Source organism: Phoenix dactylifera, chromosome 6, assembly GCF_009389715.1.
Source record: "Phoenix dactylifera cultivar Barhee BC4 chromosome 6, palm_55x_up_171113_PBpolish2nd_filt_p, whole genome shotgun sequence".
NCBI lineage: Eukaryota > Viridiplantae > Streptophyta > Magnoliopsida > Arecales > Arecaceae > Phoenix > Phoenix dactylifera.
The window spans coordinates 3813080-3866965 of record NC_052397.1 but is presented as its reverse complement, the minus strand read 5'-3'; the positions used below and the strand labels follow the sequence as shown (position 1 = coordinate 3866965).

Below are 53886 nucleotides of genomic sequence, written 5' to 3'. Positions count from 1 at the left end.
ATTCCACAATGCATTTGGTGTTTTTGGTTCCACATTGCACTTGGTGCTGGCTGTGTTTGCACCAAAATTTTGATTGCATTAGTAATATCCTGTAAAAATTCCTCTGTTTTCATTTTACTTGTAGAAATATATATGTTTCCGGATAGAAGCTTCCACCTGCACCACACAAAAAAAACATCATTGTTCGATATCCAACATGGTAAATCCCAAATAGTGGACCACTTTCCTTTCCTTATTGATCGTGATAGGAATAGCGACCGCTATTTGCCTACTTCTGGGAGCCAATGGTCCAATAAAACCAACATCTCTGGATAAAAATTGCCGACCACCATTTAGGCCTGATTGGCAGAGCTTTTGATAGGCCAGAAAGTATTTTCTGACCCTTCAAAAGTATTTTTGGATGGAATAGGAATATTTGGTAAAAAAATCGAAAAATTGTTTTAGCTTTACCAAAAAGCTGAAAATGTCTACTTAGGAGAAGCTCCAAAATAGAGCTGCTTCGAATAAGTACTTTTAGCACGCATCGGAAAACTATTTTAGATTTATAAATTTTTTTCTTTTTAGACCAAAATACTCATGATAAAATCATATAATTACAGAAAGTGTCTCTTTATATCATAATGCATAAATAAAACAATTTGCAAGAGTCCCAACAAACAAGAAACCCTAATCAGTCTTGGCTTTTTCTCTTGCCACGTAATCAAGATATTATTTCTTTCTTCTATTAATTTATCCATCATTTTGAATAAGGAAAGCACTGAAAAGAAAAGAATCATAAAATCTCACTTTTGCAAATATGATTGTGTCTCGATATATTTTTTTTTCCAAAAATTAGTTTCTACAAGTACTTTCTCAGTTTGTTTATCAAATACTTATTAAAGTTCTACAATACTTTAAAAATATAGTTACCAAATAACAAATAGCTTTTTATAAAAGTTCTACTTCAACAAAACTCTATTTCTAAAAGTTCTACCGTCAAGAGCTCTGCTAAATAGGCTTAGTCGGAGTAGAAATTGTTCACTAACAAAAAAAAAGAAAACCCACAATGTTCTAAGAGCTGTTAATATAATAGGAAAGCAATAGACAATAAAAACTATTTGATTGGTCTGTTTGCTTAAACAAATGCTCGCCAAATTTTTTTTCCAAAAAAAAAACACTATCTTTACAAGCTAGAATGAGGATTTGAATTTAAAATTAAAACACATTATTTAATTTCAGGTGAAAAGGGAAAAATGTTAGATGGCAAACGCTATGCAAGATATTTAAAATCTGTAATTTCAAAATAACAACCTCATAATGGACACCATTCAAACCCATTATTAATTGTAATATAATGTGAACCAAGAAGCGTCTTAAACCATTATAACAGCCGTTATGACAACCAGGTTTAAAATAACGGCTGTCTTTGAAACCTCATAGGTTGGATCAGGTAATTTTCCCGACGACATAGGTTTAGCCCAACACTCGGGCTAGACTCTCCAACCCATTGACACGTTGTCAAAGTAGCCCGACAAGGAATTCAAATTGATCACCTGTTGGCGGGCGATAATACCGTATTCGTCTTGTTAATAGATTCTCCAGTCGGTAGGCAATATCCATCTCTAAAATCTTTTCAACTGAACCGCATAAATCTTTGTCAGCCGAATTAAGATAATTTTTTTAACAGAAATCATTCCTTTCCACTTAAGTTTTTGCTAATCACGGTACCGATGACTGCATACTTTTCTACATAAGGAATTTTTCTTGCTGCCGCACCCACCCACATACATCACATCGACACCATATCATCCATCAATCAGATTACACCAACCTGGTAACTACTAATTCCAAAACCAGCTGTCCAAAGACTTCAAAAGTTAAAGGGAAGGGATTCTCAAAAGGCAGTTCAAGGTCTCGGAGAGGGAGAGAAAAAAAAAAGGTTACGATGTTCCCTGAATACTTCTTTCCATGCCTCCTACTGGCTGTATGTATTTGAAAGACATATATATATACATAAAAGAGGAATTCTTTGAAACTCCCGACTGCCATACAGTCATTCAACCACACACGAGGCCGAGTCCACAGATTCTGGAGTTCGTTGGGCAACAAATCTTTGGAAATCTTTGCCTATATCAGCGTGCCCTTGGGGGAGAAGAAAGGCAGACGTATGTTCCTTGTCAGGGGCAAAGACATGCATAGACTTCCAACTGCGTGGCCTCCGAGTCCACCTTTATACGTCTCTGGCATTAAGAGCTTCCGACTTTGGTTTTACCAAGAGTATGAAACCATCCATAGACAAAAATGGAAAAGTATGATGTCCAAAAGTCCACAACAAAACCCTGATCCTGCAAATATCAGCATGACATGGTTATTGCGTCATTCAAAGAAAAAATTTTAGACGTTGGATTGGAAAACAGAGCCATGCCTTGAAATCCATTTCTTGGATGTCCATCCAGTCTCTGATTACAAAAGATATAATATAACCAAAAAAAAAAAATCCCCACCACTTCACTCGTATAATCCACATCATGGAACACTCGGAAATTCACCACCCATTTCGTTTGAGCGGAGAATGATCCTCGGATGCTCGGTTAACGCATAAAGGCACAGATCGTCAGCCAAAAGGGGGATAAAATTATTTCTTCTTTTTTTTTTTAATAAATATATAGTCTTCATAGACATCCAGGTTCTAGTAACAAATTTTTCTGGCTTTCTGAAATCCTGAATTTGCACAACAGAACTGAATTGAAAATAGCAAAATCAAAGAGAAATAAGCCCACAAAAACATATGGTTCCTCATGGAGAAAGGAATATACAGCATTGCTCATTCCATCACAAGTTTATACTCTCACAAAAAATCAACCGCCCTGCCTGCTGAAAGAAAGCACTCCCGCAAATATACATCTGCAAGTACATAACGGCAAGAATGTTTTTTTATAAGGCAATCACACAAGAAAGTCATATGACCAACAAAAGTAGTACAAATAGATTAAGCATGCCCAATGTTCTGAGTAAAAAAGCAAAAGGTATCTTAATATAGGAGGAATGGGAAAAAATAGAATGAACAATAAAATTCATAATTCATAAGCTTGCTATAAATGCTCAGAAACCAAATAATAGGCCATCAATTTTCAATTCAATAGAACATGAATTCTAAATTCATTCCAACAAGCTTTAACCAACCCCGAGATGTATATTAAATGATCTTATAACTTAAAAAACTTTGGGATTTTAATAATTTTAAACAAGCCCTATCATATAAAAATGATATTGCCTCTATTAGTTAAGGTAAATTCCATTGAATTTTAGAATGTCGTCCCAACACATGCTAGCACCCAAAGACAACCTTTTCTCGACTAGCTGAATTTCAAGCGACGCAGCTTTGGGCAAGAGTATGGCCTACATGAAACCTTGGATGCTAAATAGTGGGTACAAAGACGAATCATATTGGTTATGAAAACAGCGCTCAAGCAGTGGGTAGGCAACCATCAAAGATTATCCGAGAATTTCAAAGAGTCAAAGATGATATGGAGAGCGTTAAGTACCGATTGAGATTCAAGTATTTAGATAACATAGGAGTAACTTGGTTGGCTATTTGTTTCATAAAATTTTAAAGACTAGGAAGATGCCTGATGAATAGAGAAAAAGCACAATAGTACCAATTTATAACAATAAAAGAAGAAATTCAAAATTATTCTAACTATCACGGTATCAAACTTACTAGCCATATTATGCAACTTCGAGAGAGTGTGATTGAACACAGATTGAGATGTGATACAAAAATATCAAAGAACCAATTTGATCTCATGACAAAAAGATTGTTAACTACGGATGTTGTTTTTTTTCATTCAGAGGTTAATTGGAGAAATATAAAGAAAAAAAAAACAAGACCTTCATATGGTTTTTATTGTTTTAGAGAAAGCATCCGAAAAAGTTTTATGAGAAAGCTTATCATGGGTGGGATGGGACTTTTATTAATTAGATGGAGTGAAGTTCCCATAATGCCCCTACTTTCTCTTACAGAGAGGTCACTTTCTGGACAAATTCTTTCCTTTACCTTGACCGTGAAGTGCCATAGGATAACCTTTTTCCTATTCTGCTCTTGCTTGACATGGTAAACATTACTGCCAAGCATTATCTCAGTTATTTAATCAATTTTATGGGCTTTCCCTTAGCGTAATTACTTTTCCATACCTCCATTCAAAAATTATATTAAACTGAAAAGACTTTTTATCGGTCTTTGTTGTATTCATGTATCTTCCTTGAAATAATGTGCTTGATAGCTATCTATTTTCATATCTTTTTTTAAAAAATATTTTATATTTATTAAAAAAAAATTATTAAAAAAAAGGCCTCATTCACTGAATCCGCCTTAGGCCTCCAAATGTATTGGGCCACCCCTGGAGGCATGCACCACTAAGAGTGATTTGATACATGTAGAAGGAAAGAAGGGCAGGGGTAGACTGAAAATCACATATAAAGTCGTAAGGAAAGACTCAACATCGCTGCATCTTTTAGAAAGCATGGTCCTAAATAGAATGGAATGGAATAAAAGAATTTATATAACCGACCCCAACTTGTTTGGGGCTTAAGTTATGCCTCTCGGATATATATATATATATATATATATATATATATATATAGAAACATGAAGAGTAAAGTTCGGCATTCCCTTATCACATATTTGATAGTCATTTCTTCAAATCTAAATAGTTTATCTTGTAACAGAGAAAAATTATGAAACTATAAAATAAAAAAAATCGATCCCTCCTTATGCAGATAGTAAAACTTAATCATAAGCAACATCCAACCATTACTTGTTTGAAATTTTAGCAAAACTTCAAATGCCAGGCAAATAAAATACAGGAGTTCAAAACCAAATATCCCATGCCGATACCATGTTGGTACAATATTGGTACGCCTGATATGGAGGTCAATTCAGAGTACGAAGTCTCGGTACACCCCCATACAGAGTCTCGGTTCAGTACCGGTACGGGATGGTATACACCAGTATGGCGAACCTTGATTAGCACCTTTTAAAAAATGATCACGTTGCGCATTAACTTCAAAAATTAAGAGCCACTTGTTATCCATACTATGTATAAAAATGACAATCAAATCAAGGAATATTGCCTCTTGATTCTATCTGTTACTTTTTGTACTAAAATGCCCTTCCACTTTTTCTATACTACATAAGTTATTCCCTCCTATTAGTTGTGGCTGTTCAGAAAAGAAAATATGGAAAGATGTAGAATTGCTTTTGAAATCCAACCTAGAGAAAACACAAACCCCTTCCAAATCAAATCATATTCAAGCATAACTACTTTTTAAATCCTAAATCCTGAAAACAAAAGCTGATAAAAATAAGAAGATATTTCTTCTAAGCAAATCCTATTTGATAATAATTACTTGATTTTATTTTATTTAAATATATTTTTTAGAGTTTTATATAACTATCTTGAAATTTTCTTTATATTTTTTCCTTCAAATGCACACTGCACATGCCTGGTTGTTAGCATATAAAAAAGGACGGTGACACATATTTATAGGTATAGGTAAAAAATGTTAAGACCGAAGGTTACCTTCTCATCTCAAAGAATATTGCAGCATCATTTTACACAGAAAAACTGCCCTGCAAGGATCAGTAATATAAGAACCAACCAAAAAACATCTCCTTAACAATAACCCAGACTCTATTGAGATAAAAAGAACCAAAAGAACTACCTGCGCTCGACAAACAAGGTGCTCCCTGGAAAAATTTAGAGAACCAGTCTAATATCATAATGCCATCTAAGCGGCACGAAGATAAAATATGATGCTATCTGAAAACAAGACTTCCATTCTGGTGCTGCCTCAAATTCTCAATTAGAGATTGATAGAAGGATTTCAGAGTCTTGACGTCATTTCCCTGTTGAAAATCTAGAACAGTGAACTACAAATCCAGCAAAATCAGTTACAATACAGCTAGTTCTGCTAGACTGCTACAATATGAAAGGTCAACACATGAACAGACTCCAAATGTCTCAGCAAGATTTAAGTGGAATAAGAACTACTTAAAGAGAAGAAATAGAGACTTCTTATAGTCCAAATCTAGACAAGTGGGTTGCATTTAAATAATAACGAATTGTAAATGGAAGTCTCAATTTAAAATTCTTTGGTCTTTTTCAGATTATGCAGTGCATTCCCTCTATGCTTAAACAGCTTGCACATCTTAACTGTGCATGGTAGAAATATTATCTTCACACATTACCAAGAATAACACACTAGCGCAAGTTCTCATACCTGCAACTTTTGATAGTATTGTTCTGCTAAATCTTGTGGACAATGAGCTGCTGGGAGACCTTTCGACAAAAAATGAATAATGAAATCATCCCCAAACTTCTCATACATAACCTTTTGAGCCAGCACAATTTCTCCAAAAAGAAGAAGCTGTTAAAAAGAAAATACCATCAAATCAGTCTGAATGCAACTGATACCAAGGAAACCACATTAACAAATAGCCATCCCAATATCAGAATCTGGACACTGATTTTATTGTAGGAAAATAAGAGGTTAGGAAAAACAAGAGTAACAGGTTCTTTACTTTTTCTTTCAACTATTCAAAATACAAATTTTGCAACTTGTGTGCGAAACAGATATTACTCTAGAAAATGCATCACCAATTCACCATTTTGAAATTCAAATAAGTTTACATTAATGTAGCACCCCAGAAAAACATTCGGAAGAGAACCCAAACCCAAGTGCAAAATTAAATGATGTTTGCGGACTCTAGAACATAAGCCATTTTCTTTAAAATTTTATTTACTTATTAACCCAAGAGAACTAAAATCCAGAGTAGAATAAAACTCCAATAACTACTCATGAGCTGAAGCCAAGTGAAATAATAGCTTTTGTTCTTTATCCAGTAGAAAGGAAGGACTAGTCCTCCAGCACTTCTACATTTCAAGATAAACATCTTACCTAGAATGCTAATGTAGATGCAAACTGCGGAACCGTCCCGAACCGCCCCGTTCGGAGCGTCCTGGGCCATACCGGCGGCAAACCGAGACAGTTCCGCTATTGAAACCGAGACGCCACTTGCCGTCGCCAAAGAGGGAGAAGGAGAAGAAAAAAGAGGAAGAGAGAGAGAGCGGGGAAGGGAGGGAGAGGAAGGAAGAGAGGCCAATTCCTCTCTCTTTATTCCTTCCTCTCCCTCTCCCTCTCCCTCCCTCCTCCGCTCTCTCTCTCTCTTTTCCTCTCGCCCGTCTCTTCTATGGTGTCGGTACGGGCCCGGCACGGCGCGGACCTGTACTAACTCGTCCCGCCGGGCAACCGGAATGATACCCAGTACCGGTTCTACCATCCTTAGTTGATAGGCTAGCCTAGAATCGAGTCGACACTACTTGTGGAACAACAAGAGCCTTGTTTTTACTTGGTTCTGTAGCAAACCAACCACAGCCTAGTTGAATCTAACCCAATCCACCTTAGCATCGCCTATGTTGCAAGCCAAGCACATCTTATCCCTTAATGATATTATCATCCAGGTTACAGCCACAGGGTAATGGAAACATCCTACTCTAGCAAGAATCTAGGTAAGATGATATATGCCGTTATAGGGGCTAACTGGGCTTACAGAGCCTTCCTAGGGGAAAACCATGACTAACAGAGCTGGGAATCGAGGACAACCAGGATCAACATATTAACAGATCAAAAGATGAGAAAGTGATAGTAAGGATTTAGGTCATCCTCAAATTCCCTTCACCCTTGCCACATCCAAATTGTTCTACACTAAACAAGTTATCTGACTAGTTTTCTTCATATCTAATTGCTGCCATCTAATTCTAATCAGACTCTTAATTATCTGCATTAGACATAAGTTTTTCCGCTTATGGCTCTTAAAAACCATAAAATATTTGAAGTACTACCAAACTTAGACCGCCATGGAACACCTATAAATGTATCCATGATATCTAGGAAGTAGCTCTGATCAAATGTAGTGAAAGTAGTTTTTCAAGAAGTTGAGTCTTGTTCCTCATTATGCATGAAGAGAGCAGGTCTACTGTTATAGTCACACTTCTAAAAGCAGTTCACTTTTATGATCTGATTCTCTGATGCTAACAAAAAAAAATCCTCCATTGCATGTAATCATTCTGTAATGTTGATGGATCAAAAGGTCAATATCCATATCCAGCAATAGTTCTAGGAAGCCTTGAGATGAAAAACTTAGATAACCACTAACTTCTTTTGTACAAGTGATAAATTGATTAATTATTTACCTATTTTTCCATGGGATAAATTAACTAAGAATAATATCTAGGATGTAAGGACATCCAGCATCATTTCTTTGAATATCCTGCCACCCTTCACATTGTAAGGAAGAGTATTTTGCAACATGAAGAACTTGGATGTTATGGAGTTCTCTTATTGTACAAGCGGTTGATCATACCTACTTTCCATGCAATATATTTTTAATAATTTAATGTTCACTATAGAAAGATGCTCATCGCAACTTTTTCTCAAAATTCTGCCATGCTTCACTTTGTGAGAAGAGTTTCTTTATGCTATCCTGTATGCCGCAGAACAACTACCAAAAAGGACAAGAACGTAGAACCTGCACTCACCAAAGTGTTCCGGAACATAAAAGCTCTCGAATAAGCTGAATAAATATAACCATTCTTGAAGAAGCAGATCCTGCTTTGTCCCAAGTGGATTTTACTCAAAAACATTCATAGACAAAAATTACAGGTCTCCTCTTCACCTTGCTAAAGCCATTCACACAAGAAGCTATAACAATGAGCCACCAAGTTACCAGTTATTCAATACCCTTTGTCTGATATGCATATGTCTCCCCTCTCACTGAAATAACATTAATATTTTCAGCACTGACCATAAATATCTTGATGGGGATGTGAGTGGGAAGGTTGGACCACCATGACCATGAGCTTTCAAGTTAACTATATAAACCTTATGCAGTAACCAAAATTTTCCCTCGGCACCAAATAACTAGTAAGACGATCTAAAACAACCATATAGTTATAGGAATTGAAAGTGGTTGTTCTTTGCATATGCTACCCTGTTCTCACAGATGACAATGTGTCTGTATCTATCTATCCGTATACATGTATAGATATGTACATATATGTATGTATATAAACTAAAAAAAGCTTCAAAACAAGTATATGCACATGCCTAAGGAGTATTCGAGCCACAAACTAAGCCTCAGAAGTCATAGCTGGCCTATTTTATGATATAGTTGAATACCAGATTATATACACTGCTCCTAGAACACTGCTAACAATAAGAACTAAAATGAATCATCACATTTTTCATATTTGATCTTCAGTTATAATGTTATTTTTCTTCTTCCAAAATAATGGTTTCAATGTCACAAAAATATCTCTGGAGAATATCAATGAAACTTTGTTTCTACTTGCCCTTTTTACCACCATTCCATGATTAAAAGCTGACCTAGTATTGGCATATTTGGACTTGCTCAAAATGACTCCTCATTATGACGAATGCTACCATATCTGACTTCATAAAAAGGCATCCCAATGTCATTTCATGTCATACCAACAGCTCCTATGTCATTAATCTATATATATTACATAAGCCATAAGAGACTATCAAGAAAACCAGCATATGTGCAGTATCTATAGGCTTGAAAAATCTTAAAATTTCAAGAATAAATAGATTAAGGATTTACAGTCTTTGCATCGCGGAACTCAAATGACTTGTCCAGAAGACTATACAAGCAGCATTCAGTTGCAAATTTCTCAATTATAAAGCTTCGGAAACCAGGAACCTGAAATTGTAGAAAACCCTTAACGTAAACAATCACATAGTCCATAAACAAACACATTTTACACATCACATTGATAATGCTCAGAAAGATAGATATAATACAAGGTACCTTATCTTCGCCATTATTATTGGTGCACCAGTCCTTAATAAGTTTCACAAAAATTTGCACACACAGCTGAAAAGTAAGCATGAAACAGAAATGAGGCTAGAACATGCAGAAACAGAACGGAATCGAAAAAAAAATTAAAGCAGAAAATGTAATGGAAAAAATTAAAGCAACAAATGTAACTGCAGTTCTCACCTTCCTAAGAAGCATATCCTTATGAGTGCAAGAGGTTGATAAGAGCAGATGCATTATAGCATCCAAATAGCCTTTACAATTTGGAGCAAGAAAAACAGAAGAAAGGTCATGGGTTGCCATAACATGAAGGAATGTATATAATGTTCGCTGCAGTTCTTGCAGTTCACGTATTTCCTATAAAAGCCAAGAAGGCATGTAACAAGATATATAATTGATGCCCTTTATAAATTTTAAAATTGCAAAAAAAGAAAATAACGTTAATAACTCATAACAAACACCAGGATTTCAACATGCAGCTCAGATACAATACTTTCATTCTAGGAAAAATTTGTCAAGCAATATCAAAAATTCAGTATTCACTTTGGCAAAAAATGAAGAAGCAAAAATAAAAAAGTAAGAACAACAAATATTTCAGTTTTCATTCTGTCAAAAATGCAGAAGAAAATTTTAAAAAAAAAAGTAAGAACAACAAAAAAGTTTTAGATTTATAAAGATATAACTATATATTAACACCAAGTTAGCAAGTTGTTGCCCCCAAAAGTCAACAGATCATCATGACCGGCCTGAAAACGAGACCTACGAACAATCATAATATGTAGAGCAATCAGATGCAAGCACGGGTATGCTAGGCAAAAGGAGGTTCAGAGAATACTGGTATTCTTTTGAACAGAAACTCAAGGCTTGGTTGCAGTTATGAGAAAATAAACTAGATAGTTGTGTCCTCTTTCAAAAGTGATGAGCAGGTGAATAGGCAGTTGTCATAGATATCTCAGAAAATAAGGGCACATATGGATTCAAACACTTGACAAGATGACGCATAAGCCTACCCAGGTATATGGTAATAAACTAAAGAAAAGAGGGTCTTGCATAACAGACCACCTGCACAGCTGCTGCTTAGGAGCCTAAAAAATCTTAAACAGCAGCCAAGGCTGTTCATATAAATAGCAGTGGTTAATATATTGGCAATGTGTATCATGGGATCAAGAATTCTCTTTTCATATTAGTTGGGAAGGAAAGTGAGATGAGGATTTTGTTCATGATTGTGCATGGATGCAAGACACTAAAAGTACACTTTAGGCATCAAATAGCATTGTATACTTCATATTTGCAACAGAATGGTTTTAGCTTAACTGTAATTATTTTATTGATTTACTTAATTCTTCACTTATCGGTGCATCTTTCACTTCTTTATTTGTTAATTTGGTTTATACATGCCATTGAGTCTTATGCATTTCCTTATTGCCTTAATTGCTTTCAGTTTCAGCAACCCATAGGTGGAAAAAAAAATAGATACATTAACTTCTATTTATTCCAACCACATGGTTCTCTAATGAAACAGTATTGCTGTTGTCATTAATGCAGTTACACTATCTTATGTCATTATTATCATAACCATCACATCAGTAGACAGGGGACAAACAAACTCCATATAAATCGTAAGAAACATAAATCTGTCTTTCCCCATTAGATTTCCAACAATTGTCAATTATAATGGTTACTTCTAAAGCATAGTACTATTTTTAGTATCATGTCTATACATATGTAAATGTACATAGTACTTTCAAGCAATCAGATATTGATGTGCATGAGTTCAATTCATGATCACTAAACACAATAATTTTAGGGAAAATCGCATAATTAGTATAACCAATCAAGAAATTTTCGCATAGTCATCCTGATACAAAGGTTTTGCATTCAAATTAGGTTCTTCAGAGGACATGCATGAAAACTCTCAATCCCCAAAGGTGTAAGCATATCATGGGACACATTTTTTCATGCTATTCAGATTTTGACCGGACAGAGGTAGCATCCTGCAAAACGTTATGAAAACATGACTGTTTACTTTGCAATTCATCAAAAGGATATAATTAAAGCCGCATTTCTGTTAAGTTCCAACAATCCCAAAATATACTTGCTCTGATTTTTATTTTGTCTATGTGTGCACATTCTGGTGGGTGATTATTTTTTCCCTTAATTTTGGCAAATAATTCATCATATAGTATGTTTAAACATCCATACCTCAGTATTGGCTCCAGACCCTGAAGAAAACGCATCATTTGAAAGAATAACAAACGATCTACTTGCAATGGCTGGAAATATCTGCTCTAACAAGTTCCCCACGGAGGTATTAAATTTGCATATCAATTGATTGATTAATAGAAGAAAATCCACCATATCTTTTGACTGCAAGATAGGGTTTTCAAGATAAGTGACATCAACTCAAAGTACAAATAGCTCATAATAATATGCATTTTTCACATGACAAAAGCATCACACCAAAGAAATAACTTAAGTGACATAATAGAGATAATATTCCACACAATAAACTACCAAATGATTGCCCCCTCCCCAATTTCTCTCTCTCACCATCTCTAAAAGAAGGCAGGCTCATAAAGTCAATATTTGTACTTGAAATGTTTTTAGCAACTAATAACATAGTACAGTATCAGAGATCAGGTCACTAAAGACTCCAGCAGAGATATGTTAAGCAATAAATAGCATGCATTCCATAATTACATTATATGACACATGATGAAGTAGGAAAAAAGAACTTGATGGGCATCATATGGTTCACAGCCCTGTAAAAGTCTGCTTCCCATTTTAATATTGAAAGATCTAGGTGAGGAAGATAAAAGGCCAGTACAAACTGGAGAAGAAGATTATGCCAAAGGGCAAACATAAAATAAAACCCTTAGAAATCTTGAGTTGCTCACAGTAAAAACTAGTTGAACAAATTAGATTATAGCTAGCCAATGCAAAGATGAGAATCTTCACAATAAATTAGGTATGGCTTTATGATGTGTCGAAGAATAGAAAGACATTTTTTTGATGAATATAGAAAGACAATTAATTGGCTGATAAAAACCTTTCATTCCCTGAACAAGGAAACCTTCTCATGTATTATCATGTAGTTTCTGACTTAAATTTCCTAAAAGTACTTAAATGATGATTAAAATTTAAACGTTGGCTTGTACACCAGCAAAACAGGCTGCATTATTCTAACAAGTTATAAGGTTATAACACCACCACCACACGCACACATACACACACACACATATGGAGAGAGAGAGAGCAAGAGTAGTAGTAACACAATGTCCAAATTATAGTCCCTCCTTTCAAAGATGGAGGGCATGAAAAATGGAGTGGATAATCCATAGTGGAATGAAAGAATGATTCGCATCACTACTTAACCTGATCAAACTTTTAGAGCTAGCATTAAATTCTCAATCAGAGCAACTTTCAACAAGAGCAATGCCTAATACAAATCTGGAAGATCAATGGATAAGGAAGGAGACACATCTTATTGGTTGAGAGGTTTGAGCTCATGCAACTAGAAAAAGGTCCAAAAGAACAGATATTGGCTCCATATCAACCAAGAATGGGTAAATACACGCCATGCCATGCTCCGGGCAGAAAGGGTATTGACCAGTATACTTTGATACAGCCAGTATACCACTGGTACAGCCTATTTCTCCTAAATTATTTTCATTTTTCCTACATTCTATATCTGTTAATAATATGTTTTTGCAAGAAGTTAGGCAGGAGTATTTCTTTAAGTGCCACTGTCATGGTTTTTTATGTATCCTCTAGCTCTTGTGTCGCTTGTTTATTATGTAACTTGAAATTAAAAATATATTGGGAACATGCCAGTGTTAAAATAACAGTTTGAACACAATTAGGATACTAGAAATCATTGAAATAATAAATGATATGTTTCCAATTTGATGAACCATAGATTTTTCAAAAAAAAGAAACACATAACAAAATCACTGACCTAATGAATGTTTGGTTTTCAATCTGATAGACCGCACTCCTTTATGTTTAACTAACCTAATAAATGACAAAGCCCAGAATATGCTTCCAAAAAGTGGCTGAACTAGGCAAAATAAATCAAGAGAAACAGAAGGGTATGGGACATATGGTCGCCCAACGAATTTAAGAAGACTGTCTCGGCCTCTTGATCCCCTTTTTCTCCTCATGTTTTATGATTTTCTACTAATCAGCCCTTAAATAAGGGCACCACATGTCACTTAATAGTTAATACTGAGGTGCACTTTCAAGTTAATCTTCCATTTTGCTGACTCATCCAAGCCACTTTACACTGATATAAAGCCACTAAAAAACAGCACAATGATGCCTAAAAACTGATAATAAAGTCTAATAAATTGTAAATCAAACAAATCCCAGCAAATCATAGCATCTAAAACCAAATCGCATCAAAAAAAAATTAGAAATTTTGACTGGATATTTGGAGGGCCTCACAAGGTAAACTAAAATTGTCTTCTTAAAGCTATTTCTGATTAGAAACCTTCTAAATAAAGGAAAATAGCTATTATTAGTTAGGCATTGTTGTTGGTTAATTTTTATTGTACTCCAATGTCAGGAAAGGCAGTTCATTATATATGTTTTAAGAGTTTTCCTTAATAAGTATTCTGTTTACTTCAGAGCCTTGAAGAACATGGTATTAATGTGACATTTAGCGAATGTTACTTAAAAGGCACAGTAGGAATTTAATGAACCGAAAAGCTAGACACAACAATTTTCACCCTTTTAAGGTGGTCTTGTGTTATAACCAACAAAGAAATTTTTGGTAGTATAAATTCTGTTCTATTTGGTAGAATATGCAATCATCTTGATTCCCTTTCTCATTCAATTCTTTATTTTCTTTCCTTCTATGAATTGAAAGCATACAAACATGCCATCAATAACCCTCTATTTTGCCAATTTTAACCACAAATCTATTTCATGCAACTAGATTGAAGACTTTCCTCATGTGGATGGAAAGTTGGATTCCTTCTCTATATAATTTCATCAATTGCCCAAGCAGCAAAATAGCACCCATAGTTCATTATGCTCTGCCCAACTATTTTAAACAAGAGAGTACTAACTATTAAAATCACCTTTATGATCTCATCGTAACCCATTTGCAAAATACCAATTACAACAAATTCCATGACACATTATATTTTTAATATTATCACAAGCTTTAGAGGATCGTCTCTTCCTATTACTTGCATCTGTTGCAAGAAAGTTCTCCACAATACTTGGCGCAGCATAGTAATTCAACATAATTAATTCTTTGCAATTGTTATCATTTTCCTAATGCGACTTAATTTGTTATCACCATTTGTTGTCGATTTTAATCGATCTTAGTGACCACATAATATGTTTCATATGTCCATAATAGTTGGCATGGTGCAGCAATTCATCATTATACGTAAGAGATAGTATAGAAATGATTATTCAATCATGTTTTCGAAGTCCCATTTAATGTCAAATAAGAACTTTTGAGTAAAAGGTAGGGGGTCCATCAAGCAAAATTCGTGGTTTCATGGTTTTTTAACTATTATAAGCCCTGTAATTTTAGTGAAGGACCAACTATGACTTGTGCAACAACTGGATCAAGCGCATTTTACATTTTGATTCTCTCATAACATTCAAATATGTTAGAAATGAATTAAAATAAAACAAGTCAATTGAAGTGATAGAAAATTGTCTAAATTATGATAAAGATGAACACATCAAAAAATATACAAACACCAAAGAATAAGCTGCATTGTGGCAAGCCAAATCAAAAAGACAATTATGCTTTGAATAAGAAATATGCATTGCGATGGAAAGACATTCAAACTCCCCAATCTATCATCTAGCAATACCAAAACTGAGGAGGGAAAAGAATAAAATAAAGAAGCACCTCATTCTCCACAAGCAACTGCTTCAATGCCACAGGAAGACATGGAAATATAGATGTTCCTAAAATGTCAACCATGCGATGAAGAAAGGAGGTAATCTGCATTTACACATATTATATAAGTCAGGTAGGATAGGTAAAAAAAAATGACAAAAGTGGGAAAACATATCACAATCAAATGGTCACCTTATTCCGTAAAGGTTTGACATTTGGAAACATGACAAGGATTTGCAATACCACGTCCAGTGTCTGTAAATCAAATAAGGGGAGAAAAAGAGATATTTAGACATGTTATGCATGAAAAATAATTAAGAAGGATAGAAAATCTGTCATTTAGCTTCCACAGTAAATAAGCACGCTAGTTCCATACAACCACTTTAGTGTAATATAAATGTAGCATATGTAATGAGCAGCCAGGTAATATTACATATTATGAATTTTAATAAATTAGTCAGCATATACTCATCTATTCGGTCAATGGAAAAAATCGATGGACAACCTCAACTTACCTGCTTAAACATAATGCCGACCATTGGACGACTACCAATAACTAGCCGCTCATTAAAACCCTACTCCACAAACCAACACATGGTAAATGTTAGGCATTAAAAAAAATGAATATTATCAAGGTTCACAATCTCAATAACAGACCTCCAGTAGCATCATGGTACAGCATCAGTGCACCGGTACAAGGATTGATTCACTATACCAATACTTGGTATGCCCCATACCGCATACCAATTCCGTACTACTATGGTATGCTACACCCTATATGCACCGGTACAGACCGATACGGCATACCATGAATGCATTATTATTTTTAACAGGATAATGTTGCATAATCTGATTAAAATGTTAAACAAATTAAGTGAGAGAAAAAAGGACAAGTTTGAAGTCCAAAAATCTTCCCATGCATACATCAGTAACTCATACACAATCAAATTGGCTTTTGAAATCAATGAAGGAGCATTTTCTAATGGATCCAGTCGAAGTTGCATCATACTTAGGGATGGAAACCAGACCTTGCTAAGAGCATTCAAGGCCATGATAATCTGCTGGAGTGTCACAACTTTTGCCGAAGATTCTCCTAGAGCCTGTACTTTGGAATCCAAAAGCAATGCCTTAACCTGGATTTCTCAGGCACATGTTGTAACTGAATATATTATCTTCTAGAGATCACAATAAGGAATCATAAGAAGCACCAGAGCAACTAGATGGAGGGAATAAGAGACACTAGATTTCCAACTTCACCTGTTGACAAAGAGGATTGAGCAATGCTGCCAAGTACTCAGATTGCTTTTCAGGTAACACATCTTCCATGCCAAGCAATAGTCCAATTGCCTGTCAACCAAATCCAAAATTTATTTGGGTTAAAGATAGGACTTGACATAACAAAAACTAGCTCAATGAAAGCACAACGACAGCCTCCTTCAAACTCAGCAAAGTTATACCTCAAATGTCTGACTACCATCTTCAGAACCAGAGCATTTCAGTTCTTTGGACATCCAATCTACGCTTGTAAAATGCGCTACCGTACCTTGCAGGCTCTGCACTCATAAAATACATGGAATGAAGAAACTTAAAAGCAGCAGCAATTCATGGACATAGTGTATTAGTTTGAAAAGGAAGAATCATGCCTGCAAAATTGTATCTAAAAATGGCAGAAGCTTTGCTTTCAGTAACTTCACTGCTCTCATGAATAGATAACTACCCCGTCGGCTCACGTTGAGGTTTGGATGGTGTATTCCCCTCTCATCCAGAAAAGCAGCCAGCACATGAGGTATGTACTGGACATTCTCATGCACAAACTTCATGTACCTCGTGACTGTTTCCAAATAAACAAGTGCCACCACCCGATGCAAATGGCATGAGAACCGTGCCGATAGAAGCATCGGAATCAACTCCCCCAGCAACCCACCACCCGTCCTTATTGCTTCTTCACTCACAGTCTCACCATACCGGTAGAATAAGGTCAGCGCAGCTTCTACTTCCTCCACATTCATTTCTGAAGAGGAGAGAGCAGTAACTAACAGATTCCGGATAAATAATTGCGTGCCATCAGGCACCACCCTGCACACACTACGGAAGAGTGTGAAGAGCTCCTTCCGGCGCTCGCTCATCTGGTCCTCCTCCTCCCTCCCGATCTTATCAGGGATATCAAGATTGCTTCTATAGGCTGGATCGTAGCATATCTGCACTCGAATCACTTCTAATATCTGTCCCAGGTAAGCTACCTGTTGCTGCGAGGGTGACTTCATGGTAGACACATAGTCCGACAAGAAATCTACCACATTGCCAGAATCCACTTCCTCGCAGTTCTGCATCACATAGAACACTGACGGCAAGGCCTCCTCAAGGAGCTCCAACGAGAAGGACCCCTCGATTTCCTCCGAACCCAACGTTTTGTGGCATTCCAGAGCCTCAGAAGCATACCCAGTTATCAAAGTCGCGAGCTTTAGAACGAGATCGGGGCCTGCAAACACCTGGCTCACACGGAGTCTGCGGAGCAGGGCAAGTTTCGAGCGGGGGTCCATTCTCTTCAAGACAATGGCAAGGACGCAGCCGGCGGCCGCAGACCTCAGCTGCTCCGGCGAGCCAGAGGCGAGAATGAGATCGAAGAGAAGGGGGATGAAGGCGTCATTGGCGACGAGGGCGATGTCGATCCAGGAGACGTACCGCTTCATGGTGTCGAGGGCGGCGGCGGCGAGGTCGGGGTTGGAGGAGCGGTAGAGGGAGACGGCGTCGAACCAGTGGCGGGCGATCTGGGGGACACACTGGAGGCGCATGGAGTCCTTGACGCGGGAGGCGGCGGCGGCCTCGTCGGGGGAGCGGGGGTAGTCCTGGCTGAGGAGGTCGTCATCGAGGGCCGCGAGGAGGCGGGCGAACATGTCGACAGCGAGAGGGTCGGCGGATGGGAGGCAGGGGAGGAGTTGGTGGAAGGGGGAGGGCCAGAGGGTGGGGTACTCGAGGCGGATGAGGGCGGCGATGACCTGAGCGAGCTTGTTGCGGAGGAAGGAAGGGGATGAGGGGGGGAGGGGGCAGTCGGAGGCGAGGGAGAGAAGGGAGGAGCGGAGGAGGAGGAGGTCGGCGGGGGAAAGGGAGGAGTACCGGAGGAGGAGGGCGTCGTGGAGGGCTTGAAGGCACCAGAACTGGACAGCGACGATGGGGGAACGGTGGAGGCGGTCCAGGCAAAGGCGGAGGAGGGCGGATGGATCGGCCTTGGCCTGCTCGCAGAACGCCATGGCCTGAGCGCGGAGACCCGGGTCCGCAGCGCTGGGCTCGTAGTTGAGGAGGATCGCCTTCTCGAGGTCGTCCATGGCGGGCCTCGCCCCTCCCAAAGCCCTAGAAACAAAATCCTAAAAACCCTAGCTGTCGATCGATTCGAATTATAAATAGAAAGACTTCAATGGGGATTCTCATCAGAAAGGGGTTAACAAAAGTTGGAAGACAGAGTTATTCCACGGCGGGCGTCGCCCCTCCCCAAAACCCTAGGAGCAAAACCCTAAAACCCCGATCGACCGATCGATTTATTAATAGAAAGATATGGGTCGGTTTCTCAGAGGAGGGTAATAGTTGCAATACAGATCTATTTTTCGCAGCGGAGAAGTGAAGGATTTTTCTGAGTAATTATTAGGATTTTTTTTATTGAGTGGTTATTAGTTTGATGGAGTTGATGCAGGAGGAGAAAGGGGAAGAGAGCGGCGGAAGGCGGAGAGTTTATATCGGAGAAGGAGAAGTACAGGGAAATATAAGAGGTTTGAATTGTGTACGAGCCCTTGGGTGGCAAAACAGGGACAAGGAGAGGAAGGGATGGGACTATGGGAGTGGTTGGTTTGGAAGTGGGTTTGCAGGTGGGTGGCACTGTGGACCTCAAGGGGGTTTTGGGCCAATGAGATGGATGGAGATTTTTGCTGCCGATTTTCAGTTGGCTCAATTGGATTCCGTGGACTTGGGTTTTGGTCCATTTTTAAAGTAATTGTGGACAAGTGGATTAAGGCAATGTACTGGATTAAAATGGCAGCCAAATCGTGACTATTAAAAGCGTCCTGTGATTCCGTTTTTGCTAATCTGAATGTCCAGAGTGGGAATTAGGTTGATAGATGGGGATGGAACAAGAGGCATCACGATAAGAAAAATAAATAAATAAAGATAAATGATGTTAGAGATCATAAGTGAATCATATTTGAGTCCGTTACCTTCGAAAAAAATACATATATATACAGATGACATTGTCGTGTAGAGACATGGATTGCATGGTAGTAACCAATGCATCAACATGAACTAAAGCTTTAATGCGATGCATGCTTTAATCGAAACCATAACATGAACTCGAGCGCAAACTGCATGGCATGAAATTATTTAAGCCCGGCAATCGGCATACCTGCCAAGATTCCCTCCATAAAGGGTGAGATGAACCCATCAAGAATTAGCGAGCTTTTGCACTATTGAGGACTGTAATCGAGATTTGGAGAGACTTTATAGCGAATACTTGTTTATCAGTGGCTTGAAAGGGGACGTTAAGAATGCCATCAGCATACGTGACTAAGACATGGGTTTGAAATAGAAATGCAATTATCATGAAAGATAGTTTACGTCATCAAGCTTGGTTTATTATATGATCATCATGAATATACTGTAAGTGCTTTGTCAGAGTTTCTCGTAAGTGGAGATCCTATCATCCTAGATGGAAGGCTTGGAGGTCATAAAAGCATATACAAGTTTGTTGATGCTAAAGGCATGATTATGAGATAAGGAGGTTGAGTAATTCTTCATTGACAATGGAATAAAATAAATAATATTAGAGGTCTGAAAGATTCGCCTTCAAGAACATAGATGACATCTTCTTGCTGAGACATGATTGCATGGCAGCAGCCAATTTGATATATGATCGATTTAATTGTAACAGTATAGGAAGTGATCGATTATTCAATGTAATACATGCTTTAATTGAAACCCATCCCATCCATGTGCCGAAGTGCAACCTAAAGTGCATCCTAGAAGGGGATTGTAGAGTAGTTGTATCATGGATCAGTATTGGGACAGATCATCGGGATGTCAATCACCCCTGCTGACAGATATATGAAGACTTATATTGCATATAATCTGTCACGCCCCCGCCTGCGCGGGGCACATGAGGCACCTAGTGCCCACGTAGGGGCCACATAAAGGAGGAACACGGAGCTCTCCTGCCAGATATTGTCCGGTTCCAGGGTTTCACGCAAGCATCTTTTACCCATCCCCGATTTTGTTTTCCACCCAAAACGCGTCTATAGGATTTGAAAACACTCACTTCATATGCCCAGACTCTGGAACGAGTCTTTCCGATATGGGACTATTGGGCCTCACATCCTTCCTACCATCGGACAAGAGTCGTCCTTGGCCTGATACCAAATATCACGCCCCCACCTTCGCGGAGCACGTGAGGCACCCAGTGCCTACGTGGGGGCCACATAAGGGAGGAACACGGGGCTCCCCTGCCAGATATTGTCTGGTTCCGGGGTTTCACGCAAGTATCCTTCACCCCTCCCCGGTTTTGTTTTCCATCCAAAACACGTCTGCAAGATTTGGAGACACTCGCCTCATATGCCTAGGCTCCGGAATGAGTTTTTCCGATATGGGACTATTGGGCCTCACACCCTTCCTACCATCGGACAACAGCCGTCCACGGCTCTGATACCAAATGTCAAGCCCCCGCCTGCGCGGGGCACGTGAGACACCCAATGCCCACGTAGGAGTCACATGAGGGAAGAATATAGAGCTCCCCTGCCAGATATTGTCCAGCTCCGGAGCTTCACGCAAGCATCCTTCACTCCTCCTCAGTTTTGTTTTCCACCCAAAATACGTCTGCAGGACTAGGAGACACCCATCTCATATGCTCAGGCTCCGGACCGACTTTTTTCGATGTGGAACTATTGAGTCTCACATTATCTGTGTGGCCAGTTATATATATAGGAAGGTGAATAGTACAGCTAACTGGATGGCTAACTATGTAGCTAACAATAGTGTCTCTATTTCATGGGAGACGTTATCAGGTTATCTGATCACCTCGGAGATATTGTGATGTTCGGTACAAGAGGTTGTATTTATACAAAGGCTCTGGAAAGCAACAGATTCAACTCTTCCCCCTTGCATGCAGGAAAAGGATTCCATGGACAAAGAACAAGATAGGCATGTCTAGAACTGGCTAACCATTGCACCATCAAGAACCGTAATCAAGATTTGGAAAGAAATGTGATCACTACACGAGATAGTTGACATAATCAGGCTTGGTTATTGTATGATCATGAATGTATTATAAAAGCTCCATGAGAACTTGGTAGAAGTAGAGATCTAAGGTGGGAGATTAGGTGGATATTTTGTTAAAAGAAAGGAGGTTTAAGAATATAGTTAATATTTTAACTGGGAAAACAAATTAATGGTTTGTGCTTGAATTTCAAAAGCAAGAACCAAAGTTGAAACATAAATCTTCTCCTCATTTCTAGCATACCATTTAATTGAGGTGCCAACAACAATAAGGGGAGACTCGCTTCAATCATATAGAGGTGAAATGGAAACCTTTTATAACAGCAGTTTTAGGAAATTTCTATGATCAAAGCATGTGGCAAATACCATAGATCTAACAATTATGGCCACATTGAGATTGATTAAAAATGGAGAGAAAAAATCACTTGAAGTTTTCATCCATGTCAAAACATATCATGCACCATAAAATGCAGGTATTTCCTCCAACATTGGTTATAGAATATCTGAGCCATGGTGTTGATTATGGATTTCAGGCTTGATAGTTGATAGGCTTGGCATATTCATGATGGATGTGCAAATGAGTTTAACTCAAGGGAGCAACACATTTTTAACATTGGTTCGTATTATCATCGAGCCAACTTAAATCAATCCATAGTCCGGTCAAAGTCATAGCAAATGGTTGATGTAAATTATGTGAAAACTCAATTTTTGCTAAAAATTTCGTGCATTTGCATGTTCGAGTAATGCATATCAAATGTATAGATCACGGTCTCATGCTACCAAAGATATGCTTCTATCCATATAAAACATACCAGTCCATGTTATATTATTAAATGAGAGAAGAATATTTCACTTTTGATTTGTTGGTCAAATTTTGTTGCTAGAAGATAATTTCCCCCTTCACAAATATCCTAGAAAAAAAAATTAAGAAGTTAGATATATAACCCTCTTTCATCCAAGGTTTCTCTTGAATATCTCAAACCAAATTAACTATATTTAAAATAAAATATCTATCCAACTTACGAGAGTCTTTTTAAAATTCTAATCCATGTATTTTATTTCTTAATTTCCAATGTCTCGAGCTTATTGTTTTAACTATTCTTATTTATGTGCAATGCACACATCTAATTGCTCGTATTCGGTAGAAACTACAAATATAAAAAACAAAACAATAAGATGACATTTGCCATCATTTTTATTTATTCTATTTTTAAAAATGAAAAACTAGAATTTTTTTCTACTTTTTTAAAATCTCTAAAAACATAAATATGTTTGGCATGATCAAATAATAATAATAATAATAAAAGCATAAATAGAGTCGTAGTGATAATGACAACAGTAGTAACAATATGGCAAAACCGATAGTGGTGGTAGGTGGTGTTAGAGGTGGCAACATGGCGAGGGTACTCGTAGAGGTGCAAGAGATCATAGTGGTAGCAACAATAAAGGCAGTGTTAGTATAGCGAAGGTGATAGTGATATAGTGGTAGGGTAATGGTGGTAGCAATGACTAAAATGATAGTAAGATATGACTGGGACAAAGATATAGCTGCGGTGGCAATAATCATGAAGGCAACAGCAGGATTGATGTTTATGAACGTGATGAAGAAAACATCATTGCTAGGGTCAATCTAGCTTCCATGAGTTTTCGAGAATAATTCTCTAGCTTTTCTCTTTGAATTCGTTTGCTTCACAAAAAAAAATTATGGTTAACAAAAAATAAAAATATATTTTTATCTAGTTATTTTTTTTGAAATAAAAATAGAGAAATAAGATTTTTATGTTTTATGAGAAAAAAATTTATAGAGGACATAGAAAAGCTAATTTTCTACCGGTTGAAAATTGAATTTCTTTTTTTTTTAAAGTACTCTTAAGTCATCAAAATCCATATGTAAAGTCTTTTCTTTTATTAAAGATATAATAGGTATTTCATACAATTTTTTAGGAAAGTAGATACTTAACTAAATATAAATTACTCTAAAATATGCTCTTTTTTAATGATCAATCAAATATATTAAAACTATTTTTTCAAGTATCATATTCTCATGAATCACCTTTTTTAAAAAAATAAAAAAAATTTCTCACAAACTATATAAGTTTTTTGTATATTTTTCTCTCTTTCTTGTTATAAAGTCATGCATTTCATTCTCTAACTAGACTATGTATGCCCAAATAGTTGATAAAACAAAAAAAAGAAAGAAAGAAAAAAAAATACTACTTTTCTTTATTTATGACAAGGCAGCCCAACCTTTTATTGAGTTTTCAAGAATAATTCCCTAGCTTTCTCTTTAAACTCGTTTACTTCACAAAATATATATACATTAAAAAATAAAAAATATTTTTTAACTATTCTTTTTTAAAAATAGAAAAAATAAGATTTTTATATTTTATAAACAAATTATGGAGGATATAAAAAGATACTTTCCACTTGTTGAAAATTAATTTTTTTTAAAATACTTTTAAGTCATCAAAATCGGTAAATAAAATCTTTTCTTTATTAAAAATATAATAAGTATTTAATATAATTTTTCTACGAAAATAAATGCCTCACCGAGAGTTTTTTTTTGGCTGAAAACGAGTATTTCATATAATACGTGTACGGATACATCCAAGAAAATCAAAATACAACAACTCATGAAGAGCATATGGTAGCCCCCGCTCTCCTGCCTAAAGAGTGTACCCTGAGTGATGGGCCGCCACCCAGTCGGCCGCCCCATTAACTTCCCTAAATACATGCTTAGCTAGAAAGGCCCTCCCATCTCCCATCATCATCCCTATGTCACGGATCGAGGGATGGTCTGTATCATCAGCCGTCGCCCCCTCTGAATTCATCCGATGACCGTGGCCGAGTCGCCCTCCAAGATGATCGAACTAGCTACTTTTTCTCATGATCAACCAAATATACTAAAACTATTTTTTAAATATCATATTTTTAAAAATTATTTTATAAAAAAAAAATTCTCACAAACTAAATGAGTCTTTTGTATATTCTACTCTATTTCATTCTCTAAGAAGTGAGGATAAAACAAAAAAGAGGAAAGAAAAAGGGTGGTCACTCCGGTTTCTATTTTCGCTTCGCATTATTCATGACAAGATAGCCCAACCTGGGTTTTCGAGAATAATTCTCTCTAGCTTCTCTCTCTGGACTCGTTTGCTTCGCCCAAAAAAAAAATTTATGGTCAACAAAAAAAATGGTAGCGGAAGTATCGTTCTCCCGATCACGTATCGGACGGTCAATCTTCCATCTCCTTCTGTATAAATAATCATCATTTCTAGGGTTTCAACGCCGCCTCATTTTGTTCCCCCAAAACCCTAACCGTCGGAGAGGGGAGGAGAGGAGGGAGAGGATGACGACGCGCTTCAAGAAGCACCGGAAGAAGCGAGGCCACGTGAGCGCCGGCCACGGCCGGATCGGCAAGCACCGGAAGCACCCCGGCGGCCGCGGAAACGCCGGTGGGATGCACCACCACCGGATCCTCTTTGACAAGTACCACCCGGGTTACTTCGGCAAGGTCGGCATGCGCTACTTCCACCGCCTCCGCAACAAGTTCTACTGCCCCACCGTCAACGTCGAACGCCTCTGGTCCTTCGTCCCCGACGACGTCAAGGCAGCCGCCGCCGGCGCCGGCGGAAGCTCTGCACCGATGATCGACGTCACCCAGTTCGGGTACTTTAAGGTGCTGGGCAAGGGTATGCTGCCCCCCACCTGCCCCGTTGTCGTGAAGGCCAAGCTCGTCTCCAAGATCGCCGAGAAGAAGATCAAGGAGGCTGGCGGGGCCGTCGTACTCACAGCCTGATGGTCTTTTCGTCTCTGTTTTTGGTCAGATCTTGGTTTTCATCTTTTGTTTCTTTGAACTCCTCTCTCGTTAGTTTGTTTTTGATCTGCAAGCTCGTTTTTATTTGAATCTGGACGTGTTTATATCCAAAATTTGGATCTGATTATAAATATGTTTAGAGTAATGAAGTGGTAAGCATCGATCCATTTACTTAATGATCTAATTTTGTGTAAGATTTGATATCTAATGATGTTTTTGGCAGATCGCTGCGACAAATATTAGGGTATCTGTAGAATCTGTAGTTTTTTTATTGATTATTAGGGTTTTGTTCTTGGTTTTTGAGATCAAGTTGGCGTCATTATATCTTTGCGAATGTTCTTTAGTGCTATCATAGTGAATGTAGTTTTCTGGCACTATGATGTTGGCTATAAAATTTCTGGTCATATTCTCAATCAGGTCATGCATGTTCGTCCAATTATCTTCTAAGAAATCAAAGATGGTTGTTGTGGTCTTGTGGAGGGACCAGTTGAGCAAATATTATCACTTTCTTGATGTTAGAGTATACTACTGCAGCATCTGCATCAGCTTCTGAATTCCGATGGATAGTTCTATTCATGGTTTTTTTTAACATGAGAAAGCTAATACATAAAGGGTCCCAAACATGTAATTGAATTTAGATTATTCTTATTATTGATTTTTTTGGGAGATGGATACTTGAATGACCTATGTTGTGCTTGTGTTTACTTTTAGGGTCCATGGTGATAAAGATTGCATCAACTTTTGCACCTGACTTAGATTGTTTGATTGTCCATCCATGAATCTTCACTTCACATCAATGCATTCTAAGTCTTATGAATTCTTTAAATCATTATATTCCAGTCAAAGCTGAAAATTTTTCTTAAATATGGGTTTCCTATTCTTTTTTTGAATCTGGGATTCATTTCCCGGAATTGTTTTCCTTAGTAGTGTGAACATTTCACATTAACACAACAAGGGTGGAATGTTTAAAGATATTTTTCACAATGAATTTGATATTTTTCAGATTTATGTTTTATGGTCAAGTATTAATTATTTTCGGATAAGTATACATGCAAAAAACCTTTTTTTTTTCTTGATTTGAACGGCTGAATCAAATTTTTGGTTATCATTAGTTCAAGCTGGAATGAAGCTCAAATTCAAGCTCGAACTGAGTTTGATAGAACTGGGCTTGGGGCCGAGATTGTTTCCATCTTGTCACAAGCTTGCAGTGCTGTCAATTAGAGGAAGTTTAATAATCTGCCAAACTGTTTTGCTAATGTTCTTTGGCCGTTTTACTAAAGTCTACCATGGATGGACGCGAGAAACATCTAAGAAATGGCTCAAATTTAATTTTTCATTATCTAATAATTACTGATGGCATTGACTTAAGTATATTTTACTCCAGGTCTATTTTTTTTACTGCTGATTGGTCTCAAAATTTGTTTAATACTTGACCCTTTTGTTGCAATTAATCCCATCATTGAAAGGGAGAGAGAGAGAGGAGATTTTTTAATATGCTCACAGGTCTATTGGTTGTGGGGTACGTTTAATTCTTTTTTTTTTCCAAAAAAAAATAAAACAAAGTTGGCCCAGAGCTGCCACCGCAACTTTCTAATATCACTGGGAGTGCCAATGCATTTAGGCATCTATCATTGCATTAAAGAGTTTTTGCTTTAACAAATAACTGCTGTTAATTTTTTTTTGGTAATAGTACCTCTTGCGTGCCATGTTTTTGAGAACGTTTAATACTTTCTCAATAATTTAGGCACCCTGGGGCTTATTATTTCTATTCATCGTAAAGATCAAAAAGTTGAGATTTTTATTTCCGATCTAAAGTTTTATTTTGTGTGTCAGGTCAATCTATAATTTGGTTGAAACAGATAAGGGAAATACATGTTTTTTTTTTTTTTTTTTGTTGGGGGTGGGGAGTCCTAACTCCACCCCCTACCTTGTGCTCCCTTGCTTTTTCGGCTGTAAGTCTAGGTTTGGAGAGAAACCAAGCTTTGCACTTGCAGAACTAAATTACTGGTAATGGAGCCAAATAGAGGGCCAACACACTTTATAATCGAACCCTGCCTCTTATCTTAAGTGGTGAGGGTTCGTATTATCCAAACTAACGTTCGGTTGTAGAAATACACGCTAAAAGTTAGCCAAAAATGCTTGTTAAAGTTTACGAGTCTGCTCTCGTCTAAGGGCGTGGTTGTCAATTGACAATCACCTAGCCCCATGCATTTCACGGATCCTCCTCTCGTTGTACATGAATGCAGAGAATTCACTGGGGACTGGATTTTGTGACGCGCAGCAATGAAAATAGAAATGGGCGACTGTCATTGGTTGGAGAAAATTATTCTTATTTCATGAAGGAATAAGAATGCTTTACTTCTTCAAAATTTAATTTCTATTTTTTTAATTTTAATTTCTGTCGCAAACTAAATGCGTCGAGAAATATAATCATTTCATTCCAATCTATTTCGATTTCATTCTACTCATGAACTAAATTTTCATTATACTCACAAACCAAGTGCACACTTAATTTTTTTTGTTCTCCTAACTGATGTGATGTAATAGCTGTAGCCGCATTTGCTTTCCTAACATATTATGCAACTCGTGACTTCGGCTTTCGCCCGTTGAAACTAACGAAGAATTAAATGGTCACACCATTTCATATCTTAAGCATGCCATCCTGTCATTTATTTAATTAAACGTTTAATTTATGGAGCCTGAGTACGTAGTGCCTCTCTTGCTTTTGATAATTTGCTCTCTTTACCTACCACTCTGGGGCCTCAAATATGCATCACGACAGTCGTGTGCAGGATTTTGGTGCTTCATGCCTCAAGTTTCTCGTCCAACCAATAATTTTCTTCATCATGGTATGACAATTGATGGTACCCACGTCACTAATGTAACATGTATATTTGTAATTAGAACCGTTGTTCGGGGTCCACCACAGCTCGAATTTTCAAACAATCGGAAGTGCCTTTGGATAGAGAACATTGAGGTGCCCGGCGCCACTTCCGCTCTATCGTCAATTCGTGGTAGTGCTCTGTGTCTTGGGTCCAGCGTTCATTCGGGCCGGTTAAAAAGAACTATAATTTAGGTGTAAAATGATTATATTGGTTTTGGATCTATTTTATAATTTAATATGTTTCAAGTCACTGTTATCACTCAAACATCTAGTCTCAACAGTCTATTTCTTATTAAAATATTTAGGAATGCACCTTTCATAATTTGAACCCAAAACTTGGAAAAGATAAAATTTACTAAAATTGGGGCTTCATGTAAATGACTAATTTTGTTTTTAAAATCTGATGTTGATTTGATAGGTTATTATTTACACGTCATCAACCAGTAGTTACATTCTAGTAAAATTAATCTATGTCAAAAATTTACCTAGCTAAAGTTTATCTAATAATTATTTTTTTGATCCTGACGTCCTACCTAACGGCGTCATCTTCGCCCAAACGCTCTTTATCATAATAATTACTGCGGAATAACAAAACAGCCCTCACATGACAACTATCAGATCAGCATCCTACGGTTGTGATCCTTGGTATTCTCGTCCTAATGCACGAGAAGCTCTTCGAAGTCCGATTCTTTTCTGCGCTGGATCTTGGATAAAAACCCACGTTTTAACTCGCCGATACCCCCTTCCTTGGTGACCCAGAGGCCGGCGGCCCAATGGCGACCAATCGCCGACTCCTCCTCTCCCTCCTCGCCGTCGCCTTCCTCCTCTCCTCGGCCATCTCGCTCGCACGTGCCGGCTCCGGATCCGACTTCGAGGATGCGAACCCGATCCGATACGTCACCGATCGGTTCGGATCTCTCGAGTCCGCCCTCCTCCGCGTCCTCGGCCGCTCCCGCCACGCCCTCCACTTTGCCCGCTTCGCTCGCCGGTATGCTTCTTTAAATCTCTCTCTCGGTGATCGGACGGTCACGAAAGGTGGCCCAGTTTGTTGATCGATGGTCCTCTTCAGTTAGGTATGGGAAGAGGTACACATCAACGGAGGAGATGAGGCGGCGATTTGGGATTTTCGTGGAGAATTTGGAGCTCATCCGGTCCACCAATCGGAAGGACCTACCATATACCCTGGGGATCAACCGTAAGTTTGTGTGGGGGGGATCGATTTTGGGCCGTCTGATTGATTGGACGGATTTGGGCTAAATATCGGCCATCTGATTTGCATCAGGATTCGCGGATTGGAGCTGGGAGGACTTCCGGACGAGCCGCCTGGGAGCGGCGCAGAACTGCTCTGCTACGCTGGAGGGGAACCACAAGCTGACCGACGCGGTGCTTCCCAAAACGGTACGTTCGGTGATGAGTTGATCTCCCACGTGGATTTGAGCTCGGACGGTGGTGATTCAGTAGTGATTTTATTGAACATATATTTTCCGCCGATATGACGAATTTGCCCCTGTAGAAAGACTGGAGGGAGGAGGGAATAGTCAGCCCGGTTAAAGATCAGGGTCACTGTGGATCCTGCTGGACTTTCAGGTGAGCATTTCTCGCTTCGCATCAAAATGACTCAAATTGCCTTTTTCTGCATTTGGATCGAGATAAAAATAGTTTTGCCTAGGTTTCTGTTTGGATAATTGGGCTGAAAATTCTATAATATTTATAGGTTAGGCCATTACAACAGGCAAAATCATAAGATTATAGATTGATATAAGTCTTATTCATAGCCCACTCCAAAGCTACTTTGAATTCCAGTAAGGTTTTTTTTTTTCCTAATGGGGTTCGGGTTGGCCCGGGTCACTTCTGGATATCTATGAATATAGGCCTAGTTCAATTTGTAATCTTGTGATTTTGCTGATTATACTGGCTCAACCGACAAATGTCATAGGATTTTTAGCCGAATCATCCAAACTGGTGCCAAAAGGAGAAGAAAAAAAAGGAATGGAAATAGAAAAAGTTGTCCGTGTAAACTGATTTTATTTTTGTTTGATTGAAATTTTTAAAAAATAAGCATTGGCTGAGATGTTTTTACTTTGAGTAATGCTATAAAGTTCCATGAAAGTCATGCCCACTATCCTCTTTCTGGTTGAATCCTTTTTTTTTTTAATATTTACTTTAGATTCTCTACTAAAACAAAGTAGCAGACATAAACAATGGTTTCAATGAATAAATTTTTTTGGCAGCTTTCCTTTAAAATAATTGTACTTCACACATGACTGCTCTTCGCCTATGCTCAAGGTTTGATTGGCATAATGCTTATGCCAAGCTTTTTGCCTGCTATATTCCTTGATTATATACCATCATCATGTTTGTTTCTAGGTTACATTGACTTTTGACATGGGACAGGTCTGTGAAGTAAGTTATGATTGCAGTTGTAAACGTGCTGTATTTGGATTAGAATTTTTTCTTGTCGGGTTTGTCTTGATTTTTGATTTTGTAATCAGAAGTAAGTGTTTAGACTTCTTGTTGATATTGATTTTTTTTGTTTATCTAATATCAATCTTGACCTATAACTGCCCTATAATAAGGGAGCTATTAATTTAATAAATGCAATGTCTTTATCTGGATGCCATGTGTTTAATCTTATGATAATAATCTTTTGCTGTCTAATAGGAAAATAATGATCATGAATCAAGACCTACTGTACAGATTCTAAGTTCTAATTATATTGAATTTGGAAGTTCATAAGGTTATTTATATTAAATCGACACGAAAAGGCACATCTGCTGATAAATGTGTTATTTATTAATGCATGCATATATATTTAGTAACATAAGGTTCGGGTTTGGCCATAACCATATGGAACCCGAGAAGCTTATTTGTTCTAGTTTTGGCATCAAAACTTGATTATTGTTAACAATCAGGTTAGATTATTTGTCTTACCATTTTAAAAAATCTATTTTTAATCTTATGGTGCTCGGTCAATATGGTGCATGTGGATCACCTGGGTTACACTGATCGTTTATCATCCTACTCAGGAACTCTTTCATCTTCACATCTTAAATATGATGGTCAATGAATTTTTGAGGCAGTAAATGAAGTATCGAGCAAAAGCTCATTATGATGTTTAATCAGTCAGAACTAGATCTATAACCATTTTGAGTCTAAACTTGGATGAACTAGTGAGTCAAAGTAGAGGGAGTGTGTGCATCCTGTTTTATCCTAGGGACATCTTAAACTTGGATGAACTAGTGAGTCAAGAAAATAGGAAGAGTGTGCATGCTTCTTTTATCCTCGGGACATCCTGTACCAGGACAGAACTTTATAGTACTTGAGTTGGAGTTAAGACTCTCCAGTGAAATCCAAAGAGAAGGCACTGCAATCCATTTATAAGGTATTTTATTTTATCAAGAACTCTTTAATAGGCTCTATAGTTTCTGGACCCTTTACTTCATCTACACTTTCAGTTAAAATGGAAGGCTTCATGTTGGATTGCTGTCGATTCTAGGGTATTATACATACTGAAGCTGAGCTTCCAGATCTCTTAATTAAATTCATACACATGATATGGAAAATAAGGACCAAGCTTGTGGCTTTTAATTGATATATATCACATTCTGTTTAATACTTTTTTTTTGTTGCAAATATCCAGGCCTTGGACAAAATTGTCTGCCAATCAACAAGTCACCTTTATCTATGTCCGGACTGAGTAGGCATCTGAAGTGTTTATCTATGATTATTCTCAGATATCATCCTAACAATTCACTACCATAAACAAGAACCATATCTGTAGTTTATGCACTTTGCTTTATAAATCCTTCTCCATTCAGTCTTATTATGTTTTGTGTCTACCATTCAAAATATCAAAATATCCAGGTCTTGCTTTCCAATTCCCAACTTTCCTTGTGTGAAATTATGTCCTTTCATTTAGTAGCTTCTGCAAATTTTCATTGCAAAAATCTTGTATTAGCATTGTAAATCAATGAGCATAGTTATCTATTGATTTTGATCTACCCACAATCCACATGATGTATCTTACAGTGACCTCTAGGACATACTCCAAATTTTAAATAGAAACCCACCAGCTTCCAACTCATTATGTCATTATTCAATCTCCTGGATTTTCCGCACAATGTTTCTGTCTCCTTTTTCACTCAAGGAACCTAACATTCTTCTGCATATCTCTATTTATTTTCTGGTGTTGACTTGTTCTGCCAAAGTCATTTCAAGAGTCATAAGCAAACACTAGTTATTATAGTTGATGAAATTCATTGTCTGCCAAATTAACGAAACTTGAATCAATTATCCAATAAGATCCTAAGTATGTTGATGTAATCCATATTTTTTACAACCTCCATTCACATTATTTGGTTTCTATTATCAATTGTCAGAAGCAAGGTTCTCAAAATGGGTACCAAGTGCTCTATCGGTCAGGATTCAGGCCGTACCCCTGACCTGTATGGTATACTATACTCTACTGACACATGGTATACTGTAAGTACCGATAACTCATGGTCGGCGGTGGCGGCATCGGAACGAAGAAAGAGACTAGGGTTTTGAAGATGAGAGAGAGAGAGAGATTGCGACTCGTGGGGTGGGGATTTTATATTGAAATGCTGATCTAGCCTGGTTCTGACTCTGCCTCGAAGCGGACCTGCATACTGACCTGGTTCCGCACTGATTCTGTTCCAGTTGGTGTTGCAGAGATTGCTTGGTGGAATGAGATTGCACAAAATGCTGAAAAGCTTTTAAAAGTATAAAACAATGCATCTTTTAACCTAAAATTATCATGATTATTACCTATAATCTATGCAAACATTTTTTTTTCAGTTTATTTATAGTTTTTATACTTCCTCCAAAGATTGTTAGCTAGCTACAGGATGACAAATTAATTTTGCTATATCACCTTTATTACCGATAAATCTTCAACATATACATTAACTAAATCTATTCAGACCTCAATCTTTGGTCAATGGAATTTAGGGTTCATTTTTAAGATCTTAGATCTCTATGAAGTTCATAGAGTAGTAAAATTTTGTAGTTCATTACAAGATCTAACAATGCCAGCCCCCAAATTGGCAGCACTACTGGGGCACTTGAGGCAGCATACACACAGGCAACAGGAAAGAGTATCTCTCTGTCAGAACAGCAGCTGGTTGACTGCGCCAGTGCATTTAATAACTTTGGATGCCACGGAGGGTTGCCTTCTCAAGCTTTCGAATACATAAAGTACAATGGGGGTCTTGATACTGAAGAGTCGTACCCATACACCGCAGCCAATGGCATCTGCAACTTTAAGCCAGAGAATGTTGGTATCAAGGTCGCTGATTCCGTCAACATCACCCTGGTGAGAGGCCTAGACCTATTACTCATTTGGTTTAATAAGAACATGCTAGATGTTAACCTTTCTTGTCTTCCTTCCATATGTTTTGGATAGCACAGACTTTGGCTTTCTACAAGTATGTTTATGACCAACAGCTTGAGTTGGAACTTCAATATACTGCTGTATTTGATAGTTATGTTTCTACTAAATGAAGTGAACAAATAATAGTAATGATTAGTTCTATTTATTCTCTCTTTTGGAAAGGGGGCAGAGGATGAACTAAAACATGCTGTTGGAGTGGTCCGTCCAGTTAGTGTTGCATTTCAAGTGGTTAAGGATTTCAGATTCTACAAGGGAGGAGTTTTCTCCAGCGATACCTGCGGTAGCACTCAAATGGTAACTTTTAATGAGTTCTCTATTTGATTATTGCAATTGCTGCTACAGAAGGGGAATATCATTTCTTTCATCTCCAGGACACTTGAAATCTCTGGTTCCAAGTAGCCACCATTTTTCTTATTACAGACAGGCAATATATTACTGAAAAAAAGAGATTATTAGCTTGTATCATTCACTTAATATAACTAACATTACTATCAGTTAATATGTCTGCAAACCTGTCGGAAATTTGTAGGATGTAAATCATGCTGTTCTGGCTGTTGGTTATGGGGTGGAGAATGGCATTCCATATTGGCTGATCAAGAACTCATGGGGAGAAGATTGGGGACTTGATGGCTACTTCAAGATGGAGTTGGGAAAGAACATGTGTGGTAAGTATCTTGTACTGTATTCTCACTGGTTTTCTGTATTTAATAAGCCACGATGCCATCTGACAGGCCTTGTGACAATTGATCTTCTCTTAGAGTCATTCACATATTCATCCTTTGACCTGGATCTGTCAACGAAACGATTTTACTTCTTGTTCCATTATGTTATGCTCAACCAAATGCGCCCCAAATGTAGTCGTGAGCCCCAATATGACCACATCCCTGCAACATTCTTATCTCTGCTACACATCATATTTGCAGCTATATGCTAGATTATTCTCTTTCAAGAGTACTCTTTGGGGAGAAAATACTTGGAACTATCAATAGATCTACAAGAAAGCCATGCAAACTGTCACTATAAATGTTAGTTATTAAATAAAATCAAAGGTAGGATACTGTGTGACCATTTAACTCGGATAATATTCCCATGACTTGCATTATGATATCATCAGACTTTAGCCTAATTTATTAGGTAGTCGAAAGCTGATTCAGTGATTGTTAATGCAGGTGTTGCGACTTGCGCTTCCTACCCTATTATTGCTGAGTAACATAAACTGAAGAAATGGAGGTATCCCCAGTTGATTGGAATTGTAAAGCTTTCAGTATTTATGTTTACTGAACTTCTATTGGCATCGTATAATTTATAGAGGGGACCATGCACGCTTTTCCTCTATTTGATGCTGAATTGATTAGTTCTTTACCTCTTCTTCGTTGTGAGATATAAAGACAAATTTAAGCTTTTGATCATCCTTAAACTCAGGATCATGGCAATTGGCTATTAAGTGAGGAGGTGAATCTTTCTGCCCATCCTAGCCAGAAGGCATGCACTTCCCACTAGGATTAACGCAAGCCAGTGAATAATAGAACTAGATTTCAAGCTTAAGAGAGCAAATGATATAAAATCTGTGTTACTTGGTCCTTATTGCCGAAGCAATGAACCGACCAATGTATGCATGAGAATATGATGAAGTTACTGTTAAAACATATGTTCAATTTAGCATAATAAGTTTTAGGGACATGATGACTTAGGCTATGTTTGATAAAGGGAATAACTTTGGAGAGTTATCCCCTCCACTGATTTATTTTTCACACCTTGTCGGAGGGTTAAGTGGAGGAACTAGTGATACCATTGATTTTTACAGTTATTTGGATTTTATCACAAGAATAAAATTGCTCTTTTATTTTTATTTGGTGTGTTGAAAATTAGATAGAGAAAAAAAAAATATAATTAGAAAGGATAAGATAAGTTGCCTCTGAAATATTTTATTTTGCCATTTTGATGAAATAAAATTATTGCAATAAGTTATTTATCCGAGAAGCATTGCTCGGTGGCCGTGTTTGAGTTACGTACGGGATGAACCCATCTCGCGAGCCCGCTAAAGCGATGGTTGGGGGCTTTACCTCTCCGGTGACAAAGCGCCAAAATACGCCGCTACGTGGCCAATTTGTTTCATTGACCACGTGGCTGGGTCCAAGTTCCTCTCGCTCTCTCGGCCCCCCAAATTGAATCCCTCTTGGAACGTCGTTTAATGCCTCCCAATTAATACGGAAAAGTGCTGGTCATCCAACTCTACCCACCATTTCATTTATCATGTGATGCAGTGCTCATGACTCATTATCGGGTCGGGTATTGGTCGGATTCGAAACATATCATACCATACCGATCAGATATTGATATCCGGTATAGAAAATGTATCGATTCTCCATATGGAGTTCAGTATCGATATAACATATATTGGATCTGATATTTTATAATTAGCATAAAATTTTGCTGGTTGTACTGATCCTTTTATACCATGTTATGCAGACAATTGCGCAATAAATTTTATTGAAAAAAAAGCTAGGGGAGAAAGATAAAAATACAGGAACTGTTGAATTGTATGCATGGGGGCATTTTCAGACAAGCTGGCAATATTTGTATTGGCATGACAAATTCAAAAGAAGGTAGAGTCACCTAATTGCACCTAACCTGCTGTGTTGAGGAAAAAGACATTACGCTTGGTTGGCATGGGAAATTCGAGGTTTATATGCCTTGACTTGCGATTCACATGGCATCGCCTCCATTAAAAGCAGGCATGTTTTATCTTTAAACTTGATGCACTTAATGGTCAGAAAACAATTTTGTTTAGAAAGAATCAATTAATTGTATAATGTCGATATCTTAAGCACTAAGCTACACTTGTTTCGTGCAAAATGAAAACACTCACAACTCTCGCCGGAGCTGACAATGTCATAATCAAGAGCAATAGTAATTAAAGATGTGAGTCCCCTCTGGCCTTTTTATATAAATTAGCTGAACCGAACCGGCCAAATGTAGCATAGGCATGTAGGTATAGGTTGTCAACTATAATGTTTAATCTAGTATTTACTAAAAAGAGACACACTTTCATGCAGGGGCACAATCATGAGAATTCGCATCATGAAGTAAAACAAACAACATTTGGTTCTGGAATTCAATGAAACTAGTAAAAAAATTATTTATAGAAATAGTTACGCCCATGTAATGCTAACTTTTATTTGGCCCCACTTTTGAATACAAAAGATACCGTTTGAATGATATTTTTTTTATAAATAATAACAAATGGATATAAAACAGTATCTTTACGCCACGAAACGACTTATACAACCCTTCCTCTCATAGTTATGCTTGTAATAATGTTTGAATAGTATAACTATTTTTCAATTATGCTCGCTTTTAATATACTGTTTGGCATAACCTTCACGCTTACGTAATACTAGAACCAAACGCGACCCCTTGTTGCACTTAGTCAGATACATTATTGGTCCTAATTAAAAGCTATCAAGCAAGATTTGCTCTTTTGTTATCGAACTTCGTATCGATACCATACTAGCACACTATCAATACGATATGGTACAATTTTTTTTTAGCATATCAAATATTAATACGCCCTCCATACCAGATACCGGTACCAAGCTGGTACGGTATGCATTGTACTATTCGATTCGGACCAATATGATGCATCATATATTAAATATTATTAAATATTTTACAATCATTTATGCACACTTAAGTCAACAAGGGACTTTCTAGATTATTTTTTTTTCCGATGAAAACCTTCTAGATCAATTTGTTAGTCTAAAATTAGCAACTAGCTAAAGTGGGCCAACCAGCAGCAATGCACCTCTGATCATGTAGATCAATTGCATGCCCACATATAGTAATACAATATAGTACTCTATATAACGTCACAGACAAGGAAGATACATGCTTACGTTTTCCAATCAGCATCCCCTCCCCCCCCCCCCCCCCCCCAACTAATTACCAATAAGCAACTGCCACGTAACGAAGAACCGAAAACGTGTTGCCATAGTTGTAGTTGCCCGCACTGAAACCTTTTCTTTGGGCCCATCCTTCACGATACGGATAGCTCCTTGAGGGGCAAACTCGTCATTTGGGTCAACGGTTACTTTGCCGTGCCGCGAAGCAATTACACCACGTGGCCGTTAGATTCTTCTCCGCGGCCGCAAGAAGCCATATAACCCCGAACTGGAACAGAGAAAAAGCTCGCCCGCTCGCTTGCTCCCTCCCTTTGATTCAAAACGTCTTTGACTCTCTCTCTCTCTCGTTGCGTTCTTCCTCTCTCCTTCCCGGTGTTCCTTCCACGCCTTCTCTAGAAGTTATGATTCCAGACCGAATCCTGGGGTCCCTTTGATTCTAGTTGGTCTCCATTCCCCTCTTCTTCCCCTCTTTATTAGGGCTAAAGCTCCCCCCTCTTCTACCCGGATGCCCCCATAAAGGCGTCTCCTTTGGGGCTCCCCTCTCCCCATTTGGCCCTCCTTTAATCCATCCGCCCTCAAAGGAGCCACCTCTGGCCCTCCGCAGCTCGAAATTTGGGATTTTGATCTCGGTGCTGGACATAATTGGAGGGAACTAGGGCTCCGGATCGATGTCGGTGCCGGCGATCGTGTTCTACGCCAGCGCGCCGAGCGGCGTCTGCTCGAGCCCCCACTATTCTTTCCAAATTGGCTCGTCTCATGGGTCGCCGGACTACGAGCTGAATTCTAGGCTGCCGGCCTCTTCGACGACGGTGACCACCGCCTCCTTGGGCTCCGGCCAGAAGCCGGTGCTCGGCGGGCTCTCGTGCCTCTTCTCCTCGCCTTCCACTCGGTATGCACCCTCGGCCGCCACCTCGAGCTTTGCCGGCGGGGATGATCTTGGCTTGCTGGGGCGTGATCGATCGGATGAGCTTGGGAGCTCGTTTTCTTACTCCCCGTACTCGTCTTCGGTGAGGGGTCGAGACCTCAGCCCGGTGTCTGTGTTCCAGGGCCCGGGTTCCTGCAGTGGAAGCATTGGAATGGCGGTGGGCTGTTCTTCGAGGAGTCCGCCGTGTTTGCGATCATCCAGGGAGTGGAACGGGGGTGATCTGAGGGCGGGAAGAGAGAGGCTTTTTAATGGATTTGTTAGGAATGCAAGCTCTTGTTTGGATTATGATTCCACAAGCTTTCCGATGCCGGGTGGTGGAGGTGGGATCGATGTGGAAGAATTTCCATTGAATGCGGAGGAAGGATTGGGTGAGCTTGGCCCGAACTGTGAGCCTTATGCCAGGGAGTTGCTCTCTGGAGCTCAGTTGAGACATAAGATTTTTAAGGAGGACTTTGTTGTAAAGGCGTTCTATGAAGCTGAGAAAGCTCATCGAGGACAGGTGATTTTAATTACTTCCATAATAGCTGCAATTGAATTGGAAAGTTTCCTCTTTTCACAATCCTATTGGCTAGTTTATTCTAATGGTGGTTTGTAGATGTTAGATGAAATGGTTTCTTTTTCTCTGTTTAATAGATGAGGTTGAGTGGCGATCCATACTTGCAGCATTGCGTGGAGACGGCGGTGTTGCTTGCAAAGATTGGTGCTAACGCTACGGTTGTTGCTGCAGGACTTTTGCATGATACATTTGATGATTCTTTTATTTCTTATGATTATATTTCTCGGGGGTTTGGAGCTGGTGTAGCTGATCTGGTTGAAGGGGTAGGTTGCTTCATGCGCTCTTTGATTAACTGTATTCCTCACTTTGTATAAAATTAAGCACTGATCCATAAATTCAGTAAAATATAATGCAGCATGTGTTATTTCTGCCATGTAATTCTGCTTTATAATGCCCTGGGCATGCAACATTTACATCTGTGGTTTGTTTTTGGGGGGAAAAAGTTGTGTATATAGCACATCTATCTAAAGTTCCTGCGACACACTTGTGTTTTTATGATATTTTCTCTTTCATGCATTGATTCGAGGAAGTTAAGAAGGAAATTTATTAAATTCTAATAGGGTGGACTATTCTCCTCTCAAGAGGAGAGAGTATTTATTCCTCTCAGGTCCAAAACAATAATTAGACACTTAAATCGAAGATCCACACCGTTCATCATTATGTAAATAACTGAAAATGCACAGAAACCAAAAGTCATGTATTTTTAGTGGTAGAGACCATGACCAACGATATGGATCTTTGATTTGGGTGCCTGGTTATTAATTTTGGAATTGAGAGGAGTAAATACTCTCTCCTCTCAAGAAAAGCAAAGTCCATCTCAATTATGGATTACATTTCCAGCTGCGCTGTTTTCCATGTTAACCATTATGTATTAAATATCCTTTTTTTCTCTACTATATACCTTTATATGGATATAAAAAATGCTTTAGTAACTCAAAAATGTCCCTTGGCTGGTTTATTGTATTCTCATTGCTCCCTCCGAACTGGCATCATGAAGGGTGCCGCATATTGAAGCAAAGTGAATGGTGGAAGAAAGCTGAGTGATCTTTTTGAGTGCTTTTTCTGAGTTACTATAGCATCACATGATAGATATCGGATAACTCATCATATCCCTTATATTAATACAATAACTCCTTTTACAACTTTAATTGAGACATGCATGTACTGCAATTAGCGAATAGGAACAATAAAAGCTACACTCCACATTCATGAACACATATCAAGCTTAACCATCAGCTTTTTTTTTTACTATGTAATAAATGCTACTTCACTAGAATTTGTCTTCTTTACTTAGACTGAGATATGAGCTAGGTCCAGGTATATATGGTACTCCAAACTGGTCTGATCCAAATGAGTAGTCCATTATACTTGCATCAGAGGATTTTGCTATGTGGAACTCATCATCAAGTTCTTTGATCATTTATTCTTTTAGAATTTCTTGTCTTCTGAGCGCACTAAGTCAGTCTTGCAAATTATGTATCTCCAAATAGTTTGTAATTTGTTAGGAGTTGATGTTGCAATCCCATAATGAATGCCCTTGGTGTTTTCATGAAGAGATACAGATATTGGAAGAGATGATTGAATGACTGAATATATATATATATATATATATATATATATTAAAAAAAGACTGATCATTTCCTTCTTCCCTGCTAATGTCCTAGGACATGAAATTTGACCCCAAAAAACTTCAGATTGTATTCTCTTTAGGAATTTGAAACTAAAGTTTCACTCCTCTCAAACCAAATTTTCTTGATGTATGATTGGTTGGATTGATGAATCCACTGGAATAATTAGGTCTCCAATCATGTGGGGTTTTAAGAGCTAGAAGATGGGCAAAAGTTTTGTGACTCAAGAGATGTTAACAAGGTGATTTCTCCTTGATTATTCTTGATTTTATGTTGTATAGCATAAATGACTTATAAGAAAAATGGTTGACCCCCTTGACACGGCATGTCTTATAGTTGATTAGATCACTACTTAAAAGATTTTTTAGTTCTTCTTTGAAGCCTTCATCTAGCCAATCTTTTTTGGGGGCCAAAGTGTTTGTCATGATGATGGAGTAACTCCTTGTGATATTGAAGAAGTTCATCATGCTCTGTCATTGTAGACCAAGATTTTAGAAAGAAAAATGCATTCTTGAGTAGTTGAATAGAAAAAAGAACGAGTGTTGAGCTGTTTCTCTGGTAGCAACCAGTGCTGGAACTTTTTGCATTTAGTATAAGAGGAAGAGATTGAGATAGAGGAGTAAAGTTCGAGCAGCATGATATTTAGTAGACACTTAAACATGCATATTCCTAGATTCAAGTAACATTAACTTAGACATGCATATTCCTCTTTTTATTTCTTTTCCTACTGCATGCCTCTATATTGGACTCTAGATGACTCTTCATATCCCTTGCATTTATATATCACAATTTTTTAAGAAACAATCAATAAGTACTCTTATAACTTTAAGAGACACATAATAGACCATAATTGATGAAGATTAAACATGCATAGTCCTAGATTCAAGTAACATTAACTTAGACATGCATATTCCTCTTTTTCTTTCTTTTCCTACTACATGCCTCTATATTAGACTTTAGATGACTCTTCATATCCCTTACATTTATATACTACATTTTTTTAAGAAACAATCAATAACTACTCTTATAACTTTAAGAGACACATAATAGACCATAATTGATGAAGACTTGAAACTCTAACAGAGATGCCCCATATTTATGAGCGCTTGTAAAACTTGAGCATCAATTATTTACTTTTTAGAAGATGCTATTTGACTGGACTTTGACTTCTTACACTAAGATATGGGCTAGGTATATGGGGTCCTCCAATGTGGGCTCATCCAAAACGAGTTGTCCACCACTTATACATCATTAGGTTAGTTACAATTTACAAATTTCAGTAATTCTGAATTAGTTGTTTCAGAATTACATATTTCCAACATTATATTAACTTTTAGTTGTTTGGTAGAGTTTTTTTTTTCTTTTTTGTGGGTGGTTGCATTAAGGCATCTTGAATTGCTGAGTATATTTTGTTGAGGGTCAGTTACTATCATCTGTATGACTAGTTTGGATGATCTATCAAATTTTAGTCAATATGTAGTATTACCTAAAAAAGTCTTGCAAATAAACATAGTTCAGATGTGAGGAAAGTCTCGGGGAAAATTTGATCATAGATTAAAATAAGCTGATGTCATGAGTTGTGATATCGATATAAAACTTGCAGTTTGGCACACTACACAAATAGTAAAATTGCTGCAAATCCACTTGTTTATGCTCATTCATATTTTTGTAAACATAGCTGCTATTTGATTCCCTGTTTCCTGGTGTTAACTTTTCACCAAAGCATGTGGCAGTAATGCTTTCAAAACTTGTAGAAGTCAAAGCTGTCTACTTTCATTTCCCAATTTCTTCCAGTAGTACACCTCCAGATGGAGAATTTGGTTTCTGAAACATAGACATTACTATACATCTGTATTTAGCCCAGATATTAGAAGATCAGTTTTGAGTGTTGTCAGACCAATTTTTCAGGTCTCAAAGCTGAGCCACTTGAGCAAACTTGCCCGGGAGAATAATACTGCAAGTCGAACCATTGAGGCTGACCGACTACATACAATGTTTCTTGCGATGGCAGATGCCAGAGCAGTTCTCATTAAACTGGCAGATAGACTGCACAATATGATGACATTGGAAGCTTTGCCTATGGTCAAACAACAAAGATTTGCAAAGGAAACTTTGGAAATATTTGCTCCCTTAGCTAACCGACTGGGGATCTCGAGCTGGAAGGAGAAGCTTGAGAATCTGTGCTTCAAGCATCTTTATCCAGACCAGTACAAAGAACTATCTTCCAAACTCCTTAGATCCTTTGATGAAGCGATGATCGCATCTGCCATAGAGAAATTAGACCGAGCCCTCAAGGATGGTGGTGTTTCTTATCATGTTCTATCCGGGAGACACAAGAGTTTGTACAGTATCTACACCAAGATGCTAAAGTAAGTCCTCTCTTGCTTCCCAGTATGCGTTTGGGTATACCTTATTTGTAATTTTCACTGCTATAATTTTTGAGAACTAAAGGAGGGCCACCGTCCTGCATTATTTTGTCCCTATAGTTAGTGCATGGTGTTGTGATTTCATTAATTGTGTTGATTTTGTAATATATGCCACAAAACTAGCAGGGAGCAATGTACCAATGATTATGGTGATTATATTGATGCTGATATAACTATTTGCAGGAAAAAGCTAAGCATGGATGAGATCCACGACATACATGGGCTACGTTTGATAGTCAAGAATGAGGAAGATTGTTACACGGCATTGGATATTGTTCATCAATTATGGCCTGAAGTTCCTGGGAAGTTCAAAGATTACATGACCCATCCCAAATTTAATGGGTAAGCCATTACTGACCTTTGTTAGGTTGGATAGATCTGCGAATCATTCTTTGGGCTTACTGCTGAATTTGGCTTGCAGGTACCAATCTCTGCACAGTGTTGTTCTGAGCGAAGACATGCTGCCATTGGAAGTACAAATTCGGACTAGAGATATGCATCTACAGGCAGAATATGGATTTGCAGCCCATTGGAGATACAAGGAAGGCGATAGCCAGCACTCTTCTTTTGTGCTTCAAATGGTGGAATGGGCCAGGTGGGTGGTCAGTTGGCAGTGTGAGACTATGAACCTTGATCGACCCTCATCTGTTGGTGATGCTGATTCGATCAGGCCACCGTGCCCATTTCCTCATCATTCCGATGACTGCCCCTGCTCATACACCAAGCAATGTGACCACAAAGGCCCCATTTTTGTCATCATGCTGGAAAATGATAAGGTAATACGGCATATTTGTCATTTTCTTCTCCATGAAATTTAAGATTAATAAAAGGATTATAAAAATCAGATAGCATCATTTTTCGATTGCTTTGTTTCAAAACTCGATGGCCATCATCTAATTTTATTGTGTGCATTTATTTTGGCTAGTTTCCTTCTGTTGCAATCTCTAAACCACACTGTTATTTAAAATCCTCTGTAGTGGATTGAAGAGAGACCTGATGCTGTAATTCTCTGTTCCAGATGTCTGTTCATGAGTTTCCGACAAACTCGACGGTGAAGGATCTGATGGTGAGAGTTGGGAGAGCGAGTCAAAGATGGCCTACTTATGGCTTTGCAGTCAAGGAGGATCTGAGACCAAGGTTGAACCATGAGCCTGTGAGCGACCCTACTCAGAAGCTGAGGATGGGTGATGTGGTTGAGCTAAGCCCGGCAATACCGGATAAGTCCTTGACCGAGTGCAGGGAAGAAATCCAGAGAATGTATGACCGGGATTTCACAGTAACAAGCCAGGGCAATTGGAGAAGCTGAGCCGTGCTTGTAGTTATTTGTATACAGAAACATGCTGTACAGAAACTGTTACGTTCTGGAATCAGAAGCTGGTTTCCAATGCTGTAGAAAGTGTTGCTTCCTCTCCAGTTCTAAATTCAATGAAGTTCCTTTATGGCAGCAGATTTCTATATTGCAGACAGAATTCTTGCACTTCTCTCTACAGAAATAAATGATGCGAGGCTTGATTGGGTCTTTTGACCCTTTCTCCAGGATCTTTCTGTTTTCTTCTGAAATGGTTCAGGATCTTATTGCTCTTTTGCAATAAAGGCTTTGCCGAGACAATGAATAGACAGGATAGAGCAATGGAAGAAACTGAAATTAAGGAGTCGGCTTCTTTTTTTTCTTTCTTTTTTTTTGGTTGAATCAGAAGGTAAAATTGCTCAATAGGTTGCAGAGGCGATTGGAGCTGGATAATTCATCAAGGCACCTTCTGTAACTAAAGGCTTATTAGAAAAGTTTTTTCCAAGGGTTTTAACTGAAAGGCACTAGTTTTCTGAAATCTTAGGTTGCACGAGCATCACCAGCAGCCAAAGAGAGTACATTGCTTTCACAAGATCTTTTTTTGGTTAGAAATTGAGACGATAAATGCAGTGTAAGATGACTCACTGAAGAATGTTGAAAATGTTCCATGATGTTCCATCTGTTTTTGTAGAAGGCTTGGACACAATGAACCCAATGCAATGCTTAATGCATGCCCTTCCGATGATAATTGACCCCAAGAAGCTGTAAGATACTGCCTCTTACTAGAAGTCCAAGTGCAAGCAACGAGAACTGAGCTTGTTATAATTTTAACAGAGGGTTCATTCCTATATCATCTAGAGCAACAGCAGGACTTGCCACAAAATTAGGTTGTTTCTGTCAGATTTCAATGCAATTTATTTGTGAAAATTTGCACTTTCAGGGCAGTGTTGCAGGTCACAAAAACTTCTTTGCTTCCTCAACAAAAAGATCAAGATTGCGTCAAACAATACATTATTCTCATAATTTTCTACCAATGCGACCAGCTGGAGGTCATAAAAATTCTTTGTTTCTTCAACAAAAGAGCGAGATTAGAATCAAAGTTCTCATAATTACTTTCCTACTTTAGTTCAAAAAAATAGCTAACAACACATAGCTTTTGCCCGTGCCCCCCAGCCCCCTGCTCACCGTGGCCTCTTTGCTGCTGCTGCTGCTGCAGCTGCAGCTGAATTAAGAGGGAAAGACACTCTCTGTGGTGTCTGTTGCTGAGATTGCTGATCAGTGCTAGCCTTCTGCTCTTGCGACATATTGGGGTTTGGTTTCGGATTGGAACCATCCTCATCTTCCTCATTCTCCTCAACCTGGGATGGCTGCTTTCTCGGTATCAGCAACTGGTAATTGGGGCTGATCAGGGTGTCCTGCTCTGGCGGCAGGGGAATTCCCCCAGGCGGTGCGATCAACTTGGGCAGTGGGATCTTGTTTCTGCTCCTCGCTAACTCAAGTAGGACCTGAACAAAGAGATTCATGATGGATCATTAGGGGCTGTTTGTACCTCTATTGGGAACATTAACTACCAATAAAACTACCATCAAAAAAGAGAATTCAGAAGTTTGAGCAATCTTTCATGCTCTGTGTCCTTTACGCGGTGCCTCAACCTGTCTTAGCAGTGATCGCCTCACTTATAACTTTAGAATTCCTTATTTTCTATTCAGCATGCTTCAGTGTCAGGTTAATACTATTACAAAGCTGAAGATCAAGGTCAATTCCCCCTTCTCCCAGCCCATGCCTCGCAAGGCAACACCGCCCTCCGGTTGATGGCTCAAACTTGTGGCCTTCTAGGAGAATCTGTCAAGGAAACTGCAATCTTGCAGCATTTTGATCATGCTCCAAGAACTCCTTTCTGCTGACCTTCACCAGCCAGCAACTAACAAGAGCTCATTCCTGTAAAGGCTGGGCCTGAGGAGGTATCTCTCTCACGTCTATTTTCTTTGGATGATGTAATACTTCCTAGAAAGGGATCTACGAAGTAATTCCCATCAACTTCTGCCGAACACTTTCAAAACCAGTCGCGGTCTGGTAAGACCAAGAGATTAGCAAGGAGAAATTTCACACTACTTTCAGCCCAAGTTTTCACCAGAAACATGCAGAACTTATTATCATAAGAATTCTGAGCGTTGAAAAGAAAGACACACTTTCGAAGCACCTAAGACTTCTTGTTGATACTAGGAGTCTGAAACAGGAGGAATGAATTTTATTCTATTAGAAGTAATTCAATCTGTAATATCAGCACAAAAATATAACCTGCCATTAATGCTGCTACTAACTAAATTCAAATCCTACCACTGATCTAGCTCTAAAACATCCAAAGCTGAACCTTTAATTCAACCCCCTGCATCCTAGAAACCAGCGAACTCTAGAATTTTTCAAAAATCTCAGTTTTGAAGCAAAAACTTTTACCGATAAATCATCCGTAAATACCAAATCCAAACAGTCTTCCCAATTCATACCAGCCCTAAACTGGAAAACCGAAACATTTTATCCCCCAAATTCACGCCAAACTCGACCCCACTACTTCCACCAACAACCAGATCCGAGAGTAATCCACAGAAAACGAGATATTTTTACAATTCATTGAGAAGAAAAGAGACAGGAAGATGAATCGAGGGTAAGTTACAATAGGGGAAGAGTTAGGGTTTTTGGGAGGGCGGTGTTACCTCGCGGGGCGGGGGCTGGGAGAAGGAGAAATTGACCTTGGACTGGATGGCGAGGCGGACGTCGTCGGGGTCGATGGCGGTCTTGCCAGCGTGTTCGGCGTAGACCTGGGCGTCGGAGAGGACGTCGACGACGTAGCGGTAGCCGAGCTCCAGGAACTGGTGGACCACCCGGGGCTCGTACTCCCCTTCCCCCACCCCCATCGACCGGAGGAGCTCCTTCACCACCCGCGCGTCCCGCGGCTCCGCCTCCACCTCCTCTCTCCGGCCGCCGTCGCCGCCTTCTCCCTCCATCGTCTCCTTCTTTCTCACTTTCCCAAAAGCTCGTCCTTTCCTCCCCCGTATCTCCCGCGAGAATGGTGGTTGTAGATGAAGCGTTGCTACTTATTAAAAACCATTAATATTCGGATACAGCCACAATATTAACACTGTCGCTTTGGCCGAGTGGTTAAGGCGTGTGCCTGCTAAGTACATGGGGTTTCCCCGCGAGAGTTCGAATCTCTCAGGCGACGGTTGTTTTTGGCAATTTTTTTCTTCTTTTTTCCATCGCGGATTCTAAAAGGTAATGTTGATAAGAAAATTTTATTTTGACTTTCTGATTTAAGGATATCCTACAAGCTCATGACTAGCTGACAATTTCTTTTCTTCTTTCTATGACAGATTCTGAATGTTGGTTTTTTTTTTTTTTTTTTTTGAAGTAAAGACTAAACATTGTCATAGTCTCGAATTTTGGCTGGCTAATTTGTTTGATATCAACAAGAATAATGAATTTTCAACAATATTTTCGGAGTGAGGTTTCCATATATCATCAACAATTAATTAGTCACTATGTTCAAGATGGCTCCACAATTAACAATCAGCACAGCATTAAGATAGTTTTGATTACTCTTTTATGCTGCCACAGCATATTCACAAGCTTGAATTGACTCGAAATTTCAGTATCAAGGTTGTGAAGCAAGTTTGTGAATCAAGAAAATCATCAGATATGATACTTACATGAAAATACCAAAAAAGTTTAAACAGACAACTCATCACACAAGTCCATGAAAAGAAAACGATGAGGCAAGGATAAGTTGATAACAAATGATGAAACCGATTAACCATAAATCTATGAACAATTGTCAGAAAAATAAAGAAGATAGTTAATACCTTGGAGCATACAAAGGTAAACGTCTTTTTTCAAGTAAACAACCCTGAAATCCTTTCAGTCTCTTATTTCACATAAATAAAACATTCGTCAAAATTAGAAGTCCAAAACTCTGAAAATGCCGTATAAGAGGAAGAAGGAATGCACAATGCCACAACACCATCAACAAAACAAAAGTTAAAAAGTATCCTCTCTCTCTCACACACACACACACACACACACACCTCTACAATTAGACAGCTAAACTTGGAGTCTCCTGAGCCCCACTGCCAAGCATCCGGTGTGGGTAAGCACTAACTGGCCTTGAATCCATAGACTGTTGCCTATTTCACCACTCGAACTGCGCCTGACGGCACTGCCTCTCCATGCAACTGCATTCTCAAGTCATGCTTCATTCGCACCAAAAACATGCTTATCATCCTTCCTATCTCATAAGTTCTTCCAATATTTTGTGGAAGCACCCCGCACTGAGTCAAAACAGGGCCTAGACTTCAGGAGGCTGGTGAGCTGTTCAGGAGGCTGGTGACCAGCACACCAAGGAAAGATTGGTGACCACATCATTCCCTGGGGTACACAGCTCCCATGAAAGATGTGTCATTCCTCCAGCACAATATTAAGCATTATTCATTGCTTGGAAGCAGGGGCTTCGAACTATGGATGTTGAATCCACTTTAGAAAAATGCTGTTAATCCCTCTGCCAGAATTGGGAAAGCATATAGTGGCTCCATCAATCCCATCTCTATTTCTGCTCCTGGTCACGGCTCCTAAGGCTCAGGATCAATAACAATATTTGAATTTCTTCTTATCATTCATTGTTTAGCAGGGATCACACTCACCACATTTATCCAAATCCAAAGTTTATGCCTCCACTGCATTGCAGACATGGAGATCCTGCATAAGGAAAAGGGAACTGACCATTATACATGCTGAAAAAGCATATGTACCAGGATAACTCCGCATAACAACAAGAATGATGGATTGCAATTGGAAGGAAAAGGAGGACTCACTCAGGAAGTTTCTGGAAAAATACCACTTACATAAATACTTACTCTGATATTTCTCAAGAAGCCAGATCAAAGATATACAAAATCTCCAGTAAGTAATAGATCTCTTCTTAGTCCCTAATGCCAGCAATCAGGCAGATAATCCCTATGGGCCAAACTGAAATAACAATCAAGGTGAAGAAAGAAATGCTGCAACATATAGAAACAAGATGGAAAACAATCTTGCAAACACGACACTTCTCAGTCTTTCTCGTAACCAGTTGATCACCAGTGTAAATTTTAATTTCTAAGGCAGATATACTGGTAAGGGTTGCCTTGCAAGTTGCATGAAAGGCCAGGACAATAATACTGTTATACCAAATCTAGCAAAATTGACATCTATATGAAAGCTCAGAAAGTTGAAAGGCAGTGATTCTGATTCCAAATAGACTAGTTCTCATACATAAGGCAATGCATATCAACCTTAAAAATATTCAAGAAGATTCACAAAATTTTCTGCAAAAAGAAGAAAGAAAAATGTATGGCATGAATGAACCACCAAAACTGCATACCAATGATTCTAATGGAAATCATTCCATATTATTAAAGGCAATGATGAATAAAACCACTAAAATTGGCAGCCATTTTACCAATTATTTTTCAAGTGTTAAGCCCATTAATTATGGACAAAATTTCACTGAAATCAGAACATCAACATGAAATAGGTTCTTTCCACAAGTCCAGCTAAAGCAAAATTAACACAGGGAAAAGAAAGAAAAGAAAACTTCAGAAAGGCATGTAAGTACATACCTTGTGTTGATCCCACCATTTTAACTTTCAATTGCAGCTAGTATGTTATAGTGTTTATTTGTGGCCAGAGACAAATCACGGTAACCGCCAAGACTTAACCCTTTCATTTGCAAAAGCTTGTGGAAGAAGTCTATGCAAGTAGCCCAAGACCTGCTGGAGCACCATTCGTTTATGATGCCAGTGATACATCCATCTTCCTCTCAAGAATGAAATTTCCTTGAGGTACAGCCTAAAATAATCATAATTAAGTGCATCATGACTCCACAAGATCCCACTCCAGATCAATCATTGTACCAGACGACCATTTCTTAAAAAAGAATTCCAGTCTCTTGAAACTGAGCAAAGAAAAGTAGACAAGAAAGAACTATATGCTGGCATTCTTTTAATTTTTGTCACCAGTAATCTTGACAAGAACATAATCCATCTCTAAAATGATGGAATCTCTTAGCATCTCTAGCGATGATCTCTTTCCCCAGATCTTGAGCTACCAATTTTATCCAAGCATGACAATCACCACAGACCCTAAGGTTCTTGAAAATTGTGATAGATGGGTTCCCTTTGCCCTTGACACTCAAGACGCCAAAGGCAACAGCCAACTTCTCACTGTGGTAATATAGAGATCTCTCCTTCTCCAGTTCATCCAATTCTTGTAGCACAAACCTTGTATTTGGAACATAGCCCAACCCCTTGGTCCTCTCTATCAACCCTTCCAACTCCTTGTAGATCTCTTCCGCCTGTGGATGGGACTTATCTCCAGCCATGAATGTGTGGACCTCTCTATCGACCTCGATCCAGCTCATAGCTGGGTCTTTCTTCAATTTCATGTGCCTCATTGCAGACTTCATGCTAATAACCTCGTTCCATTGACCTAAAGATGCAAAGATGTTTGATAATAGAATATAAGTTCCAGCATCACTTGGATCAATCTCTAGTACTTTTCTTGCTGCCCTCTTAGCCATCTCTACCTCACCATGTATTTTGCATGCACCTAGTAATGTCCTCCACAAAACTTTATCAGGTTTTTTAATACGAGTTATTAGTTCTTCAGCCTCTTTCAGTCTTCCAGCATATCCAAGCAGGTCGACCATGCAGGCGTAATGATCATTAGATGGCCCAAAGCTATACTTATTTGTGATGAACGAAAAAATTCGACGGCCTTCATCGACTAGTCCTGCATTACTGCAAGCAGAAAGGACACAGGTTAATGTTGCATCATCTGGTTCCAATCCCAAGTCCTGCATCAGATCAAACAATCCAACTGCTTCCAGCCCATGGCCATTTTGTGCATAAGCATTGATCATAGAGTTCATCAAAACCAAATCACACCCTGGCAGACTGTCAAAAACCAATTTAGCCATTCCAACACGTCCACACTTTCCATATGTATCAACTAGCATGGAACCAACGAAACTATCTGTATCCAAGCCAATCTTTATAGCACAGGCATGGATCAGCTTTCCCTGTTCAAACAATGCAAGGGCTGAGCACCCTTGGAGAACTGTTGACAAGGTAAATGCATTAAGGCAGACAGAATCACGAACCATGCTGCGAAACATCGAAAGAGCAAGTTCTTCCCTCTGATTACATGCCAAACATCCAATTATAGCTGTCCAAGTCACAACATTCGGATTCACAGTCTGCCTGAATACCTTCAGAGAGTCACATATATGGCCACACTTGGAATACATAGTTATAAGTGAAGTCTGCGATGAATTTCCTGACTCAAACCCAGATTTAACCATGACACCATGGATCACCATTCCCTTCCTCAACTCCCTGAGATTCCCACATGCTATCAAAACACTAGCAAATGTGAATTCATTCGGTTTAATTCCACTATTAACCATATCTCCGAAAAGGCAAATTGCCTCACCATCCTCACCATTTTGAGTGCAGCCAACAATCAAGGCCGTTGCCAAGACCACATCTTTATCACTAATTCGATCATAGGCAGCTCGGGCATCCCTCAATCTCCCAAACTTTGCATACATAGCGACCAATGCGCTGCCAACAAAAGCGTTCATAGCCTCCAAACCCAAGACCACAAGCCGCCCATGAGCTCCCCGGCCTTCTGCAATGAGAAGTAAATCGGAGAATGCTCTAAGGATGCTTGAAAAGGTGAACTCATCGGCCACGAAGCCCTCCGAAAGCATCCTCCGGAACAAAAAGATAGCTTCTTTGCTCCGCCGGCAGCAAGTGTAGGATGATATCATGGCGTTCCACAACACAATGTGCGGCTTTGGCATTTCATCGAAGACCTCCCGGGCGTTGTCAATGGCGCCGCACTTCAAGTAAGCGTCGACGAGCTTGTTGCCGAGACTGAGATAGGGGAAGCCGGCCTTCTTCATGTGGAGGTGAACACGTCTGGCATCTACGATGGATTTCTCTGCGGCGCATCGGCGGAGGAGAGAGGCGTAGGAGTCGAAGGCTTTGTAAGAAGGAATGGGTGGTGGGTTTGCCGCCGAGGTGTGTAGGGTTTTGATGAGAGTGGAGAGGATTGAGGGAGAGATGGTGTTCGTGAAAGGAAGCACTCTCATGGCTTCGTGTAGGCTTTTCTTTTATTGCTCCCACCATCAGCTTGTGACACTACCGTTTGATAATTGTGATAGTTAAACCAATCGAATGTGTTCGACGTAAGGCCTCGGATATTTTAGATTTTAAGCCTTTGGCGAAACCATGGATCCTGTACGGGCAGTTTCTATTTTTCTCAAGTAAATATTTAATATATATATATATATACATATATATATATATATATATATATATATATATATATAATAAAAAACAAGCGTTCGCGCAATAATAAAGTTACTCCATTATCACCGGATTCGGTCCAAACCACCCCTCCATATGGTTCATGATCACGAAAAACCTTATTACTACTTCCTTGTATTATAGTATATTAACTACGGAGCTCTTTTTCTTTAAAAAAAATTGTGTGAAAACATGATTTATTTCTAGATAATTTTAAAATAAAATTTTCAACAAGAGGTTTCTACACAATTTTGTTATTTCAAACTCTTAATAGATATAGTATCATGCCTTTCATGAAAGCAGTCAAACTCCTAAGAATACCATGTATCAAACAAACGAATAAAAATCACATGAGGTAAGCACCAAAAAAGAAAATATGGAGCTGGTTTTTTTAGTACCCATCTTAAAACAGAAGCCTAAAAGTTAGAAACTTTTCTACTAATAGAGTTCCATGATTAAAAAAAATCATGCATAGCATCCTCTATTTTTCTTATCAAGTCTCTCCATCCATCCTTGTCTTCGTCAAGTTGTCTCTCCGTTCATGAGATTTTTTTTTTTGCTAAGTCTCTTTCTCCTCCTTCAAATCTTTATCTCTTTTCTAAAATTTTGCACCTAAAAGTTCATAGAATCTAAAGAATAATATACATATA

At 38.6% G+C, this 53886-nt stretch overlaps 6 protein-coding genes and 1 non-coding gene across 20 annotated transcripts; 4 read left to right on the top strand and 3 right to left on the bottom strand.

Moving 5' to 3' along the window:
• Nucleotides 1–2593: 2593 nt before the first annotated feature.
• Nucleotides 2594–19624, bottom strand: LOC103702052 (exportin-T-like). Of its 2 annotated transcripts, XM_008784342.4 has the most exons (15): nt 17393–19616; nt 17207–17302; nt 17007–17096; nt 16778–16882; nt 16265–16324; nt 15942–16004; nt 15759–15854; nt 12083–12247; nt 10064–10237; nt 9872–9937; nt 9665–9763; nt 6262–6408; nt 5704–5887; nt 5562–5611; nt 2594–2883 (listed from the first exon to the last, which is right to left on the bottom strand). In XM_008784342.4, the coding sequence occupies exons 1-13, from the start codon at nt 19070–19072 to the stop codon at nt 5798–5800; spliced, it is 2931 nt and encodes a 976-aa protein (XP_008782564.1). In that variant the 5' UTR covers nt 19073–19616; the 3' UTR covers nt 2594–2883; nt 5562–5611; nt 5704–5797. The 2 variants fall into 2 exon arrangements, with proteins under 2 accessions (XP_008782564.1, XP_026658513.1); XM_026802712.2 differs by lacking the exons at nt 2594–2883; nt 5562–5611; nt 5704–5887; nt 6262–6408 and having other exon boundaries at nt 10064–10134; nt 17393–19624.
• Nucleotides 19625–25265: 5641 nt separating this feature from the next.
• LOC103702044 (60S ribosomal protein L27a-3-like) lies at nt 25266–26020 on the top strand. The gene has a single exon (XM_008784332.4). The coding sequence runs from the start codon at nt 25345–25347 to the stop codon at nt 25792–25794; it is 450 nt and encodes a 149-aa protein (XP_008782554.1). The 5' UTR covers nt 25266–25344; the 3' UTR covers nt 25795–26020.
• A 3295-nt stretch (nt 26021–29315) lies between these two features.
• LOC103702035 (oryzain gamma chain-like) lies at nt 29316–35526 on the top strand. 2 transcript variants are annotated; one of them, XM_039127159.1, is made up of 8 exons: nt 29316–29684; nt 29766–29891; nt 29979–30094; nt 30210–30283; nt 33767–34031; nt 34272–34403; nt 34639–34774; nt 35279–35526. In XM_039127159.1, exons 1-8 carry the CDS (start codon nt 29573–29575, stop codon nt 35317–35319), a joined length of 1002 nt encoding a protein of 333 aa, XP_038983087.1. In that variant the 5' UTR covers nt 29316–29572; the 3' UTR covers nt 35320–35526. The 2 variants fall into 2 exon arrangements, with proteins under 2 accessions (XP_038983087.1, XP_008782544.2); XM_008784322.4 differs by having other exon boundaries at nt 29323–29684; nt 29770–29891.
• Nucleotides 35527–38303: 2777 nt separating this feature from the next.
• LOC103705080 (probable GTP diphosphokinase RSH2, chloroplastic) lies at nt 38304–45085 on the top strand. Of its 2 annotated transcripts, XM_017842311.3 has the most exons (6): nt 38309–39435; nt 39570–39755; nt 43029–43489; nt 43730–43888; nt 43968–44322; nt 44565–45085. In XM_017842311.3, the coding sequence occupies exons 1-6, from the start codon at nt 38680–38682 to the stop codon at nt 44850–44852; spliced, it is 2205 nt and encodes a 734-aa protein (XP_017697800.1). In that variant the 5' UTR covers nt 38309–38679; the 3' UTR covers nt 44853–45085. The 2 variants fall into 2 exon arrangements, with proteins under 2 accessions (XP_026658498.1, XP_017697800.1); XM_026802697.2 differs by lacking the exon at nt 39570–39755 and having other exon boundaries at nt 38304–39435; nt 44565–44926.
• Nucleotides 45086–45747: 662 nt separating this feature from the next.
• On the bottom strand, nt 45748–47895 carry LOC103702003 (transcription initiation factor TFIID subunit 9). Its single transcript, XM_008784269.4, has 2 exons — nt 47546–47895; nt 45748–46339 (listed from the first exon to the last, which is right to left on the bottom strand). The coding sequence occupies exons 1-2, from the start codon at nt 47834–47836 to the stop codon at nt 46016–46018; spliced, it is 615 nt and encodes a 204-aa protein (XP_008782491.1). The 5' UTR covers nt 47837–47895; the 3' UTR covers nt 45748–46015.
• A 77-nt stretch (nt 47896–47972) lies between these two features.
• On the top strand, nt 47973–48054 carry TRNAS-GCU. Its single transcript has one exon. It is a non-coding gene; the product is annotated as a tRNA-Ser (tRNA).
• A 606-nt stretch (nt 48055–48660) lies between these two features.
• Nucleotides 48661–53170, bottom strand: LOC103705072 (pentatricopeptide repeat-containing protein At5g65570). 11 transcript variants are annotated; one of them, XM_039127157.1, is made up of 3 exons: nt 49727–53170; nt 49526–49580; nt 48661–49440 (listed from the first exon to the last, which is right to left on the bottom strand). In XM_039127157.1, exon 1 carries the CDS (start codon nt 53017–53019, stop codon nt 50875–50877), a length of 2145 nt encoding a protein of 714 aa, XP_038983085.1. In that variant the 5' UTR covers nt 53020–53170; the 3' UTR covers nt 48661–49440; nt 49526–49580; nt 49727–50874. The 11 variants fall into 11 exon arrangements, with proteins under 11 accessions (XP_038983085.1, XP_026658487.1, XP_026658490.1 ...); XM_026802686.2 differs by having other exon boundaries at nt 49739–53170; XM_026802689.2 differs by having other exon boundaries at nt 48661–49434; nt 49739–53170.
• Between the last annotated feature and the right edge of the window lie 716 nt (nt 53171–53886).

Excerpts from the sequence above, each read along its gene's own strand:
- LOC103702052 (XM_008784342.4), bottom strand. The coding sequence starts at position 19,072 with ATGGACGACCTCGAGAAGGCGATCCTCCTCAACTACGAGCCCAGCGCT. Across the intron at positions 9,764-9,871 it reads ATAATAATGGCGAAGATAAG|GTTCCTGGTTTCCGAAGCTT; the intron begins GTACCTTGTATT and ends CTACAATTTCAG. Across the intron at positions 6,409-9,664 it reads AGTTCCGCGATGCAAAGACT|CTTCTTCTTTTTGGAGAAAT; the intron begins GTAAATCCTTAA and ends TCTTTTTAACAG.
- LOC103702044 (XM_008784332.4), top strand. The coding sequence starts at position 25,345 with ATGACGACGCGCTTCAAGAAGCACCGGAAGAAGCGAGGCCACGTGAGC.
- LOC103702035 (XM_008784322.4), top strand. The coding sequence starts at position 29,470 with ATGGCGACCAATCGCCGACTCCTCCTCTCCCTCCTCGCCGTCGCCTTC. Across the intron at positions 29,892-29,978 it reads ATATACCCTGGGGATCAACC|GATTCGCGGATTGGAGCTGG; the intron begins GTAAGTTTGTGT and ends GATTTGCATCAG. Across the intron at positions 34,404-34,638 it reads CCTGCGGTAGCACTCAAATG|GATGTAAATCATGCTGTTCT; the intron begins GTAACTTTTAAT and ends GGAAATTTGTAG.
- LOC103705080 (XM_017842311.3), top strand. The coding sequence starts at position 38,680 with ATGTCGGTGCCGGCGATCGTGTTCTACGCCAGCGCGCCGAGCGGCGTC. Across the intron at positions 39,436-39,569 it reads AGAAAGCTCATCGAGGACAG|ATGAGGTTGAGTGGCGATCC; the intron begins GTGATTTTAATT and ends TCTGTTTAATAG. Across the intron at positions 43,490-43,729 it reads ATCTACACCAAGATGCTAAA|GAAAAAGCTAAGCATGGATG; the intron begins GTAAGTCCTCTC and ends AACTATTTGCAG.
- LOC103702003 (XM_008784269.4), bottom strand. The coding sequence starts at position 47,836 with ATGGAGGGAGAAGGCGGCGACGGCGGCCGGAGAGAGGAGGTGGAGGCG. Across the intron at positions 46,340-47,545 it reads CCCAGCCCCCGCCCCGCGAG|GTCCTACTTGAGTTAGCGAG; the intron begins GTAACACCGCCC and ends CTCTTTGTTCAG.
- LOC103705072 (XM_026802684.2), bottom strand. The coding sequence starts at position 53,019 with ATGAGAGTGCTTCCTTTCACGAACACCATCTCTCCCTCAATCCTCTCC.